Source organism: Bidens hawaiensis, unplaced genomic scaffold, assembly GCF_021521415.1.
Source record: "Bidens hawaiensis isolate Kalapana, Puna unplaced genomic scaffold, B.hawaiensis_p1.1 tig00022670_1, whole genome shotgun sequence".
Lineage (NCBI taxonomy): Eukaryota > Viridiplantae > Streptophyta > Magnoliopsida > Asterales > Asteraceae > Bidens > Bidens hawaiensis.
In genome coordinates, this window is record NW_027493535.1 from 306542 (window position 1) to 378630 (window position 72089).

Below are 72089 nucleotides of genomic sequence, written 5' to 3' on the forward strand. Positions count from 1 at the left end.
GGACGGTTGTGGCGGAATGTCACCTTGGTAGTTTTGGCAGATAGCTTTGCCCTCGTCTTCTAACGTCATGTTGTGTAGGATCAGACACGTGTAGACGACGTCCGTTATCCTCTCCCGAGTCCAATAATGTATCGGGTTCGCCAGAACATAATATTGTTTTTTCAGAGCTCCAAAAGCTCTTTCAATATCTTTTCTAGCAGACTCTTGCTTCTTTGTAAAATACTTCTGTTTGTCGGCGATTGGATCTGTAAAAGCTTGAACTAACAATTGTCTGCTCATTCGGAAACGAGTTCGAAAATCCGACTCCTCATATACCGGTTGAGGACTAAAATAATGCCTAATCAAAGTATCGTTAGCACCCGATCGATCACGATCACGAGGTGGTGCTCTAACCCTCGGGACTCGAGGTTGATGGGCTTGATTTTGCAAGAGATTGACCACGGTTGCGGTCAAAACTCCCCCTACATGAAGAAGCAAATAATCCTCTTCGGTGGAGTCGGAATCAGACGAGTACGACGACATTTTTAAAAAAAAAAAAATTGGGAAGATGGGTTGATTTTGGGTTTTATTTTGAAGTTGTGGTGATTGATATGGGTGAAATGAGGTATTTTATAGATGAAATGGGGTATTATTTAGGGAAAAAATATTTTTTTTTTAATTTAATCCCTTCCCAACGGCTCTTTTTACCTTCCCAACGTCCATTTTCTCTCTCTTCTCCCGCGACCAGCCTCACGCCTGCCTGGATTTCTGCGCTCGCGCCCCTGCTCGCGCCCCGGTGGTGTGGGGTTAGCGCCCCGGGGCGCAAGCGGAGGGGCTCTAGCGCCCCGGTTAGCGGCCCACACCCCTCAGCCTAAATACAAAAACTATGTTGTGGTCAAGAAAGGTTGTCGTTTTATCCGTTTGTTGACTACAATTCCAGCCACTGCATACTAAGCATCTTTTGGCAACATCACTGTGTTTTCTGTTGCCTGCTTTTGATGGTGATGGAATCTATGCTGGCTTTCCTGCTTTATGATGAAATCTTTTTCATATCTTAAGCAAATCGTACACAGCGCAATTTTGGTCCACAAGATATATATCAGATACAAGATACAGATCAATAACGAATATTCTATTTCAAATATCATTAAAACGTTCTACACGTGATAACCGTGGATAATTCCTACTGTTGGATAATCTTGTGTAAAGTTTCTATCTCAAGTAACTAAATATAAATTTGTGAGCTCTACCAAGCAAAACAAACAATATTGGTTAATATAAGATGTCTGATTGTTATGATCTTTTGTTTCTTCATTCTTGAATGTAACTTACTTGTGTAACTCATGTAATCCTATGTTGGATTATGTATAGCCTAATTAACATGTTAACTTTAAGAGGTTAAAATATATAAGCAAATGAAAACTGGTTTGAAAACTCAGACATGACTCTAAGAAGCTTGCACATTATCACAACCCATAACCCAAAGAAATGAAAAACAAAAACCAAGTAAATGTACCATCAATTTGTGAAGATAAGAAAAAGGATGTACCTATGCTAGCAAAATAAAATAATTCTGGACACATGACATTCTGATGTTAATTCCCATTATTAAATTCCCGCCCAAATAACTTCTCTTCCATTGATGGAAAAGAAAATAAAAATCTTGGTTCTAAATATAGCATTGATTATAAATTCAACAAACCGTATTAATTGGTTAATCTCCATTTATTGAATTATTAATGCTATAAATTATATTGTAAACATACATAATATAAAAAAAACATTAATATATATAATAACTAGTTTTAGAGCCCGTGTTACACACGGGATAATTCAAATTATAAAATTATAAGTAAAACAAATAATTACATGACGTATATGAAAAAAATGCATTACATCTATGCATGTATCTATACAATGTGTACATAAATTGATTTTATTTATATCTCAAAATGGTTTTTTTAAATGAACTTAATAAAAAATTGTCCGTGCAAAATCGTACACGAGAATGCTTATTTCTATTGAAAAATTCATTCTCGGTGTCATATTTGTATAATTGAAAGAATTTTGGTCATGAATCAATTTCAAAAATAAGACTTCTTATACGATAGTAGTTCTAACCACTCAGCCTAAATACAAAAGAGGCGTTACTTTTATTGATATATTTATCAATTTATCACACATCAAAAGAAAGTAGGATATTAAATTGTAACAATGGACGTTCTTCAAGAACTAAGTTTCTCTGAGCTACGCCATAAAAAAGATTTTGATAAGTTTCAGAGAGCTTCTTGACTTTGTCATAATGACAACATAAAAAATAACATGTTAACCCATTCAATTTTGTGAATATTTTGTTTCATTTGAGCATAGTTTTACATAACATGCTTCCCATACAACGTTCTGATCACCATTGAAGGAAAAATTAATATTGGCATAAATATTTGAAATTTGATAAAAGTTAGAAGTGTTGATAGTTGAGGGAAAAATAGTCAATCTTTTCTTAAGTTTTAATAGTTGAGGGAAAAATAGTCAATTTGCCAAATCTCGAACCTTTTGATTATTTCAAAAAATGCCCTTAAAAATAAACTTGAAACCCGAATCATGTTTTGACATTTTAAAGTCAACACTTTGAACTCATAACAAATTTGACGATAAATCTATTTTGCATTCTCAAACTTTTAAAAATACTCAAAATTTTCATTTTTGACCCATAACAAAATTTGACCTAAATGTAGTTAATTTGTACCAAACAATCTATTTACCAACTTTTGACCCATAAAATCAAATTTAATTTCCACAAAAAACCCAAAACAATTTTCATTTGAGAAACATGATTTGTTGTTGATTTTTGAAATTCACCAAGTATTTTGAAATATATAGTAAAATAATATATTAATATTTATATTTATAAAAATATATAGATATTATATAATATAAATATAGTGTAAAAGAAAAGCGAATAATTATTAATTTATTACATATATTAGGGTATATTAGTTTTGGAGGAAAAAAATTGTGAGAATTAACCAAAATATGACAAGTGTCTCAATTTATTTTACTTTATTAGAATAGGTAGATTACGTGTCATAAAGATATTTTCTTTAAAATTAAAATGTACATAAAAGAGTTTATGTTTAAAGAGTACACTAACATTTAATTTTTGAAACATCTTCATATTGAAAAAAATTATAATAATTTTGTTTACTTTTTACAAATATTCAATATTTAATAAGTATTAAAAATCAAAGACAAATGTTCCAATTTTTATATTTAGTATAAGAGACATCATGAAAGTTGTTTAAAAAGGAAAATCTGGTGTATTTTTTGGGTTATGGTTTAGGATTTAGTGTTTATGGTTTAGGGTACGAAGTAAAAAACATTTTTGTGAAAGACTTTAACTACATCTTTTAGATCTAAATGCCTTATTGTTTTAAATGTTGCTTTCACTGGCATTGTTTCATTATTATATATCGATGGTAGAACAACCCATTCACGATTTAAAATTCAAATGCATTTGATGATATAAAACACCTATATTTGTAATACATGTTTATATAATATAAAGAGACTTAATTATCTCTTATTTTATTCATTAGCTTATACCGTGTAATACACGAGTTTCTAAAGCTAGTATTGTAATATTTCCAACGTGTAACTATATCAAATGTGAAAAATGCATATTTCCCAAGCTCTTTCTTATATATCGATGTTCATCGAAATAAACAATAATACTATTTCTATTGATCTATGGAGAATTCCATCTATTTGCACTTTTAATAGAATACACAGGTAGGATAAGGATTTTTGTTGATAACTCTAAAGCCGCCTATAAAACTATTTGACAATTCTTCTGATATGGAATCATAGTCTAAATAGTTATAAAATGTATAATATCTTCTTTCATGTTATAACAAAATACACGTATAAAGTATAGACAAAATGGCAAAAAACGTCCTTTATGTTTGACTTGATTTTCATTAGACGTTCTTTAATAAAACAAATAGCAAAAGGCATAATTCATGTTTCAAATTTGTTTCACGTTACGTCCTTTGTCACTATCCCAGTTAAATTTTTTTGTTAAATCTGATGATCATGTGCCTTGCACACGAGGGCAGTGTGGTCATTTACCCCTTTAAGGACTGTTTGTGTAATTAGACTAAATATTTGACCTCTTGAAAAAACTCTTTTGTAACACCCCGGCTAAAGCGGAAACGCCTGAGTGTAACGTACAGATTGCTCAAACACACGTGACACTATTAGGTGACCATAATAACATTATTTCATTTAAATCTTCATGTAACACAAATGATTTAAAGCGTAGCGGCGAAAAGTGAACAAATTTATATTACCGGGTTTACGGTTTAATATTATTTAATTAATATCTTAACGATGTTTATCATGACTTAATGTTAATATGAAAGTTACGATAGATGCAAGACACAGATTTTAAATGGGAAAGTTTATCTTAGATTATGTTAACAAAGAAGGATTATAATATTGACGTTTATATTAAATATGATTTCAACAAATATGAGAATTTTAACGTTTATAGAAAATGCTGGTTGTAACGGTTAAACTTTGCCCGAAATCAATATCATTAGTGTATTATAAAGATTTAACAAGATGGGTTTTATAGTTCACGAACTAAAGTTTAACGGTTTAAAATCTAACAAATTTAAGTTAACGGAGACGCGATTACAATATTATATTATATTATTATTTTATAGGCGACAACGGGAAGGATAATAAGTTCGGGATTCTTAAATTAATAATTATAAGTTAGAAATTTATTTAGCGTGTTAACGGAAAAGGAGTTTTAATATTTAAATGTTACGATCTAGATTTTTAACGATTTTTAATTAACGTTCTACGAGAGTGGAAGTTCGGTTTTTAAGTGAAAAATGGTGAGATACAACTTATACTAACTTATATAATTTTTATTTAATTTAAAAATGATTTTTATGATTTATTATGAATTTTAAATGATTTAATATATTTAACTAAACAGATTTTAAAAAGAGATTGAGGGAAACAAGGCCTGACCAGGGTCCGAACCCGAGTCGTTCAAGTTGTAAACAAGGGAATAAGCCATCTGAACTACCATGATATTTGGTATGCTAGCAGGAACAAAATTATTTATAACATAACTCTTGATCATCTTCTTCCCCACTAAACCCTAGAAATCTAATCCTTAAACCCGCTCCGCAATCGATGAAATTGAATTGGGGGTTTTAATTAATGGCTATAAACTATGCAAATACATATAAAGTTTACCTCTTGATGTTACGAATTGATATAGAACGACGGTTAGCCGGAGTTGAACTTTGACGGATCATTTACTGGTTTTGGAGCGTATCTTAGATGAATATAAAGAGTGAGACGAGTTTACTACAAGTTTTGGCATCTATATATAGTGTCAATTGAAACGAATATGATTAAATGTTCGTTAGTTGGGTTTTGCGAGATTTCCGGCCGTTAAGCGATGATTACGGATTTAATTCACCAATTTAAGGTTGTTATAACGTAATTAAAGTGTTAGTTAAGGATTATTAACGTGGTCTAAAGTCGTTACAACAACCAAATGGGTTTTGATAAATTATTAAATGAATATGAAATTGTAAAACTTAAATATTTTTGATTTATACCCGACTAGTTTGCAACGTGTTTAACTTTAGTAAACATTTTAAATCCTGGAGTTCGATAACCGAAATGAAAACAAGAAACGAACGAGCGATAAACGTAAATCCTCATGGATATTATATTTATGATGAGCGTTAAACACAATTATAATGAAACGACCAAACGATTTGGTTTAGTGAGTACGAATAAATAAAGATACTAAAATGACGAGTGTCCCATAGAAAACGTGCAACGAATAATTAATAACATCAATATATATATATATAAAACAAAAACCGAAAATTCAAAATGGGTCAGGTTTTCGGGTTTGAAAATGTTACATCTTTTATCTTCAACATCATCTCCTCCCCGTTATCTTCATCATCGCCATCCAACCCATCACCAACAAAACTGGTTTTCCGGCGAAGGATCCTCCAACCGTCCATCAATCCTCCACCTCCAACCGTCCATCAATTCTCCATCGTCCATCAACCGTCCATCATCACCAAAACCGTCACTGACGTCCCGCTACTTTTCCGCCATACCACCTCACCGAAAAAACGAGGTAGCTGAAATAGGAAAAAGGGTTTGAGGGTTAATGAAAAAGTAGATTAGTGATTTGAATTGTTGTGAGATTTGAATTGGGTGTTTGACTAATTCTCACTTTCCCTTGATTTCAAAATCAAAACCTAGTTGGCTTTTTGTTGTTGCAGGGTTTACCCCAACTGTTCATCACTTTCCCTTTCTAAAACCCCCAAACAATCTTCAAAGCCCTAATCCGGTTCCAGTTGAGAAAGTTTTCATGATATTTGAATTGGCGGTGGAGGCGGCTGGTGGTGAGTGCCTGGGGTGGTGTGGCGGTCAGCGATGGGTGGTGATTTTTGGTTGGAGGATTGTAAAGAAAGAAACGGGGATTAAGAGAGAGACAGGGAGATGCAGAATTGCAGATAGATCAAGAAAAGCAGATTGGTGATTTTTTATATGGGGTTTGATAATTGAATATGAAAAGCTTGATTTAGGTTTTGTTGGTTTCAGACGAGATCAAAACAAAATTAGTTGAAATATGAGCTTGTTTTATGTCGTGTTGCAGAGTCCAAACATATCTGAACGAAGTGGTTGTCAGCGGTGTTGGTGGCGGTGGTTGTTTCAGAGTGGTTGTTGTCGGTGGTGGTTGTCGACGGCGTTGGTGGCGGTGGTTGTTTCAGAGTGGTTGTTGTTGGTGGCGGTGGTTGTCGACGACGACGGTGGTTGTCAACGACGGTGATGTTTCGGAGTGGTGTGTGGTTGCAGATGGTGGGGGTAGACTAGGGATGAGCTCGGTACCGTACCGGTACCAAAAATCCCGATCCCGAAAATCGCAAATTTTTTGTACCGGTACCGAAATGTTCGGTTCAATACCGATATTTAAGGTAAAATTCGGGAAAACTCAAAACCTTGGTACCGATTTGGTATCGACGGTACCAAATAGGTACCGATTTCGGTACCGGTACCGGTACCAATCGGTGCCATACCGAATTTTGCTCATCCCTGGTGTAGACTAAGATGATGGGCGGAGATGGAGATGATGAAGATAATCTAGAGAGAGAGAGAGAGAGATTTATATTTTTTTATTTCTTCTAGTTTTGATTATTAAATAAATTGTAAAATTTCAAAACTACCCTCATGTGCCTTACATATGTCAAGATTTAACGAAAAAAATTAACGTGGTTAGTGCCAGAGGATGTAACGTGAAAATGATTTGAAACATGAAATACGTCTTCTGCTGTTTCTTTTGTTAAAGGACGTCTATTGAAAAAACGATCAAAAATAAAGGATGCCGTTTGCTATTTTGTCTAAATTATATTTTTTATAAATTATAAATTAACTAACAGATTTCAAATGAAAAACTTAATATATTATAATATTATAATAAATTATATATTGACGAATTATTACTTATCAACATACTAATTTATGTGAAACTGTTACCCTTTATACCTGTTGTTGATGACTTGATGCGCACCAATGCTCAACGCATATTGCATCATATTTCATATAGCCTAAAATCCTAAATACATGTGTTGGACCCGAGCATAACTAATTCATTAGGCTTGGCCTAATCTTCTCTTAACAAATGACAACCCTCTTTGAAGACTGAAGAGGGCCTCTACTTCTTTAATTACTCCCATCTCTCTTCTCTTTCATTGGTAGCTACTTCTATGTTGCGTACCCGTTACGTAATATCATTGTACAACAATGTACCGATAGTAGTTTTAATCATCAAAGGGTGTATCCTAAAACTCATATCACTTTCTAACTTTCCTTTATGATTACAAATTTACAACACAATCCAGACTCGCAATTGTAGAGATAAGCCTGATGTCGGTTTTCAAGGCCCAGTTGATGGATCGTAGTTGCAGCACATGTTACTTCACAGTCCAACAAAACCTAAAATAAGATTGTTGTTAAAACTTGTGTACGCTTATACTATATGAAAGTACACTGATTTTTCATCTAATCCCAAAGCAACATAAGCCTAAATGGTAGAATTCTGTTCCAGGACTATTTTGTATATTTCATTCTCGTTGCATCTTTTTAAGTACGTTCATGTTCAATTTTTTTTTTCACTAATTAATCTCATAGATTCCAGTCAAAAACTAGTCAAATCGAATTTCTATCATTGCTAGATCTATCTGATTTTGTTTGACGGTTAATGAGTCAGCCGAAATGGTATTTATATTTTATATTTTTTAGAATTTGATATGGATGAATATAAATATCTGACAATTTCAAAATACTTGAGGATATACGCAATGCCGACAATATGTGGGCTTAATCAGATACAATTTGAAAGATTTTGTAGGTTTATTGATCAGGGTTTGGGAGAGTCACTTTATAAGTTTTCAAAAATTAAAGATACAAATCAAGAAATTGACTTTGAATTATTTGTGGAAAGATATCAAATATTCTTCTGAATTGTATGTATCCATAGACTCGTTTGGAAAAACGATAGGCATAGATATATTTAAGAACAAACAATTTTCATAGAAAAGATCCCTCTGATGACTTCATTGACGACTAAATAGTTTGGGATTGAAATGTACTTGTGATCTCTAGGGACGGCAATGCTGACAAAACCTCGATACATGTAAGCATAAAAAACCTTAAAGTAGTAAAGCAGGTTGCACGCTAATTTGGTTGATCGTTACCGTCCGTGGTTTTTGATCATCTTTTGCATTCTCATAATAACATCGTTTGAACCTAAAACTCAATTAAAGTTATAAGTTTCAGTGTGACTGTAACAACCGTTAATACTTCTTTTCCAAACTTTACTAAAATAATTAACGTGTCATTGAGTCTAGAGAGGTACGTTTGTATCCTCTTAGCCGCTCAAGGGTCGTAAAATAGACAGGTTTGACATGTGGGGTAACACCTCACTATGGGTTCACATTAGAGCATGTAAGTTGTAGGCGTGGGTCATGGGCGATAGATTTATCTATATAAGCAGAAATGTATTGAATGTGTTGTAAGCATCGGTAAGATTCAAATATGCAAAATGGGAAATTGGGAATCCAATAAGCATCAATAATGTACTTTACACACACCTTCAATAAATTCATGAAAAGAGAAGTGCTTGAAAAAAAAGAGTACATTTTGTTCAGTATTGGCCTCTGGAATCTCCATATAGATAGATTTTGTCATTTTAATTGATGGATTACTCTGTAAAATAGTAACTAAGGGATTAAAACCAAACCAATGACTTATCAAAATAAGTACAGTGACATCCTAATATTTTTTTAAAAATCAAGAGTAATAACTTAAATGATTATTGTGAAATGTGTTACGTATAGGAGGATTTGTGATTAATGTTTCTATAATTCATTTGATATTCTTACTTAGGCTAGCATTAGCACACTACGAACATTAAAATTTGAAGTCTTGGAGTTATGTGATACCATACCTTAAGTCTCGAACAGTTTAAGTTTCACATGTTGGACTATCGAATTAAATTGATTGTGAATCGATGGGAGAACTGAGAAATAAGTTCTAAATTTCTAGGTATTGAGTATTGACATTGAACAACATGAATGGACTAGATTGTTAAATGAGAATCGAGTGAGAATGATAATCGAAAGTAAATAATACGGGTGTTCAAAATCAGATATCTGAAATTCATAGCCATTCCTTGTCATGAGGTTTGTTCTACTCTTGTGGTAGACAAAATATGTAAATTTAGAAGTAATTCTTAGTAGATGTGTATTAACTGTTTTAAAAAATAAAACAAATAAAAAAAATGTAATAGAAAAATAATCATTTTCTGTCTTAATCTGAATTTTTTTTTCATGCTTTTTTTAATCAATTAGTTTAACTAAAAAAGTAAGGGTAGTTAAAATTATTAAAGTAAGGGTAGTTAAAATTATTCAAATCTTTATTTGAATTGCAAATGCTTTTTCAAATTTCAAGTGATTATAGTTGAACATAAATAACGACAATCAACTTGAATTATTATGTTAAACATATAAAACTTTTCTAGAAATTAACTTTTTATAGCTTCCTAACTCGATCAATAGCCTAAAAGTCGTTTGTAATTTTTTGTATCTAACCTTTAAAATATTATTTGATACTTTGAAAACTGGAACATTTAGTGTTGGCATGGAACATCTATAGCAAGAGCATGTGCAACCCACGTTTACGTCTCATGCTAACACAAGCCTCAAAATTCTTGACCCTATAACACAATACAAGAAAACACTATCTAAGTGATACAACCTTTATTACCTTAAAATGCAAATTAGACTTAAAATGTTCTAATATAATTAAGTTGGAACACATGGCGTGAAAACTTGAATCCTATGGGAAAATTAAAATTTACAAATATTTGGGATGGGCAAAGAGTAAAGACCTAGTATGATATTAATTATAAAAGTGTTATATGGTTTAGATTAGGGTACCATATTTGATTATTAGGTTATACCTACACAACTTTTTAAAATTGATACGATACTTGTTTAGCTGCAATCGAATGATTTTTTTATAATAATAAAAAATATTAAAAATTTGAGTTCTTAAATTTCTATTTGATATCTAAGTTGATTCTAAAATAGATTGATATAACAAGATTTTCAAAAGATAAAGAAAACCCATGAATCAAAACCGATTAAACATGAAATTATGGAATACTAATTAGGAAAAATAAAAAATACAAATATTTTAATGAATATGTTAAGATCCATCTTTATAAATATCACCATCTTTATAAATATCACCATCTATATCTAGAAAGCCACATGCTTTGTAAGAAGCTTATAATATAAACCAGTAAGATTTTAACATTAATCATCTACATAGTGGACATTTGAATAGACTCCACTTACTCGTTGCTTAACTACTTTCCCTCACACATCAAATCCAATAATAATGTGATAGTTGTCCCTGACTTAACTAGTCTTGCTTTAATTCATTAGAGAGATGAGGTATTTGAGCAAGACTATATAAGTTAGAGAAATAGAAAGACTCAAATATTCAGTTTTCTTATATTGCATTTCGTAGTGAAATCATGGGTCGGCTCAATTGTTACTTTGTGACCAATATTTGTTACAATCTTATTCATCTATTTAATTTTTTATAAACGAAAAGTAAAAAAAGGTAAATATTTATAAATAGACTCAAAAGTCGTAGCATATTGTCTTTCAAGAAGAAAAAAAATCATAGCATATTACATTGCGGAAATGAACAAAATAACCCATATAACCAACCACAATTTTTTAACTATCCTTCAATTCTACAAATGCCCAAAATGATTATTTCAAGAAGGTTTGGACCAACCGTTTAAATCTGTCATCCAACGGTTTATGAAAGAAATCAGTTAATTCTAAATTCGGTCGGGTATTTAAGAAAATAGTTAATTTTTAAAACAAAAGGCCAACCAAACAAATCAGTCGGCCGACATAATAGATCTACATGATGACATATCTTTTACGTGTCAAGCTTTCATTAGTTAAATAAACCGTAATGTGACAGATTTAAACAGTCAGTCAAACTGTTCTTGGAGTAACCATTTTTATCATGTTCCATAAATCTCATTACATTTGACTGAAACAAATATAAAGTGTTAAACCGAAAATATAGTGTCGATGCATCATTTCCCAATATATTCGACAAATATTAGACAACCATCCGTTTCGTCGACACTTTAACAACTACACAAGGTCCATCTGTACTCAATCAACAACACAAGTCAAGAGTCACATCCTTAAGGCTGAGGGGTGTGGGGGGCTCTAATGGGGGCGCGAGTGGGGGCACCAGCCAATAATATTGTGACGTGTGGCAGAGAGAGAAACTGGATAAGGGGGGTGTTGGAGCCCCCGTTGGAGCCCCTGGCCCTGGTGTGGAGGGGCTCCAGCAGGGGCTCCAGCGGATTTTTTTTTTTATTTTTTTATAAATATATTAAAAAAACGTATTATTAAAAAAACTCATAAATTATTAAAAAAAACACACATTAAAAAAAAATACATTAATATCTAAAAATAAAATAAAAATAAAAGTACTAAAAAAAACATTATTCTTATTCTTCGGCTTGGTCTTCTTCGATCAACCTCTTTCGGATACGTTCCTTTTGCTTTTCCATTAGCATTTGATCGACCGGATTTAGGTTACTGAAGTCTCTAGTAAGGAAGTCCAAATCTCTCATTCGACTTTTTTCCTTTTTGTCATTAGAGACCACCTCCATGGTTTTGTTGAATTTATTGAGGGATTCAACAAGATTGGCGATGTTTACGGCTTCCCCCTCAGCCGGTTTTTTCCCCTCGGCGTCCCGTCCCAATGGCCGCCTCCTCGGCGGTGAAGACGTTTCCTCCCCCGCAATGTTTAGGTCGAATCCAACGCGGCAATCCGACCCGGCGGAAGTGCTATACGCTCCAGACGAACTAGTTTTAGTCCGTTTCGGCCCTACTTCCGCATCAAGGTTCGGCGCCACCAGCTCAACCCACTTGAAACACCTTTTCAACCTCTCCCACAACTTTACATCGTCCCACGTCTTCACCGTCCCATACCTCCGCAAACACTCCTGCTTCCACTCTTCGACAGTGAAATTGTAAACCGCCAAATCATCACTGCCACTTGGTCTCATACGACCGCTGTTCATGTTGAAAAGATTAGTAAACAAGCCGACAAATTTTCTGATTTCGGACCACCGACCCGAAATCATATCGGCGTTCCGCTCTGTACTCCCAACGAGCGTATAGAACGTCTCCCTAACCTTTGTCCAAAAAATCTTGCTCTTTTGGTAGTCGGCTGCAAAATGAATAAATAAATTTGTAAGTCATTTAACTTTTTTATTTAACTTTTTTATTAAAAATCATTTTTAAAAACGTTAAAACAATTACCGCAACGCCGATCCTCAGAAATGACTATCCAAGCCCGACACAAGGCTTCCTTCTCATCCGATGACCACGGAGTGGTTTTCCGTTTCGTCCTCGGAGTCGAAGCCGGTCCCGACCCGTCCGTTGCAACTTGTTTTTTCCGGTGGACGCGTCTTCTTTGTCCCGTAGCTTCACCGTGTGATTCTTGTGTCTCCGGAACAACAAAGTTAGGAGACGGTTGTATGTTGGATGGTTGAAAGCCGGATGATTGTTGCGGCTCCGAATAAAACATCGGTTGGTCCGGTGACGACCATAAATCGTCGTCAATATAATCTGAATCTAGGTTTGGGTACCAATTTCCAGCCATGTTTTTAAAAAAAAGTTTGGAAGATGGGTTGATTTTGGGTTTTTTTTTGAAGTTGTGATAATTGTTTTAGATGAAATGGGTTATATATAGGAAGAAAAAACTTTTTTTTTTTTATTAAATAAGAGCCCAACGGCTCATTTTTAAGCTCCAACGGCTCTTTCACGTTTTCCCATGCCCCTTTGCGCCATATTCGTCCCGCGAAGGTGCTTGCGCCTGCTTTGTTTTTCGTGCTCGCGCCCCTCTCGCGCCCCTCTCGCGCCCCGGGGGTGTGGTGCTAGCGCCTGGGGGCGCTAGCGGAGGGGCTCTAGCGCCCCCGTTGAAGCCCCACACCCCTCAGCCTAATTAAGGCTTTAAATATTTGGATTCTGCAAATCAATCACCCTCTGGCCCTTCATATCTCAGATGGGTTTGCTCTTAAATTAGCATAAACTGTAACAATACAAGAAAACTTAGCATCAATGGGTTGGAAGAACAGAGGTGGATTTGAATCCAGTTCAAGAAATTTGGTGTCAAGAAAGATGACTGTTGCTCTGTGTATATGTTGCTTCTTTGCTGGGCTGCTGTTTACTGACAGGTTTTATATGTAAAGAGATTGGTTATTTGAAGTTATATAATTTATAATCATCTATTGTTATGCATAGTATGTGTTGAATGTTGATGGATAATGTTGCCTTAGATTCTTGAATCTTGAAAGACTTTATTTTCAATAATAATTTGATTTTAATTTCTAATTCTTGGATTGAATGTTTATGTTTTTGATAACTGTTATGCTAATTTTAATTCCAATTATGCTACTTTAGTACAAGTTGTGCTAATTTCAGTTCAAATTATACTGATTTAGTTTACATTATGCTAAGTTTAGTTCAAATTAAGCAATTTTTAGTTTAAGTTATGCTAATTTTAGTTCTACTTTTTTTTTTCAAATTATGCTAATTTTAGTTCAAATTATGCTAATTTATGTTCAGTTTAAGCTATTTTTAGTTCAAATTATGCTACTTTTTTTTTCTTTCAAATTATGCTAATTTTAGTTAATAAAATCATGCTACTTTTTTTTTTCTTTTGCAAGTTATGCTAATTTTAGTTAAAATTGTGCTAATTTATGTTCAGTTTAAGCTATTTTTAGTTCAAATCAGGCTTTCTTTGTTTTGATTTCTTAGGTGAATTTCATGTTGTTCTTGAAACTTTACTACTTTTATCTTCCAAAATGAATGATATCTAAAGAATTTGCATCCATTAAAGAACGAAGTTATTCCAGATAATCTGTATATATCATAAGTAATTTTGACCCGAACAGTGAAAACTAAGATCTGTATTTAAAAGTCATTAACTTTTGTCTTGTGGTGATAGAATGTGGTCCGAGCCCGAAGCTAAAGGCATATCTAAACCAACTGCAATCGAAGCCGAAAAGCTATAGTTATTAGCAAATGATTGTGACACAACATCAGTGAGTAATTATGCAAATAACCACAGCCCATTCTAGATTTATTTGGAACATTTAAAATCAAGTTATTTTGGATTTGTTGTTTTTGATTAGAAGGATGCAAGGAAGGGTCCTAAAGACATAATCGGGGAAGTTTCTAATACGCGTAATGTTATCCAGTAAGCTTCATTATTTTCACATTTTAATGCTATTTGTTACATAAATAGGGTCCATGTTAAATTAGTGTTGGCTACAGAACATTAGACAAAACAATTTCAAACTTGGAGATAGAATTAGCAGCTGCTAGAGCCATGCAAGATTCTATTCTTTCTGGAACCCCGATATCTGATGATTTAAGGCTACCCGAGCCCATTAAAAAAAGAAAATATTTAATGGTTATTGGCATTAATACTGCCTTTAGCAGTCGAAGGAGGCGGGACTCTGTTCGTGCTACTTGGATGCCTCAAGGTTATCATGTCATATATGACTACAAAATTTATATTATTTCAGTAATAAAAATAATCTATAGTTTTGATACACTGATTTAGGAGGTTTTATGAAGAATTAAAAAAACACACTTGAGTGATTTTCTATCCATTTGACTTATTTGGTGTGTTTCCTTATTATACAACTTTTTATTACCCTTTAGTAGGGGTGTAAACGTGCCAAGCTGCTTGTAAGCTACTTGAGATCGAGCCTAAAAATAAGTTTGTTTAATAAACGAGCTCGGGCTTGAGTTTCACTTATTGAGTTTGAGCTGTCTCACGAGCCTAAATGAGCATATTATTTATGTAACTTTTATTTGATATATTAAACATATATTTAGCTAATCGTTATTATTATGTAAATTTTTTTTGAAAAAAATAACTAAATAATATACGTTATGCTATATATAAAAACTACAATTTAAATAGATATAGAAAGTAATTATAAATGTATAAAAATTAATTAGTGAATAATAAATATGCCAAGCTCGAGGTTGAAAAATTATTCACGACCCAAGCTCGAGCTTTAGAAATAGAGCATGAAACGAGCCTAGTCTAGCCCGGGATCGGCTCGACTCGCGTACACCACTACCCGTTAGTGATAAAACATAACCTGAATGGACCTCGTTTATAAGTAACTGGTGCATTGTTAACTTGTATTATTGTTTCAATTCGACCTTCAAGTTCTTTTTTTGTGTCGTTAATTCAGGCGATAAACTCAAAAAGCTTGAGGAAGAAAAGGGTATTGTGATGCGATTTGTGATAGGTCACAGGTAAGCAACAAGGATATAACAATCATTTTAATTTTAATCTTTATCTTTTCTATATATAAATTTTGATATTTCATGAATTGTCTTCATGCAGTGCTACATCAGGAGGTATTCTTGATAGAGCTATTGAAGCCGAAGAGAGGAAGCATGGGGATTTCTTGAGGCTCGAGCATGTCGAGGGTTACCTCGAATTATCAGCAAAAACAAAGATGTTTTTTACTACCGCGGTTGCTTTGTGGGATGCTGATTTCTATGTCAAAGTTGATGATGATGTACATGTAAATATAGGTAATTGTGTTGTCTTGCATTATTATAAGACCGTTAAGTCTTTGTAAACAATTTGTCATTTTTGAAAAAGAGAAATGTTAAATGAAGGTACACTTGGAGCAACATTAAGTAGATATCAGTCAAAGCCACGTGTATATGTCGGATGCATGAAATCTGGTCCTGTTCTTGCTCACAAGTAAGCCAAATCCTTTCCGCCAGACTAATTTACTGCTCGAATTATGGTTGTGTAGTCGAATTATGGCTGTGCAGCGGTCGATTTTTGGATCAAACAGAACCAAAAACCAAAAATTTGATTTATAACCGTTCGGTTTCGGTTTAGCAAAACAATATCCTCATACTCGACCCATATTCATGGGGTTGAAATTGCAACTCGGCTCACTTGGTTTCTAACTTTCGTCATTTGTCAAGCAGAGGCGTGCGGTATCACGAACCCGAGCACTGGAAATTCGGCGAGGAAGGTAACAGGTATTTCCGTCACGCCACAGGACAATTATACGCCATTTCAAAAGATTTAGCTACCTACATTTCAATAAACCAGTAAGTCACCATTATCATTTTCCACTCTTTATATCAATCCTTATGTTCTCCATCTCATTTTTGCACCATTTTAGACACGTGCTACACAAATACGCCAACCAGGACGTTTCACTGGGATCATGGTTCATTGGACTGGACGTTGAACACATTGATGATCGACGGTTATGTTGTGGCACACCACCAGGTATATAATTATATAAAATCAATATCCGTTATCGTTTTTGTATATTAATGATGGTTAAGTTAAATAAATTTTTATTCAAATGTTGGTATGTAGATTGCGAGTGGAAGGCTCAAGCAGGCAACATATGCGTGGCTTCGTTTGATTGGAGTTGCAGCGGGATTTGCAGGTCGGCTGATCGTATGAAGGAGGTTCATAAAAGGTTTGGGGAAAATGAGAATGCAGTATGGAATGCATCTTTTTGATGTTGTGTGAATACATACAATATGTGTAAAATATTGTGAGATATGTAGACACAGGGGTGGGTTTGGCTTTGTTTTAGATTAAGAGAAATGTACCCCATGTTGGAGCAACCTATATAGAGTTAATTTCAGCTAATAAATAGAAAAAACTGACAAGTCATCAGTTGGATGGATCATGGTGCATTAACAATGTTTAACATCATTAAAGTGCAAAGAAGCAGATTAATTACGTTAACAATGTATAATCACTCTAGTTCAAAACTAATTACGCAGGTTATTTGTATGTTTATTAGGTTAGTTTCATTCGTATCATTGTATACTGGATGTCCGGATCTTGGTAACATTCGGATTTAAAATTTCCCAAAACAATTAAGGAATCTAATTTCAACAATATAAAAACACATAAGAAAGTTTTGAATTGTTTTTCTTTTTTAACAAAACAAAATTGAGTTACTACATTGGCATATTTGACAATATGGTTGGCATTGGATAATTTTGTTTTTTTAAAAAAAAATGTCCTGAAATACTCTAGCTAAAAATCCAACTATTGTGATAACATCGCACACAAGACCACAACACTATATTTGTTAATACTCGGTTGTGGATGTGACATGCGACAAATGGAGAGAGGCAAACGAGCCCGCATTGTGGCCAGGTCTGGGGCTTCGAAAGAACAGACGAACAGGTGAGTTGGTGTCACGTCACTCAAACGTACAAATATATATATTTGTTATACAGATACGTATTTAATGTTTTTTTAGACAGAATTACAAATTTTGTCTTTTAAATATAATGAATTTATGTATTGGATCATTTAAAAAGTTTACTTGAACTCGCTGTCCTTTAAATGAAAAAATATCTTGGTTTTAGTCCTTTACACTGACAGACGTTAAACTGTTCAGTTAAGTCACCCATTTATGTACTGGGATGTTATGTTGGGAAATCGAATTACCAAATCGGTCATAAGGATTATGCCCAGTGCGGCGATCGATCTTTGTGGAACGATGTTGTGTTTGTTGCAGGTTCGTCTGGTGTAGATGGTGGTAGATAGAGGTGTGGGGATTGGTGTGTTGAAGGTGAGTTGGATGGAGGCTGAAATTTTGGGGAAGGAGTTTTTTAATTTTGACATAAATAGCCCCTATAACTTTTTGAGTTGTTTAACTATGTTACACATAAAGTCCTTTACGGGGTAAAAAGACTTAAATGTCCTCATGTGACTTAACTGGAAAATTTAATGTCTGTTAGTGTAAAGGACTAAAACCGATACATTTTTTCATTTAAAGGACAACGAGTGCAAGCAAAGTTTTGAAGGACCCAACCCATAAATTCATTATGTTTAAAGTACAAAATTTGTAATTCTGTCTATTTTTTAATGAGGTTTACAGAGGTTTGGTGTTGTTATACATTAGGCCCGATTCATCAAGTGGGTTGATTGTGTCACGTACTAAACTGCATCCCAGCCAACCAAAAGATCCGCCACGATCCGACCCGTCTGCAACAAATGGAGCCGCATTTTATTTGCATTTCTTTCCATATTTACTTTATTTATTTTATTCTCCTTGCTTCTATTTTCCGTGCTATTTCTTTTCTAGTAATTAGGGAGTGGAGATCATGGATTAGTTTAGTGGGTCCGTTATTGTTTTTCATTTCATTTTCGGATTTTCCCTATATGTATTACGCACGAAACAATGGAAAGACAAACGAGTTTTATGTTAAAAAGTGCTTTGTGGTTAATTTTCGTCTCAATGGATTTTAAGAAGAAATTAATTTGTCTATGCTAGTTCAATCTTGATCGGTTGGGTGGTGTTCTTAGACCTGGTCCTCTAATCGTGGTGGTGTAACTGAATCTTCGGTTAGCCCGAAAGTTTGTTTTCAGTGGTGAATCTGTATCTGAAATTGATCATTAAATTTTCCGTTTTGTTTACCATTTCAATTTTCTATCCGTTACCGATAATTGTATTATCAGATGCTATGGAAGAAAGTAAAGTATTTTAGAAAATTTAAAATATAATGTAACATTGATATGAGATTTTGTATATGTTTGATGTTACGAATGCTCAAATAGATGCCATATTGAAGTGGATAATTTAAGCTGAGGTGTGGCTTTCATCATCAAACCGTACGTGTCATTCACACTTCAAAAACTTTATACGCGTATGACACGTAACCATGAGCGTTCACCACTTAGCCAACCCTCATTTCCACGTGGAAAACCACCAATTCCACTATAAATAAATCAAGCAACTTCCTCCACTTCCATACCAACATCAACCTAAAACCAAAACATGGCAAAATTACTTACACTCTTTGCACTATCCATCGTAGCATTCGCTCACGTTTCCGTTGGTACAAAACCTGACCTACCGGACGAGCCATGCAGCAGCCCGGTGACTAGCCAGCAGCTGACCCACTGCTTGAAGCACCTCAAAGAACATACCTCAATTCAGTTAGATATTTATAAGCTGAGAATAATGGCGGTGAAGAAGCCGGAACAACAGCATCTTCAGCAGTGCTGCAAGCAGCTGAGTCTCGTGCAGCAGCAGTGCCAGTGCGATGCGATCCAGAAGGTGTTTGATCAAGCGCGAAAAGAGGGTGCGCGAGAGCTGAATGTTGAGAAGTTGGTGGCCAAGGCTGCAAGGCTACCGGATGACTGTGGCTTGAGAGTCAAGCAATGCCCGATTGTAACACCTAGGGAAGATTATTATAAGTATATGTTAGTGTGAATCAACATTCCTTGTAAGTTGTATGTGATAAAGTAATAATAGTGAAGCTTTTTGGCTTTAATTCCTTGTAATAATAAATATGCATGTAGCATCGATGGTGTGGTCTGTTTTCTGGTTTTCTTGACAATTTATATAGGAAGTCAATACAAATTATATAGGGAGTCAATTTAACTACAAGAATTGTACGAGTCAATAAAATAGTCAATACAAATTATATAGGGAGCCAATTTAACTACAAGAATTGTACGAGTCAATAAAATAGTCAAAAACAAATTATATAGGGAGCCAATTTGTAAGAATTTAATTGTTCACTTTGGCGGTCCTTTTTTAGTGACCGCACTAAAGTTATTAAATCCTAACGATTCTCATTAGCAAATTATCAAATAATACAATATGATAAACTAGAAAACACCAATGTTACATACAAAAAAAATATATAAAAGTTACAATAGCCTTAAGACTAAGGCATCCATACAATCATAATGAGCCGGACAAATGCCTAGATTTAGGTTTTTAAACCAATGTAATTGCTTCATAATATTTTATGTTTTAGATAAGTCTATTTGGTACTTGGATTATAATGGTTTCTCTATTTGGGACTTGGATTATAAATATTGGGTTATACCTCCAATGAACCAATTAAATATCACACGCATAAGTACATAACCAATGCCTAGGGGCTAGGTATCATACTGGTGGTGTTTTGGATTTCTTATTGAACCCTTCTTTTGGCTTTATTAATTTTGGGGGAAGTTAATAGTTTTCTTTTGGCTTTATTAATTTTGGGAGAAGTTAATAGTTTAAAAGATGTTTGTAAGTTCTTTTGAATTTTAAACTTAGCAAGTTTAAAAAGAAAGTTTTTCAAAATTTAAGAAACTCTTTTTAACTCTTATGCCCTTTGGGTTTGGTAACACCTTTTTTTGGTTTGGTAACATCATCTTAAAAGTTAAGAAACTAAGAAACTCCTTTAACTCTGCACTTGGGTGTTTGGTAAAAGCCTTCTCAACCTTTTTTTGGGTTTGGTAACACCCTTCTCAACCCCGTCACCATTTAAAAAAAAAAAGAAAAACCTTGTCACCATTTAAAAAAAAAAAAAATCCTTTGCAGCTCTCAACTATACAATACATCCTTGGCACCATCAATTAAGCATTAACCATACTATACATCTCCGCCACCACCAATTAAGCATCACAGGTCTCAACTATATCCCTGCTACCACCAATTAAGCATTGCAGGTCTCAACTACATCCCTGCTACCATCAATTTAACACCAGCAGATCTGAACTACATCCCTACTACTATCAATTTAACACATGCAGATCTCTAACTACATCTCTGCTATCATCAATTTAACAGATCTCAACTACATCTCTGCTACCATCAATTTAACACCTGCAGCTTTCAACTACATCCCTACTACCATCAATTAAATAGATTTCAACTATATCCCTGCTATCATCAATTTAACACCTGCAGCTCTCAACTACATCCCTACCACCATCAATTTAACACTAATTTCACACCTGCGGGAGTGACTTGAGTCGATCATAGGTTAAATTCGTTTGGTCGTTTTTCTATTGGGCCTTAACTCGTAAAGTGGGCCAAGATCATATTAAACCCATCAAAATCAATGAATCTAACACAATACCATGTAAAATTTAAAACATTTATAAGCCAATAAACATATTTCACAAACACCTAAGCACATATATGTAACACAAACACAACACCTAAAAGATGAAAATTCAAGTATATATTACACATGTGTCATTCTTTAATTGGTTTAAAACATGAAATATATTATGTTAAAACTTGAAAATTCTGAAGCATATTACACATGTGTCATTCTTTAATTTATGTTAAAACGTGAAAATTATGAAAATTCTGGAGCATTCGAGTTATGGGTAAACTCGAAAAACACGTTATTAAAAGACGAATACACGAATGATGTTACAGGTAAACTCGAAAAAAAACGTTATTAAAAAAGACGAATACACGAATGATTTTTATCAGTTATTTAATTGTTCACACCTAATTGTTTTAAACACTTGACAAATATGTGTTTGTGTTTATGCTTAACGGCTCACTAGTTGTATTAAACGTACCAAAATAGGAACCATCACGGACACCAGCTAAGTTTTGGCGGCCTAAGTTTGTCCGAAGTCTTTGACTCAGCTGTTGTCCAACTTAAAAACAAAACAAGCCAGATTCATCTGGTGAGTACTGTTGTTCATGAATACATGACTAACATGATCATGATGCATACGCTGTATTGGGTACATGACACTTCATGCTGACATTTTCATTGCGTCAATTTTCGACCACAAGAAAGCAGGAAGTCTTTTTAAAACAAGTCCATTCAAAATTAACTTTTTCTAGTCTTACCAAATTTTGTCTCCTATTTATTAATTAATTAAGGAAGATTCATAAAAAGTGTGTGTAAATTAAATCATGGTATTAATAAACTTAATATCGAAATACATATTTTAATATCTGATTTATATAACTTAATTTTATATAAAATCGTAGAATAATCATATATTATGCTTATTTTATGCTTTAAAAATGTTCTTTACCAAGATTTATTGAATTTCACACACCCATTATTATTAAATATATCGGACTTAACCAAAGCCAGCTTAATATGTTTGGACGCCTAAAATTAACTAAAATGTGAAGGGTTTATTTTATTTTATTTTATTATTTTTATTATTATATGTGTATACCGATAGTGAATACTCATAATTCATGGATTATGGATGATATGCAAGATAATGGGTATGTGACATTCCTTCATGGCTTGTGGTGCATCGCTGAGTTAATGATTCTAAAAAAAAAACTCACTTTCAAAAACCCATAAAACAAACCTCTATTTTAAGTTGAGGCTCTATAAAACCTAAAAAGTTGGTTTCATTTGGCTTACCCAAAAAACGGCCGTGGACTTAACTAATCTATATACCATCTCACAAATTGGATGAATTGAACAAAGGGTGACCGATTTGTTTTATTCTTGTAATCTCGTTTTTCTTTTTTGGATTATTTAAAAAAAACAGAATTATAATTGTTATTATTAAGTCAGTAATTTTCTCCATGTGTTTTTTCTTTTAAACTTTTCTTTCATTAAAGTATAGTGTTTATATCGATACATAAGGTAAACGAATGACAAGCTACACCGCTAGTCATTTTTAGATGGCAAAATCAAGTCCTCTTAAATAACATTTATAGATCATGAGGTCATAACATTATTATGCATGACCCGTACGTTAGACACGAATAAGTAGTTTCCCAGCCTCAAAACGCTAGGAAACCAAAAGTATTAAAGGTGAAGGATATAAACACAAACTTGGTTGTCAAAAACGCCTTATCGTGTTTAGTATCACTTCGCATGAAGTAACTTTTAATAACTTGTACCAAGTAAGTAGCAATCACGTACCCATTTAAAAATAATAATTGAGAAAAGCATAGGTTGCGTCTCTATGGTGAATGTACGGAAACATGTTGCAAACTTATTCTGAAAAATAGTCCACTTGAACCCATGTCTGCATTTTCGTTACACTATGTGTCCCTCCGTTAGGTTTGGACGTACCCAATTAGAAATAATTTTAATAACACACAAATCCTATTAATCCTTTAAAAGACAATTATATTGGAATATAACTTATTAGAAGTTTTTGATTCTAGAACTAGAACACGTCCTGTTAAATAACATAAAATAAATAAAACCAATTTGTCGAACAAGAATATACACACGCGGAGCACATCTCCATTGACCAAATTCTTCACACGCAGTTGTTAGGTTTATTAATAATAGTTTAATACTCTCTTCTACGTGTTTTGTGTGTGTGTGTTCATATATATACACACACATCTAACCGACCATAAATCCATCAACACACAAACATAAACACAAAGACCATACATAATAATAATATTATTATCTACAGAATATGGCCTCCATGTTCAGTTTCTTGAACTGCTTTTCAGAGACATCACCTACCGGAAAGTTTGTATGTGACGGCGATGTGTGTGTTTTAAGGAAAGACAGATCAGCTGGCGGCTGTGGTTTGAAGAAGAACCACAAGAACCAAGGAAACGTTAGGAGATTCCGTTTGTTCGACAGGTCATTGGCAAAATTAACGGTTAATTAGTTGATCATGGATTCTTTGTATACTTATTTTGTTCTAGATCTTCATTGATATATGGATACAAAAAGATTGTATAGGTTTGAGGTGTACGTTTTATCATCTATGAATACAACTATTAATATTAAAGTTGCATATGAATGAAGCACTCATATTAATATTAATATTAATATTAATATTAATCTATTGTGAAAATGAAGCACTCACTTTTGAAAATAAATTATTTTAAATTTTTTAATTTTTCAAAACGTATAAATTTATGAATTTATGAAAGTAGATCTTATTCAAATCAAAATAGTATTATTTGTTTGGATTGTTAATTTATAAGCCTAGTTACCATCTTAATTTTAAATTATATTTTCTTCAAATTAAATGCCTAAGTTTATGAAAGTAAATCGTAATTAAATCAAATATTGTATAGTAAACCACCGGCCTTGGCATTGGTCATGTCTTTTTCTTTTCCTCAACCTTTGCTCTCATCTTCAAAAGTCTACATCAATAACTAACACTTGTCGGTGGATATGTGGGGGTGGCTTAATAACTTTTGGTAGCCAAAATATATAGTGTTTAAAAATCTTGTAAAAATCTTTATGAAATACGTGTTTTAGGTCCACTTAGGCAATAATATAGACTATACGTGTTTTAGGTCAACTTACAACCCTTATGTTAATAGCACGAAAACGACAATTTAGTTATGCAAAAGCATGGTAGTTGAATTTATATGTTAACATAACTTTGATCCAAGTTATGCCAAGTAGGGGTGTCCAGGTCACGGTTCCAACCCGTGAAACCCGTGTACCCAGTTTACAAAACCCGTATAATAGAATCGTTATTTGAAAATCATGTACGGGTCCGGTTTTGAAATTCAGCTTGAAACGGGTAACGGGTCGATTTCGGGTTGTACCCGGCGAACCAAGTCGGAACCGTGAAACCCGTTTCCGGCTTCTCTATGATTTTCTCAAACACCTGTTTTTCTAAAATTTAAACATGCATTGGTGAGGCATATGCATCTTTTATATATTATGGTTCTTATAAATCGCTAATATTTTAAATTTTCATGGTTCAAACTTCATTTCTTTATTCTTTATAATTTTTATCTTTCTTTAATTTTAACTTACTGGTTAAAATACTTTTATCATCTGCTCCATAAAAGTTCCTCTTTGTTTACTGGTTAAGTTAATCTATATGTATCTAGAAACCCTAAAAGTATAACCGAAGAATACAGCTAAACGGCTAAGCGACAGTGGATGTGGTCCAACCTGTGAAAACCGTCAACCCGTCCCGTAGAACCCGTTTCAAAACCCGGACCGGCCCATTTGTAGATGGTCCGGTTCCGGGTTTCAAAATTCCATGTAAACGGTTCCGGTTCCATATAAACGGTCCGGGTCGTACCCGTTGCACACCCAAGGAATTATCGGTTTCCAATTTTAAGGGGATGTTGTCGTTGTAGTTATGGAAATCTTGTCCTAATATCACCTCTTCATCCATATTGATCATTTGTGGTGTTCATGCTTTTTATGTGAGCTGTTAGTAATGACTAAAATCCTAGTTGTTTATTACTGTCAGAAATGGTAAATCTAGACTCTATAATCCCAAATCAAACGATGATTATTATCCCATCAAGAAGACAACAATAACATAAAATCATAAACTATACATGAAGAACTATGGACACAATCAACAACACTCTCAAAATAATATAGGTACATCAATGTGATGAACAAAAAAAAACTATGCAAGAATGATTAGTTCTAAACAAGATTTCTTATGCGTGATGAAACCCTAATTGTGTAGGCAATCAAGAAAGAAAACTTTGAAGGCATGCATGATCTTATGAGAGTGATAGATTGGGAGATGGAAAAAGAGAACCTGCAATAACGTTAGCTCACTAAAACTGCTACAAGCCCATATCCTCGTATTGAACTAGAGTCCATCAGCTCAAACTCCCATAATTCAGTAGATGAGCAAATAAACCCACATGCAAAATACATAAATAAAAGATGTAACTATGTAAGCGTAATCATATTTTGGATACAAATTGAATGAATAATGCTACACATTTTCAACAATTACTTACAATATTATCATCTAAACAGAAACGTGATGGTTATATTGATTTGATTCAACAAAAGACGAGTATAGGCTTATAAAAATACGAAATATCAAATATCAATAAATCAACTTTAATTTAGCTTTCAGTCATATTCGCAACCCATAGCTTTTTGGGTAAATCAAAGCACGTATGATGATAGTAGGACAACGTGTAGTGAAGGGCTATAAAATGGGAAAGATTTTCGACATATGGCACCATAGCAGCAGATGAACAATTTTTATTTTAGTGGTGTTGTAGCCCAAAAATCACACCCCCACTTATTTTATTATTATTTTCACCACACAAGCCGGCGGCAAAAGTATGTCGCCCCCCCCACCCACCCACACCCACACAAATCGCCCTTTTGTTGCCGGGGAAGGGGGGGGAGGGAGTGTTATCGTCCAAAATCGTCTAAAATACATCCCTTTTGTCGTCCACTACGCATGGCCTTATGCATAGTTTATTTAACATCATCCTAATGAATCTAGGCTTATAGAGAGCAGTGGCATTTTTTATTCAAAATTAGCCTACTTGTCACAAAAGTTCAGCATTTACACAAAAATAATGATTTTTCATTTTGCCAAACAATTGAGATACATACTCTCTTTTAAATATGTACCCACCTTAAATCTATTTAATATTCTCCTAATTACTTGAATCTAGTTCCTTAAAAAGTATCAAACTTCGTATAACTAGGACTAACAATTTATGACACGAACATGTTAGCATGACATGGAACGATATGGAGCTAAACAAGTTTGAGTTTGAGCTTATGTGCTTTACTAAACCTTAACCCTTGTCGACACATTTAATTTTCATTACTCGTCATCGGCAAACGGAAGTCCACGAACCACGATTCTCAAAATCTCCATCCACGAACATGATTTAGGCTTTCCTAAACTTTAACCCTTGTCATCTTCGTCTTCAATGTTCAGTGGACGAACCATGATTCAAAAAACAATCAACGATTCTCCAAGTTAACAAAATAAGCTCGAGCTTGAAAAACTATACATAAGTGCTCGTAGCTATAAAATAAAACCCTACAACTAGCTGAATTCGAGCTCAAGCATGCATGGTTAAGAAAAACAAACTCGAGGTTAAAAGAACTCAAGCTCAAGTAGTTTATAGCCGTCGCATCAAGATCTTACTAGTTGACCTCCAACTTTGGTCTTCTTGATAAGCTAGATCTTTGGACCAGCCAACCAAGTTATATCCCATTGCACAAATACCTAGAGGGCTCGAACTTGTCGCCATCAATGTTAGGGCGAACGAGATTGCCTTCCGGTAAGTCATCAGGTTTATTTGGGTAAATTCGGAAACACCATCCATCCAATTCGGGTTTGACGTTGGGCTTCTTTTTTATGTTCACAAAGTACTTTTGAGCAAATTTTTTAAAACTAGTTTTTAACTCATACTAAACTGAGCTAAAAAATTGTACAATCGGTCGAATCAAAAGGTTCGATTGAGTTGAATAACTTACCCTGTAATTTCATTTCAATTCAACTTCAATTCAAAAAATAACAAAAAATTACATGATTACATAATAAAACTAAAGTAAACCAAAATTTAATCCATAATTAAAAAATAATAAATATGCACTCGATTTTCAAACAATTTTTTTTTTCAAATAAACGTGTGCAATAGGTTTACGACATCGATTGTTATATGCTTGTAGTTCACGATCGACATTCTTAGTATTCTGGTTTTCCTTTTAATCGCTATGCCAAAAGTAATTTTTTTAAAAAACATGGGCTGCAACGTATCAAAAAACCTCAGGCTTTAAACCGGTTTCTCAGTTCAAACCTGTATCTAGAAAAAACCGTCAATTCGGTGTTCAAGCAAACCGTAAAAAAAAATCGAACTCAAAATACCGTCCTACTGTTACGAAAGCTAGCCCTTTACGAACCTATTTTTAAAAACATTGTTTTTTAGAACACTAATCTGGAACCAGTAGCAGCATCAATGGAGAAATTACGAAGACTCGTAAACCAAATCGCACACACACCCAAATCTCAATCACTCACACCTCTCTCTCCTCTTCACCTCTCTCTCATCCCACTCCTCTTATTATCCTCATCACTCTACAAAACCATCATCTCCTTACGTCACTCTCTCTACCACTTCGGACTGGTTAGTAAACACAGGTACACTTTTATAGTTAAATTGCAACTGGGTACTTTCTATTTGGTTGATTTGATTTATTATATGTGTGTAGTGTAGGGTTTGATGGGTTTTTTTATGGCTGTTGAAGGTTACCCGTGCCGGTGATTAGTGTTGGCAATTTGACCTGGGGTGGTAATGGCAAGACTCCCATGGTGGAGTTTGTTGCTAATTGGTTGGTTAATGATGTTGGGGTTTCACCTCTTGTTCTCACCAGGGTATGTATGTTAGTTAATTATTTTGTATCTTTGACTTTTTGGGTCAAACATGTTAATTTATATATGCGAAATGTTCGATTTGACAAGTCAATGTCGACAAAATGTTCATTTGACCAACGCGGCGAGATTATTTTGGCTTCTGACGAGAATTATTTTGGCGTCCAACAAAATTTATTTTAGAAGTCGACGAGATTTATTTTGGCTTTCGTCGAGAATTATTTTCACTTTCATCTAGATTTATATTGGCTTTTGGCGAGATATTTTCGCTTTCGATAAGATTTATTTTGGCTTCCGACGAAAATTTTTGGACAAGTGGCAGAATCTGGTTGGTTAAAATTACGGGAATTGGTTGGTCAAAAGGATATTTTGTCGACATTGACCAGTCAAATGGACATTTTGGTCATTTCCTCTTTATAAGTGCAAAATTTCTGAGAATTTGCTGCTGAAATATGCACCATAGTTGCTCTATTTTAATATGTATGTAGTGTAATGTAGGTTCCTGTTTTTTATTGGCATTTTGAATCTTCTTTCATTTTAATTTTTGGAAGTTGACCAGTTAGGTTTGACCACACTGCTAGCTTTGAATTCTGTTATTGTGGTTGTTAGGGTTATGGTGGTGCTGATGAAGCTAGAATGCTTCGAAGGCATTTCAATGGGACATCTGTGAAGATTGGTGTCGGTGCCAATCGAGCAGCTATAGCTGCTTCTATTCTTCACAGACACGGTTTTATTAAGCCTCTTGATATTGCCTGTTTTGAGAAACTGGTACCGAAAACTCGAGTTGTTTCTGATAAAATCGGAGTTGCCATTCTTGATGACGGAATGCAGGTAAAGTAATTCTCTTTTTGCAATTCTGATATTGCATGTTTTCAGTGTCGGGTCGGGTTATAACCCATATTCTTTTTCTTTTCTTTCTATTTAACAGCATATAAGAGTGTTGCGTGATTTGGAAATTGTGATGGTGAATGCATTATCTCCTTGGGGAAACCTTCATTTAATACCCTACGGACCATTACGTGAGCCTTTGACTTCTTTTGATCGTGCTGATGCTGTAGTTATCCATCATGCTGACATGGTATGTCAAATCTTATTACTTGAATGAAACTTTAGAACAATGGTTTTTATGTATTAGATTCTTTATTAAATGAAAGTGGTTATAAATGATAATTGTTTTTAAACAATTGCAGGTGTCGGATGAGAGTCTTTCTGAAATTGAATCAAAGATTCTTGACATGAACCAGTTTATTTCTATATATCGATCTGCAATGACTCCTGCGCATTTCTTTAAGGCATCAAATGTGTCGTGCCAATTACATTTAGGAGTTATATTTGAAAAGATTGTTTTATGTGTGTCTGCAATTGGTTCTCCTAATTCATTTGTGCAAAAGATTTCAAAGGTACCGTTTCATGAAGGGAACTCTGAATTCCACACTATTATAAACGATTAAAACAAATACATAAAAATCTTACAAGTTTTTCGAAAGCTGAATTATTTATGCTAAACTGCAGATGGGGGCATTATATGTTGATCGACTAGACTATAGCGACCATCATCAGTTTCAAGACGAGGTATGGCTTATTATATTCGTACAATTTAATGTATGTTCCAACAACTAGAATATGCTTATAAGTTCATTTGATACTATACTCAAATTAGGACATCAAGATGATCAAAACAAGACTTGAGAACCTCAAAAACAAGTACGGTTCCAAACCCACAGTTGTTGTAACAGAAAAGGTTTGTTATTTGTAGTGGTGTAGATCTTCATGAATCTGCTTCTAGTTGTCAGTATTCCATAATTACATTGTTTAAATCTGGTTGTTTGCAGGACTATGATCGAGATAGCAAGATTCTAGGAGGGTTAGATCCTTTTGAAGTTTTGGTGTTATGTTGTAAACTGCAGATTTTGAATCACAATGGTTGCCCGGAAGATAGCTTCAAGATGCTGCTGACTCGGTCGTTGAGTTGAATCAGTCAAAGTATAGTGTTAGTAGGTTCATTCACACTGTTGTTTTTGATGGAGTGTTAGGTTGAAATGAAAGATCATGTTTGGTTAATATTATGTGAAGTAGAATGGAAGGTTTATCGAGTGATTTGTTTGTGATTATTTTTTTAAAAGTGAATGTTTTTTCTTTGTATTAGTGAAATGAAAAATTACATGTACCTAGTGTTAACTAGATGCGATAGAAGAGAGAAAATAGACGAAATATTTACATTTATCTATCACTGTTGTCTATCTTACCGTAGGTTAATATCATATAAACCGGGCTGATTCAACCATTTTAGAAGTATAAAACAAAAACAAATTTCGTGGTCTGATTTTCATGTTTCTCAAGATTAATAGTTGCCAAAACAAGATTTGAACATAGAAATTACAATGATTGAAGCTTAACCTATCATCACTCCAAAATAAAACAATCATATTATTGAAAAGGACGAAGCTAAATAAGGTGACATATACACCTGCAATCGTTTTTCACGTGTTTTTCTAATATCTCCGGGTGGCATGTCCTCAATCTCTCTATTTGTACTACTAAATATCAATTCAACAATTATATAATGTAAAAGAAAATATTATAATTATAATAAATGAATGATAATCAATATAAACAAGTAAGAAATTAAATAAAGAAAAGGATTATAGTGAGAACTTAAAGAGTTTACCACAAATACAGAGAGAACCCCTATAAAATGGGATGACGAAGCTAGTTTTTGTGTGTGTGTGTCTTGACATAAGAGTCGGTCCTGTAACTACAATTTCACATTATATACCTACCCCTTTATCAAACAGGATTTATTAGACTTGCACATTTCTAAAGAAATAATTGATGATAGGTGAAGAAACACTAATTGACCCCGGGCAGATTACGGATAATCTGGGGGTTAAGTAGATGTTTCCCACGAGGGTTAGGTCCGGCAAAGATGGTTGTTTTTCTGATGACCTGCAAAACAGACACCGTGAGCTCGTCACTGAGAAGGGGGGGGTACCTCCTTGTGACCACCCTCCGGCGTGAGAATCAGACTAGATTGCTCTGAATATAAGTGTATATATTGAGAGATTGCTAGAGAAGATAAGATGATGTGTTACCGTTCCAAGGTGTTGGAGTGTTTATAGCCGAAGGTAGGTTTCCAAGCAGGTACAGGCGGCTGAATAGTATTCCTGTTCTACCAACTGTGGGCTACGCACGTGCCATGCTGATGGTTGGTGGGTAGGCAGCGGCTGATAGTGACCAGGCCAGCTGTGTACTATTCCTTTTCCACCAACTGCAGGCTATGGACGTGCCCCGACAGGGGTTGGTGAGTAGGCAGCGGCTAATAGTGACTTTAAGTACTAGAGCGTGCTGCCCGTCGTACTGTTGTCAGTGAACTGTCGCAGCTTTGGTCAGATCTTTTGTCCATACTTTGGCAGGTACAGTACAAAAGATCCTCCAGTATCGTACGGACTGGCTCATTTGGGCGGGAGTGTTCCCGGCTTGCTCATTCCCTCTTCAGGTGACATTACTGAATTATTTGAGAGTTAGTGCCTTGTGCGTGTAGCCTTGCTGCGCGGGTAGCCTTCCCTGATGGCTAGTATCCGTAGCTGCGGGAACAGGCGGAGTACGTCACCATTGGGAGGCTTTTCCTGCGGGAACAGCTTGCGTACTGCGCATAAGGACGTCGCGTCTCTGAGCATGGTTGGTCCTGCGGATCCAGTTGGTCTTTGCGCAGACGTCCCTCTAAGGTGAGTCTTGCGAGTTCAACTGCGCAGACGTCTCTCTTCGAGGTGAGTCTTGCGGGTCCAACCGCGCTGACGTCCCTGTTTAAGGTGAGTCTTGCGGGTCCAACCGCGCAGACGTCCCTGTTCAAGATGAGTCTTGCGGGTCCAACTGGGCTCTGCTGGGACCTACCTCTTCAATAGGATTTCTTGGAAGTGTCATTTTAAAGGTATGGGTTTTTAGGAAAATATATTGAACTTGTTTTAGATGTCCTGGACCCTTAGCTCTACCTTTTTTTTATTTGCTTTAGCCTTAGTCTTGTACTCTTATGGCTTGTTTGGCTGGAGGATTTCAAGGGATTTGAAGGGAATTGGAATTTAAATTCCATTGCTTAACCTGTTTGGTTGGGTATGAGAAGGAATTGGAATTGGATTTACTTTCCAATCAAATTCATTATTTGATGGAATTTAGATTCCTTCCATATTGCAAAGGATTTCAAGGGATTTCAAAGGAATGTTGAAAATTTACTTAAATAACCATAGCAAGAAGCAACCACTTCACCAACTACCACCACCATTTTCTCCGGCCACCACCAACACAATTCCGGCGAGTCTGAACCATGTTTTTCCGACTTGGAAACACCGGCTAAGCAGCGCTTTTTTTCCGGCCAGATCTAAACCCACTTTTTCCGGCCATATCTAAACCCGCATTTTCCGGCCAGATCTAAACCAACACAACCCGTTTTTTTCCCCTTAATCAGTTTTGATTGCTAGCGGTGGTTGGAGACGGTAGTTGACCGACGTTGGTGAGTAACTGAGGGGCAGTGGTGGTGCCTGCTGATTGTGACCGGTGGTGGTGGTCGACAGATTGAAAGAGAAAGAGAGCTGATCTTTTTTTTGTTGATGGTAAGGTTGGTTATATTTGTTTATTTGAAAGGGCAATTTTGTCTTTTTAAGTGCCTTCACATTCCAATTCCTTTAACAAATACATAACCAAACAAAATATCAATTTTCAATGGAATTCATTAAATTCCAATTCCATTTCCCATCCAAATTCCAATTCCAATTACATATAGCATGTCTATATGTAACATGTAGGGAGTATATATGCACTTTACTATTATCATTTTAGTATCGTTGTTTGGTTATTTGTTTCGAGGTTGTATTCATGTTTTTTATGCCACCTGATTTGTTATACTGTGCGTATCACTGAAAGATCTTTAAAGTCAGGGTCACATAGGGAGCAACCTCTCATTCCTAAGACAAAGTTAAGGTTTGCCTCTTTCTACTCTCTCCGTATCCTATCAATAGCATTGCAATATGTGAGATTTTACTGAATATTTTCGTTTGTCATACCTTCTCCATTTATTCTAATATTAGTCTGGCTTATTCAGTTAAATGTAGGTACAAGATTCTCTACTGAGATCCAATCATCCAGAAGCAACATACGTAAGTTAAATAATAATTTATAATCACAAACATATTTTTTATTGTAAAAAAAAACAATTAAAAAAATCTGACTTTGACTGAGCTTGAATAGTTGAATATATGTTTTCATGCTCACACTAGTGGGCTTGTAGGCTCACTTTAACTGGGCTTGACCGATTATAGGAAAAGCCCATTATGAAAACAGAAAAACGACTTGCGGTGAACGTGGATCGAACACGTGACCTTCAGATCTTCAGTCTGACGCTCTCCCAACTGAGCTATCCCCACTTGTTGAACTTTTCCGTTTTTATAGATTTACATACACCAAGTGACATTTGTATGATCACTTTATAATAAAATACTTTTTGCATGTTTAAAAGTAAACATATATATTTTGTGATATTGTAAACGTTAAATATGTTCAAGTGAGAGCCTTTAAATAAGTAATACTAACGAGGTTATTATTTTTCTACATTTAATTTGATAAAAGTGAAAAAATGACTCGTGATTCATGAAGTAAAAGATACCCCATAGATGAGATTTTGATAAGTACTATACAATAATGTGAAATTATAAAGAAAACTATCAATTTTGTTTTATTTGAAAAGTTTAAATACCGTGTGAATAATCTAGAGTGTTGATCATTGCAATAACCTGTCATCACAAGAAATACATCTTTTACTTGATGCAAATGAAAAAACATCTCATGCATAAAAATTTATATTTTAAGAATCATCATCACTTTGATAGAGTGGTAAGATGTTTTACCTTATATTCACCAAGTTAAGGGCTTCTTTCGTTTGACGCTGCATGTTCAAATTCCAATCATTCAAATGTTTAAGCTTGATGAAGCATCATTAGGTAGATTAGCAGGTAAAGCTAGGGCTTTAGGCCCCTAAAATTTTGAGTCCTCGTATTTTAAAAAATACAGCAAATTATAATGTATACTATATTTAGTTTTATATTTTAAGCATGTCGATATAATAGTCATTCGCTGTAATCTTTTACGTGGTGTTCTCGGGTTCATTTATTAAAAAAAAGGGAAAGGAAATAAAGTTTTCTCTTCTTGTCTTTTTTTTCCATCTCATCTTTATCTTTAATTTTCTTTCCTTTCAAATCTTTCAAATTTGAAAAGTTACAAAAATCTCTTATTTTACTACGTATTTTTAATCCCCTCCATAGAGGTCTTCTAAACCTTTAGTATATGTTCAAATCGTATTTGATTCAATTTTTTTTCTAGATCTTTTTTTAGATTTGAGATCAAAAAAATCAATTTTGCATGATTTGAATCCGAAACGTTTGAGTGCCCATTTTATTTTATTGAAAAAATGGTGGAAAGGGTTGATCAATTTGTTTAGGCTACTTGTTCCTGAAGTATAAAACGTCCCCACTGTTCCTGAATAGCTTCTTTCAAAATGGCTTCCGCTTTCTCGGTAAATGTCTTGGTAGAAGATATTTGGAAAAATATAAATTCTCTTATTTTACTACTTAAAAACTACTTATTTTCTTTCCCCTCCTCAACTTTCCTTTCCTTTAATGAAACTCGGGAACACCCCTTTTATATTTTCCTTCTATTTTCTTAAATAAGACTCGGGAACACAATAAATTTTTTGTAACACCCCGGCTAAAGCGGAAACGCCTGAGTGTGACGTACAAATTGCTCAAACACACGTGACACTATTAGGTGACCATAATAACATTATTTCATTTAAATCGTCATGTAACACAAGTTTATCGAATAATACAAGTTGAAACAATAAATAAATAAATGATAAGTTGTTCTTTGAATATCCTATAGGCATGCTATGTGTCTTCTAACTTTCATCCTCGTATCTTTACACCTGTAACATATGTATAAAATAAAGTCAGCTATAAACATAGCTGGTGAGTTCCCACCATTTTATATACATACATAAAAATCATACAATTCATGGATAAGTGATAAACGAGTAAGTAAAGTCCTTTCCAGTTGGTATCAACCAACGTACTAGGGTATTCGCGCAAGTAAGGTCTTTTCCAGTTGGTAACAACCAACTTACTTGGATAATGAGGCCCTTTTCCACTCTGTACAAATAGACCGGAGTGCAAAGGGGAGCGTATGATCATACTTAATGAGGCTACCACCACGTGCAAGTAAAGTCGAGCAAGTAATCAAGTAACACACAAGTCCATATAGTGAATTGTAGTTTATAAGCGAAATCGTAATACATTGAATTTGTAATAAGATACATATGCTACCCCAAAATATGAAAACGTTTAAAAAGGGGTTGTGAAAAACTCACATGGAATTGAAGATAAACATTGCAGGGAAAACCGAAAGCACAATAATGAAACCGAAGCAACCGAAAGTATGTTTAAAGAGTCCAAAACGATTGAACATATCGAGCTATAAATAAAAATGTAAAAAAAATCAAGAATAGCTACCGGGATTTAGTTAACTTTTGTTTTAGATATGTTGCACTATTTTAACTTAAAGCATTAATATTATTTTAAGTTTTATGGAATTCTAGCGGTTCATATTATTTTTAATATAATAATTTTAACATTCATATGAAGGTTATGATAAATTCAGGGTACGGGTTTTAAATAAAGATTTTATCTTGTATGATTATTACTAAGTTAACGAAGTAAAACTAAACTAACGAATTTAAATAATCGAAGTTTATCGAAACTAATATTAACGAATTGAAGTTAATGGAAATAGTTTTAACGGATTAACGAGAAGGGATTATAATATAATATTATTTAAATATTATTTCAAATAATAGTTTATTATTAATATGAGAAATTTTAATATTTGCGAAGCCCGAATTTTAATGATAGGTTTATCCCGAAAATGATTATGTTGGCGTATATAGAGTCTTAACGAATGAAAGAAAAATATTATTATTATTATTATTTTTTTATGGATTTCACGAGACTCCAACGGATATAAAAAGGTTGGTTTTTGAAAGATAATTGAAAAAATTTATTTATTAGTAGTTTATTTAACTTAAAAAGATTTATTTGATTTTTTAATGATTTTTAGTATATTAATTTGTTTGATTTATAATACAATGAAATAGCAACAAAAAATGAATGAAAACCAAGTCTAGGCAAGGATTCGAACCCGGGTCTCACGCTCAGAAGCTAAAGAAGTAACCAGTTGGTCTAGCATGCGTTTTGTTTAAATTCCAGAAACATAAATATATAAATTAACATCCCAAGTTCATCTTCCTCCACATGAAACCCTATAATTCAATTCAACTAAACAACTAGATGTTCGTTAAAATTAGATTAGGGCTTTTGATTGACGGCTAAAATCGACTTTAATGCATATAATATTTACCTGTTAACGTAGCGTTTTGACTATGAACAAGGTTTGCCGGAAAATGGATCTTTGACGGATTATCATGTGTTTCAGAGAGTGTATTAGGATGGAATGATGATTGTCGGTTTAGTTGAATGAGAAGGTCCTATTTATACAAGCAATTGGATTTATTATGCGTCAATGGTATTGATTTTGATTGAGCTTGATGTCCGGCGATGATTACGGAATTCCCGGTGATTATGAGACGTTATAACACAATTAATATGTTAGTTAGCGTATAATACGAGTGTCTAAGATCGTTACATGTCGTTAAGTGAAGTTTAAAACGCGTTTTATTTGATTTATAGGCTGGCCGACGACGTTTTCCGGTGGCCGGAATGACGCCGGAAAAGCGTGGGGTGAAGGAGGGGCTGGGCTGGTTTAATTATATTATTATATTTTATATACATTTACAAGATTAGTCCTTTTAGTTTCACCTTCCTTATAAATCAGAATTTAAAATTATCTTTACAACATAACCTCGAACTTTGATACGTTTTAAGGTTAGAAAAATTAAAAGGTAGATTACGAATTGAAACCCGAACTTTGAAATGTATTAAGGAATTAATATACTTGGATAATGTTCGTATTATACCCGAATAGTTTGCAATTTACTTAAGTCTTTAAAGCTTTTAACTTTAAATCCCGGAGTTACGTTTATTGAATAAAGTGAAAAGATTAAGAACGAGCGATAAACGTAAATTATTGTGAACATAATGTTAACGATGAATAATGAACAAGAATGCATGAAACGAACCTGAGGAATATATATATATTTATACATATATATTTGCAAACAAAAACCAAAAATTCGAAATGGATTGGGTTATTGGGTTTAAAAAGTAACGAATGTTACATTTTTCCCATCCCTTATTTTTCTTTCTTTTCCTTCTTTAAATGAAACTCGAGAAGATTGTATCCCAGCTCGAATCCCAGGAAGACTCCCATTTTCTTCTTTTTTGCATTGTGGATGGACCTTGTCTAATTTCATTATTCTCCAAATGCAGATCTTGCTTTTTAATTTATATATATGAATGATTAACCAATTATTTCGTTTCTAGAGTATCTTTTATTTTATTTCCAATGTTATACTCATGCATTTCAATATTTTTTTTATGTCGTGCATAATTTGTAAAGGGATTTTTTTTTTACTTTCATACATGTGAACTAAAACATTTCTTGAATAGAAGTTATTGAATAGAACTTAAGATGGAACTTTTATCTGCAAATTACTTATAATTTGTAATTGGACATGAAAAGATTGGATGAAAGAAGTTGAATGATTTGTTAATGGTTGGATGAAAGAAGTTGAATAATTTCAACCATGTCAATCAAATAAAGACAAATGCAAAAGGGTGATGCTAGACTGTCGCTATCTAGCCAAAAACTATTAAATCAGTGTCCTAATCACCTTAAACTAGTCAGGGTAAGTAGGGTTTCGAACCACGAGGAGTATGTGGTCAGTGTGTAGTGAAAATGATTCCTAACATTATGAAGTGATTCAATTAACGAAGTGCTGATCACACTAGCAAACAGTTTGGTTTTAATATTGATTAAACACGTAAACAACTTTCAAGCAATTAACAAAGACAAGTCACACCCGGGGATTTAAGCAAGTAAACAAACAGCTATCTCATGCAACTTAACAGATTAACGATCAATGATCAACACCGATTGACTAACTACATAAACCTTAGGTATCCACGCTTACTAACACATGGCACTGGTTATCAAACGGTCCCTGTCAGTGTGACTCAACTAAGGGAAAACGTATGCTTCATCATATTCAACACAATCCTACAAGCAATTATCATTGCAATTGGCACAATAATCGTTCTGATCGAAATAAACCTAAACTGATTGAGTGCACAATAATACTAGACATCAATACTCATAGATTAATCAAAGATGGTTACAATTAATTCGTTCTTAATACATGAGAAAAACTTAAAGATACAATACTCTACATCCCGGGCATGACTCGAAGGAACTAGCCGCGCATCGGTATCTCTCGGGCTTCGGTTATGATATGGTAGGACATGTATGATGCTTGGAGATGATTGGAAGTGATGGTGACTCTCCTTGCTGCTCTGAAAATCACCTGGAAGGTGAATTATTGCGTCTAGGGCCGTCAAAACGAAATAAAACATCAAACCCTAACTTTCCCGACTATTGTGACATCTGACCCGATCCGACCCGACCCAGGTACCCGTTTCTCTGACCCGATCTCTTTCTTTTATGATTTAATATTTATTTATACTTATATTTTACTTTCAATAATAATAATATACTTTTCCCTCCCGCCTCTTTCTCTCTCTTTCTTTCCGCCGTTCCGTCCCTCTCCTCTCTTTCCGCCTTCTTTTCCCTCTTGTCGCCGTCCCGCCCTTAAGCCTTGAACCCTTAACTCTTTGCTTGTCCTTTGGTTCTTCCCGCCTAAGGATGTCTGCAGCTCCACGCGCCAGACTTCTTACATGGAAGCCTGCGTGAAGACATCTTGTTCCTGCGATGCGTGAAGAGAACTCTTCTCGCAGCGCGTTAAGAATGCATGTTCTTCCCGCAATGCGCTAAGAATGAATGTTCTTCCCGCAATGCGCTTAGAATTCTAGTTCTTCACGCAGCACGCTAAGGATTTGTGATTCTTCCCGCAGTGCGCTAAGGATTGTTGTGCCAGCCTTCGCGCTCGCGCACTCAGCCTTCCCGCGCTTAACCCTTGTATCTTCTGTTTATTCTAGCCGTTTGCTTTTGTCATGTCTTTTCTTCTGAGCTGTTGACCTAACCTATCTAATGTCTGAATAGTTACTTTCGGCGCAGCATGCGTACCAACCCCATTGGTTGGTAGAAAAAGTGACTGACATTATCTTTTGAGATCTGCTTTTCCATGCTTTAACCAGTAACTTTATCTGTCCTCTCCCATGCCTTTTTACTGTTCCCTGTCAGCCTTTTTCTCTTTTTCCTTGCTGCCATATCTTTTGATATCTTTTGCTTTTGGAATCTTTTGCTTTTTGAGATCTTTTCCCCTTTTTCTAGGGATTGTGTTCCCTAGGGTTTCCCTATAAATAATAATGTTAATTTCCTAACACTACACACACAAAGCACTTAATCTCTCTTATTCTCTCTTGCTCCTTGCTCTCTCTGCCGTCCTCCTCTCTGCCTCCGTCTTCCTCCCTGTTCTGCCCTGCTTTTCCGGTAATATATATATATATATAATAATTTACTTATGCTAACTTATAATCAAGACTTAACCCAATCATTAAAACAATAATCTTGTTTATAGGTTAACTTGTGCTTGTTTAAAGTTGGTTCTTGCTTTATCTATCATCGCATCTTTATCAAGTGAGTAATCTCGTACCTAATCCCTTTTTGCTTTTAATGTTTTGGGATGTTCATGTGTTCATACAAACTTAGAGTCTTAAACTTGTTTATGAACTTTAGTCGCGCAGTATCCCATGTGTTGAGGACGTTTACTTGGCTGTTTATTTGTATGTGTGTATCATTAACCGCTTTGTTCGGCCTATTCCGCAGTTTTCATGGATCCATTAGATGAACACGGGAGACCTATCGTTTACGGTTTTCTTTGTTTACACTTGCACAGATGTTTTCTCGTTTTTGTGCTCAATTGGGAGCACGGATTGAACTATGAACTATGAGCTATGATCTATTTAGGCTTGATCACAATCTGATTGCACCCTTGTTAAACACCAGACATACACATGTTGCGCGCAGATTTATTGTTATCTATGTATTGTATTAAACTTGATTTCTCACCAACACGCAAGTGTTTGACGTTTATTTTAACACATGTTCAGGTTTGCAGTAGCTGTTTTGGAGCTTGTGGACACATAGGAAGTTTTCTTTATTTTGGACCTAGATTAAAATGTATCAAGACAAGTTATTGCTGTTCGAATATTATGATTTATAATATATTGATTATGTTGGTTTATTTATATCTTATGTATACGTTGCGCATGCGTGAATGAATGTATTTATTAAATATTGACACCCAATAGTGTCACGAGTAATGAAACAATATGTGGCGCCCCGATGTATAATCCGCCTTTGGTCGGGGTGTTACAGATTGGTATCAGAGCTCGTTGACTTTAGGATAGGTGGTTAGACGTAACGGCCTAGAATACCTAAGAGTCCCTTCTCGCGCATGAGAGAAATCTCATGTTTGCGCGCTTATTGTTAATTACTCGTTATTTATGAATATGCTCGCGCTTGCGCAGTATATTATTTTATGTTTTATTCCGCGATATTTCGATTTTTGTGAATTTCGATTTTTATTGATTTTACTTACATATTCGTTTGTTGGGATTGAAAATCCGAAAAGTCATGGTGATACATGAGTAGTTGATTTTCAATTTCCATTTACGATTATGTTCTGAGGTTGGAGACTTGAAAAGTCATGGTAATACATGAATTGTCGACCTCCAATACTCATTTTCTTGTATGTTTTATATTGAGGATTGAAAAGTCATGGTGATACATGAATCGTCAATCTCCAATACTCGTTTGCTCGTATATTTTAAATTGGGAATTCGGAAAGTCATGGTGATACATGAATTGTCGATTCTTGATTCGAATTTGTTACCTTTATTAAGTCTGCATTTAGGATCATTTATTTTACTTTAACTGTTGACTGTAACTGACTCCGTGAAACCAAGCTTTTCAAGGTTATACTTTGCGCTAAAACCAAGATATTAACTAAAATTAAAACTTTTATAGAATGCCTCCGCTATCTCGCCGATTTCAGAGAAGAGAAGCCTCGCGCATGCGTAGACAGCAACGTTCCCAGGAAATGGCCGCCGCGATAGCCCAAGCCTTGAGCCAAAACAACACCTCGAGTTATAACATTAAGTCCTTTAACGCGGGTAACCCTCCAAAGTTCACAGGTCTTGAAGGAGCCACCGTGATGCTCCAATGGCTCGAAAAGATTGAAAACACTTTCCTCCATACCCAATGCCCCTCAGACAGACGAACCCTATATGCTTCCAGTGTCCTGGAATCCAGAGCGCTTACATGGTGGAATGGAGTAGCTCATGCGCGTGGCGCAGAGGCTGCTTCTAGCATGACATGGGAGGAATTCAAGGAGATTCTTACGCGAGAATTCTGCCCTCCCAACGAAATTAAGCGCCTGGAGGAGGAATTTTGGAATCTTAAGCAATACAGCGGTGAAGCGCGCGAGTACGCGACGCGCTTCCACGAGCTAAGCTTACTGGTCCCTCACCTTGTTACCCCTTCCCGCCGAGCCATAGAGAAATTCCTTGGGGGTCTCCCCATGGAAATTCAAGATTCTGTATGGGCCAGAAACCCAGTAACCCTCTCTGACGCCATTGAGTTGGCCGCTGTGCTCAGCGACAACCATGTCAGAGCAGGAACCCTGTTCCTGCGGGGAGCTGAGAAAACCAAACCCACCAAGACTGTCCCTGAACCAACAGAAACCAAACCTGAACCCTCAAACCGTAACAACCTCAAGCGCAGGCGCAAGGCCTATGCGCTTACCAACCCGCCCATTGCCCAGCAACCCATTTATCAACCCCCAGTTTATGCGCCTAACCCTCTGACAGCTTACCCAACACCTCCTGTAGTCCATAACTATGCCTTAACCAATCCCGCACTCCCTGCCCCGCCACCTAAGAAACCTTACACAGGAAATCAACCCTTTTGCCCAACCTGTAGACTTCACCACCCAACCCAAACCCCGTGTCGTCAATGTAACCGATGTGGCCGCGTTGGTCACTCTGCTGAGTTCTGTAAAATCCTTCCCGCCAACCCAATTGCGCCAACACCACCAGTCTACCCGCAGAACCCACAATCAATCTACCAAAACCCACGACCCAGATCGTGCTTTAACTGCGGTGATCCCAGTCATTTCCGGAACGCGTGCCCGAGACTACAAGTGCAAATCACACAAGCGAATCCGGTGAACCAGATTTCAAACCAAGTGACGCGTGGACGAGCTTTTAACATAACCGCGCACCAAGCGCAAGCGAATAATGACGTAGTTAATGGTACATTTTTGCTTAACGGATTTTATGCTTCTATACTTTTTGATACTGGCGCCGATCGAAGTTTTATCTCTCGCGCCTTCGAGCAGAAGCTTGCGCGACCGCGCAGCGATTTAAAAGAGGATTTTTCAGTTGAATTGGCTAATGGCGAAACTGTTTTAATTAACTCGGTGATTAAAGATTGCACGCTTAACCTTAACGAAAACGATTTTCTGATCGACCTCATCCCCATGCCTCTTGGAAGCTTTGATGTTATCATTGGTATGGACTGGCTTACGCATAATCGCGCCGAAGTTATTTGCGCCAAGAAGTTGATTCGCATTCCTCGAGAAAATGGTGATCTTCACATCTACGGCGAAAAACCCTCCCGCGGTCTTAAGATTATGTCCTGCGCCGAAGCCCACAGACTCATGCGGAAGAAGTGTGTTGCGTTCTTAGCCCATGTGGTTAAACCTGCTGAAGAGAAGAAGCTTCGCGATATCCCTGTTGTGCGTGATTTCCCTGAAGTTTTTCCTGATGATCTTCCTGGTATCCCTCCCGCTCGTGAAGTCGAGTTCCGTATTGATCTTGTCCCTGGTGCTTCCCCCGTGGCTAAATCTCCTTATCGTCTTGCACCCGCTGAGATGCAAGAATTGGCCAGCCAACTTCAAGAGTTGACTGCTAAAGGATTCATCCGCCCTAGCTCTTCGCCCTGGGGTGCTCCGGTGTTGTTCGTTAAAAAGAAAGATGGATCGTTTCGCATGTGTATTGATTACCGCGAGTTGAACAAACTCACCATTAAAAACCGGTATCCCTTACCGCGTATTGACGACCTCTTTGATCAACTCCAAGGTGCCTCTTGTTTCTCGAAGATTGATCTCCGCTCTGGCTATCACCAGTTGCGCATCCGCGATGAAGATGTTCCGAAGACTGCTTTTCGAACTCGTTATGGCCATTTTGAATTCTTGGTCATGTCCTTCGGTTTAACCAACGCACCCGCCGTTTTCATGGATCTAATGAACCGGGTGTGTAGGCCTTTCTTGGATAAATTCGTGATTGTGTTTATCGATGATGTTCTGGTGTATTCTAAGACCAAGGCCGAGCATGAGCAACATCTCCGATTGGTGTTGCAAAAGCTTAGAGCCGAGCAGCTCTTTGCCAAGCTTTCCAAGTGTGAATTCTGGTCTGATGAAGTACAGTTTCTTGGCCATGTTGTGAACAAGATGGGTATTCATGTCGACCCATCCAAAATTGAAGCAATCAAGAACTGGATTACGCCATCCTCTCCTTCTGAGATCCGTTCCTTTCTGGGCTTAGCTGGTTACTACCGGCGATTCATTTCGAACTTCTCGAAGATCGCTTTGCCTTTAACAGCTCTAACGCACAAAGGTAAACCATATATTTGGGGCTCGAAGCAAGAAGAAGCCTTTCTAACGCTCAAGCGTTTGTTGTGTGAAGCTCCTGTTCTTGCGCTACCTGAGGGTAATGATGATTTTGTCGTGTATTGCGATGCATCCAACCAAGGTCTCGGTTGTGTTCTTATGCAACGAGGCAAGGTTATCGCTTACGCATCAAGGCAACTCAAGGTTCATGAAAAGAATTATACAACTCACGATCTCGAACTTGGTGCAGTTGTATTTGCCTTGAAGATCTGGAGACACTACCTTTATGGTACTAAGTGTATCCTCTACACTGACCATAAAAGCCTTCAGCATATCTTTGATCAAAAGGAACTTAACATGAGGCAACGCCGATGGAACGAACTCATCAGCGATTACGATTGTGAGATCCGGTATCATCCTGGTAAGGCTAATGTGGTAGCCGATGCGCTCAGCCGAAAACCCTGCCAGCTTAACTGTATTTTGCCGCGCACGCAGCTTCACTTCGCGCCGATTCAAAGCAACCTTGAATCGCGTATTCGTGACGCGCAGCGCGCATCCATCAGTAATGGTAACCTTCGCGCCGAGTTAGCGTGTGGCGCGGAAGCGCATTTTGTCCCTAATCTGAGTGGAATTCTCTGCTATCTCAATCGCATCTGGATTCCCTTTGATGAGAATCTTCGCGCTGATATCCTGAGTGAAGCGCATAAATCTCGGTATTCTATTCATCCCGGCGCTGATAAGATGTACAAGGATTTGCGCATTACTTATTGGTGGCCCGGTATGAAAAAGGATATTGCTGTGTTCGTAGCTAGATGCCTGACTTGTTCTAAAGTAAAAGCTGAACACCAACGCCCATCTGGTTTGCTCGAACAACCAGAAATTCCTACGTGGAAATGGGAATGTGTAGCGATGGACTTTATTACCAAGTTACCTTTGACAGCAAGCAAACATGATAGCATTTGGGTAATAGTGGATCGTTTGACTAAGTCTGCTCACTTTCTGCCCATTCGTGAAAACTACCGTGTTGAGCAACTCGCGCAGCTTTATGTCAAGGATATTGTCTGCCGCCATGGTACTCCTTTGAGCATCATATCCGATCGCGATGGCCGTTTTATATCTCGCTTTTGGAAATCTCTCCAATCTGCGCTAGGAACTCGCTTGGACATGAGTACGGCATATCATCCTCAGACTGACGGACAGTCTGAGCGAACTATTCAAACTCTTGAGGATATGCTCCGATCTTGTGTTCTTGATTTTGGAGGTAATTGGGATTCGCACCTGCCTTTGATCGAGTTCTCTTATAATAACAGCTATCATTCCAGTATTGGTATGGCCCCATTTGAAGCACTTTACGGTCGTAAGTGCCGCTCCCCGATTTGTTGGAGCGAAGTGGGTGAAACTCAAATCACAGGACCCGAACTTGTTCAAGAGACAACCGATAAAATCGCCAAGATCCGTGATCATCTGCTGACTGCCAGGAGCCGACAGAAGAGTTACGCAGATCGTAGGCGAAAGCCTCTCGAATTTCAAGTTGGTGATCTTGTTCTCCTCAAAGTGTCGCCTTGGAAAGGTGTTGTCCGCTTTGGGAAGAAAGGTAAGCTTGCTCCTCGATATGTTGGTCCATTCAAGATTCTCGCGCGTGTGGGAAAAGTTGCCTACAGACTTGACCTGCCGCCCGCGCTCAGTAATGTGCATCCAACGTTCCATGTATCCAATCTCAAGAAGTGTTTAGCTGACGAGAACCTTCACATTCCACTTGATGAAGTTCAAGTTGATGAAACTATGCATTTCGTTGAGAAGCCTGTTGAGATTATGGATCGCGAGGTTAAGCAAACCAAGCGCAGTCGTATCCCTATCGTGAAAGTTCGCTGGGAGTCCAAGCGCGGAGCCGAGTTTACATGGGAAAGGGAAGATCAAATGAAGATCAAGTACCCGCACCTGTTCTCTGCGCAACCTACTTCGAGATAAATTTCGGGACGAAATTTCTTAAAGTAGGGGAGACTGTGACATCTGACCCGATCCGACCCGACCCAGGTACCCGTTTCTCTGACCCGATCTCTTTCTTTTATGATTTAATATTTATTTATACTTATATTTTACTTTCAATAATAATAATATACTTTTCCCTCCCGCCTCTTTCTCTCTCTTTCTTTCCGCCGTTCCGTCCCTCTCCTCTCTTTCCGCCTTCTTTTCCCTCTTGTCGCCGTCCCGCCCTTAAGCCTTGAACCCTTAACTCTTTGCTTGTCCTTTGGTTCTTCCCGCCTAAGGATGTCTGCAGCTCCACGCGCCAGACTTCTTACATGGAAGCCTGCGTGAAGACATCTTGTTCCTGCGATGCGTGAAGAGAACTCTTCTCGCAGCGCGCTAAGAATGCATGTTCTTCCCGCAATGCGCTAAGAATGAATGTTCTTCCCGCAATGCGCTTAGAATTCTAGTTCTTCACGCAGCACGCTAAGGATTTGTGATTCTTCCCGCAGTGCGCTAAGGATTGTTGTGCCAGCCTTCGCGCTCGCGCACTCAGCCTTCCCGCGCTTAACCCTTGTATCTTCTGTTTATTCTAGCCGTTTGCTTTTGTCATGTCTTTTCTTCTGAGCTGTTGACCTAACCTATCTAATGTCTGAATAGTTACTTTCGGCGCAGCATGCGTACCAACCCCATTGGTTGGTAGAAAAAGTGACTGACATTATCTTTTGAGATCTGCTTTTCCATGCTTTAACCAGTAACTTTATCTGTCCTCTCCCATGCCTTTTTACTGTTCCCTGTCAGCCTTTTTCTCTTTTTCCTTGCTGCCATATCTTTTGATATCTTTTGCTTTTGGAATCTTTTGCTTTTTGAGATCTTTTCCCCTTTTTCTAGGGATTGTGTTCCCTAGGGTTTCCCTATAAATAATAATGTTAATTTCCTAACACTACACACACAAAGCACTTAATCTCTCTTATTCTCTCTTGCTCCTTGCTCTCTCTGCCGTCCTCCTCTCTGCCTCCGTCTTCCTCCCTGTTCTGCCCTGCTTTTCCGGTAATATATATATATATATAATAATTTACTTATGCTAACTTATAATCAAGACTTAACCCAATCATTAAAACAATAATCTTGTTTATAGGTTAACTTGTGCTTGTTTAAAGTTGGTTCTTGCTTTATCTATCATCGCATCTTTATCAAGTGAGTAATCTCGTACCTAATCCCTTTTTGCTTTTAATGTTTTGGGATGTTCATGTGTTCATACAAACTTAGAGTCTTAAACTTGTTTATGAACTTTAGTCGCGCAGTATCCCATGTGTTGAGGACGTTTACTTGGCTGTTTATTTGTATGTGTGTATCATTAACCGCTTTGTTCGGCCTATTCCGCAGTTTTCATGGATCCATTAGATGAACACGGGAGACCTATCGTTTACGGTTTTCTTTGTTTACACTTGCACAGATGTTTTCTCGTTTTTGTGCTCAATTGGGAGCACGGATTGAACTATGAACTATGAGCTATGATCTATTTAGGCTTGATCACAATCTGATTGCACCCTTGTTAAACACCAGACATACACATGTTGCGCGCAGATTTATTGTTATCTATGTATTGTATTAAACTTGATTTCTCACCAACACGCAAGTGTTTGACGTTTATTTTAACACATGTTCAGGTTTGCAGTAGCTGTTTTGGAGCTTGTGGACACATAGGAAGTTTTCTATATTTTGGACCTAGATTAAAATGTATCAAGACAAGTTATTGCTGTTCGAATATTATGATTTATAATATATTGATTATGTTGGTTTATTTATATCTTATGTATACGTTGCGCATGCGTGAATGAATGTATTTATTAAATATTGACACCCAATAGTGTCACGAGTAATGAAACAATATGTGGCGCCCCGATGTATAATCCGCCTTTGGTCGGGGTGTTACAACTATGGGGACCATCGTTTAGCGCGATGGTATCCTCTCCTGGTCCATCGCGCTACGCAATGGACCAAAGTTAACGCAGTCAATAATGAAGGGCATCGCGTAGCGTCGCGCTACGCGATGGGTGGCTTCAGTCAGCAAGTCCATAAAACTATCTCGATTCGCGTGCTGGACATTCCGGGTCTTCATTCCATGCTCATACAGGTCCAAATTAAGCGCGTTAAGTACCTGTGACCTGAAACACAATAAACATGTATGAAGTACCAAAGTTCCTAAACTAAACGAGTAAAACGACTAAGTTAACATACTAATATATGCACAAATAAACCGAACATCAAAGGGTCGCATATTTTTACTCAGCTTTATACCACTTAAATGAATGGACCGCCACTATAAATTAGGCCTTACAATATCAAACCACTATAAGTTTTTGTCATTTGAAAAATAAAAACTTAACTCTTCATAAATTCTTTCAAAGATTTTGCAAGGAAAAACAATACATAAACCAATCTTGTTATACGATGGTAACCCAACCCTTAAAATATTTTAGCATATAAACCGAAAAAAAAAACATTTACATATTAACCTATATATAAAGCAAACGTATTGCTACAGTAAATGTTTGGTATATACGTTTTCTACCCATATGAATATACATGTTGACATTTTTAGTCCCTACAACTTGCTATTCATTAGTGTATGCCAACTTCTATGATGTATATCATGTAGGTAAAGTACTTCAGTTAGGTTTCTGCCACGTATTATCTCCCTGTGTTTTCCTATAATTTCTTAGCAATACGCTTGCTTACTATGTTTTGATTTCGCTGACTATCCGGACAACAAACTACAGAAAAAGGTTCTAACACTTCACTATACTTTGTGATTATATTGAATTTGATTCATAAAGATTTGCTTTATAGGGTTTTTGATGTGTCGTGTTTGATTTTGCCTTAATGTCTTTGTTGATCGATGCTCTACAACTGGGGATACCTTATAATGTAGCGCATGCCTACACTATAGTGTATGGTTGTAGGTTTCTGAACACATCTTTGCTTATATTTGTGATGCCCTAATTTGTGTTTGTTGTTACTTCAATGTAAATTGGGTGTTCTATGGAAGATTGATATTATAATCCAGATTTAAACTATACTTGTTTATGAAGTCATGATGACTTTTGTGTTTCTTTTCTTTTTATTGGTTGCTTTAAGTCGAGCACGTTAGCATGCCCCGCCTTACAATTTTGCTAAACAACTTCGCCTCGAGTATATATTTTAATAACTATTTTTATAAATAAAAGTTGTTAAGATGTTGAGTAGGTTCTACAATACTTGTTGTTATTTTTTTTTTGAACGACCAAGAAACATAGAATGCCTAGATACTCCATATGGAGTGACCCAATGGCAAAAGGCCACCGCCATTTGGACCAACTGGTGGTAAAACCCGGATGCTCTCAGTATCGAACTGAAAATGACAAAGATCTCAGTCTTCTTTCATAGAGCCACCCATATCCCCCTAAAGTGTTGTAAGTGAGAATTAAACTTGAGTCTTAATTGAAAAACTCAAGTTCTCTCCCACTACACCACATTGGATGGATCACCATACTTGCTGTTAAATGGGTTTTGCCTTCTCATTTCTTTTAATTTTTTTTCTTACTATTTTTAAATAAAATGTTTAATGTAATAAACCTAATTATTTATTGCTTCTAGTGATTATTATGGTAATAAAATAAAATGGTAGCACTCCTTCTTTGACCATAATAATAATAATAACAATATAATCAAACATATAAAAACCTCCATTCACGGCGGCCCCTTGCGTCAACGTTCTCTGGATCCATTCCATACTGTTCGTCAATCAGGTAGTCTATAGTCTTACCGATTCACAAACATTAGGTTAAATTTTCAATTGCTTTCAATTTCACGTCACCGCGTTATCTGTATTTACCTTTAGATTTGAATCTTCCGGTGTATCGTTTATTTTGTTGAATTTACGATATTCAGTATTAATTTGATATAATTTTGATTTACAGTATATACAGCGATGTTTGGTGTTTTCCGGCGAAAAGTCGTTGGCAGAACCTCTTCTGCTTCGGTAAGCCTTCTCGTTTCGACCTCTTTTTCTAAGGCTCGAGCTCGGTTATAATTAGTGACTTTATTTTTTTTAAAGCTCGGTCTCGGCTCATTTTCTCATTTATTATTTTAATTAATTAATTAATTAATATACGTTTTTAATTATTTTTGTATATTTTGAGATAAAACTTAGACGAACCTAAGCTCGGCTCAAGCTCGTGGTAGTACCTTAAACAAGCCAAAGCTCGGCTGTGCAGTGTGAAATTAATACATTGACCGGTAGAAGTCGCAAAGTAAAACTTAAAAATGCACGAGGTTCCTTAAAGCTCGACGAGCCTAAACGAGATTCCCGTACAAGGCTCAAGCTCGGGCATGATAACCAAACGAGCTTTATTGAGGCTCTGCTTGTTTTGAGCTTTTACTCGATCCTTGCTCGAGTAGCTCGCCAATGGCTCGGCTCGTTTGCATCTTTAAGTAAAAGGATTGACAGTTGATATTGTTTTACTTTGTTTTGGACAGATTGTAGGGAAATCATGGCGAGCATCTCGTCCTGTAGCATCTACAACCACTACTTGTTTTGCATCAGAAGGAGAGGTGCTGATTTATTGTCTTATTTTCTGAAGTTACATGCTGGTTTGATAATGTTTTGGAGCATATAATCCAAAGATTTTGTTATGGATTTGTTTACTCATTAAAACCTACATGTGATCACAATTGACTCAAGATTTTATTTATAGATATGTTAAAAACCTTATGCATGTGTATAGGTATTACCTCTTCCGGGAATCAGTAGCAGTGTTCGGAGTATATGCTATTTTACCCAACCTGGTAAGTTTCTGACTAGCGTTTAGTTTGTTTGTATTTGGAAGAACTGATTTATATTGTATTTATTTAGTTATTTGAGGTTTAATTGTTTCTGTTACTTTGGCTGTCACAGGATCAGCGGTTAATCTAAGGCCAGTAAGGTCAGTGCATAATTCCATCTTTTTTTTTTGGTTCATTTAAGTTTTAAGAATATACATATTGTAAAGAAAATTTAGAACCATGAGCTACGAAATACACGCTTTCATGACTTTGAACTTACAATCTTAGTATTTGTTTATATTCTGTTCTTGGCAGGGAATCTATGATTGGTGTCAGCGTGCAAATGCAGAGCAGAATGTTCTCCTCTGACAGTGGTATGATATTCGTATATTACGTTTGCTGAAATGTCATTTGTTAGTAAGCCAATGCATATGCATGCAAATAGTATGTTTAAGTGTTTCTAAGTGCCATTTCCCTCTCTATTCTATGTTGGTTTTAAATCCTTACTGTTTTCAACTTGCGAATCATGCTAATCTTCTAGGTGATCTGGTTGATGCGGTTGTTCCTTTTATGGGTGAATCTATAAGTGATGGTACACTGGCCACTTTCCTAAAAAGTATGTTTTTCCATTCTCTTAAAACGTGTGTGTTTGATTAAAGCTGTTGTTGATTATTGTTTAATTCTGTTTCTGTTTAATCTTTTTCGATCAGAACCTGGCGACAGGGTAGAAATTGATGAACCAATTGCACAAGTCGAAACAGACAAGGTAATTCTTTTACTTAGCCTTGTTTTCTGAGTTTGTGCGATTTTGACTCAGCTAGCAATTTTAAACACTGAGTTATTTATGTCACAGGTGACTATTGATGTTGCTAGTCCCGAAGCGGGTATAATTCAAGAGGTACAATATTCTCACATCACTATGGCTAAAGTTGTTCAAATGGAGACTAAAGTTGAATTTTGATATTGTTAGTTTGTAGCAAAAGAAGGAGATACTGTTGAACCAGGTACAAAAGTTGCCATCATCTCAAAGTCTGCAGAAGGTGCTGCTGCTCCATCCAAGTCAGCATCTAAAGAGGTGGCGCCTCAGCCACCTGCTCCTGCTGAGAAGGTAGAGCCAAAAGCTGAAACTGCCCATGTCACTGAGAAGCCTAAACCAGCTTCTCCACCACCACCTCCTAAAACCTCTGCTGCAGAACCTCAGCTTCCTCCTAAAGACAGAGAAAGACGTGTGAGTATCATATTTTTATGTTAATGCTACAGTTGCATTAATATCAATTTTGAAGTATAAATATCTATTGTCTATGGTAAATGTGATTAGAATCTCTGTCATCAAAGTAGGCTTTGTGTATGCTGAGTTACTGAGTCTATGTAATCGTAATGGTTGTTATACAGGTTCCTATGACTCGTTTAAGAAAGCGAGTTGCTACACGTCTGAAAGATTCTCAGAACACATTTGCTTTGTTGACCACATTTAATGAAGTTGACATGTAAGTTCAACATGTAATAATTAGATGCTGCTTTGTTGACAACTGTTGATGAGTTATGCTATGTTAATAAATTTCTTTCCGTTCATTTATTATATGCTTGTTTTTTTTCAGGACAAATTTGATGAAACTCCGTTCCGAGTACAAGGATGCCTTCTTGGAGAAGCATGGAGTTAAGTTAGGACTGATGTCTGGTTTTGTTAAGGTATGTGTGTTTTTATGATTTGAGGATGGAAAGATATCAGCCTACCTTTTTTTGAGTGCTTTTTTAGAATCTGTAAGTCATTAAAGCTGTTGCAAATTTTAGGCTGCTGTCAGTGGACTACAAAATCAGCCAATCATTAATGCTGTAATTGATGGAGATGATATCATATACAGAGATTATATTGATATCAGCATAGCTGTCGGCACTCCAAAGGTAAGCTTTAAATAATTGTTTCGTGTTTAATTCCTACATAACAAGATACAGAAAACTTGTGCCATTTGGTGGTGATTACTCTCTTTAGTTGGAAAAATGCAACAATTTATACTATGCGTTTTCACAAACAAATGCGACCTTTGTTGAGGTGCAAGTTTGCCCCTATTGCTCAGAAATGAATACTTTGGGTTATTGATCTCAAGCTGGCAAACTAGAAAACGCAGTTAAATATGAAACAGGTTGTTTGGGTGAGAAGTGACCCCAAGCGTCTTTATATGCGTACAATATCTGATATCGCTTTATTTAAAACATTACATTAAGACCATATTAATAAGTTACATTAGTTAATTAATTTTAGTTAGATGAACCAATAAATGTTGGCGGGTCAATTACTCAATTCAACCCAATCTGTTTGACATGTGTCAACGAGTAATGTGTATCCAACTTGCTCTCTTGCCAGTCGCCACCTATTGTTTTTTTTTGTAAAGATTCAAATCTATTCATTCTCATTGGCAATTATTGTAAAATGTCGGTGTCATTGATTGTGGTTCACAAGGTTTCTTACTATTGAGTATTCAAGTATTTGTTTATTAGTAAAGGTGGGAAATATATCCACAAACTTATATATGGGTGGGTCCGGGCAATGTTCTATCAAATTGGTTAAAGAAGCTTAAGGATTAAACTAGAAAGGAAACAGGTTGAAAGCCATCCAAATCGTATTAAATGCATAAAACCTTCTAAATCGCTTTATTAACTTAAGAAAGGTATATAGAAGTTATGCAGTCAAGTATGTGTTGCTTGTTGTATTGCTGTTCTTGGAACGGTAACATGTCGTTTTGTTTTCCCGTGTTTTAGGGGCTTGTTGTGCCAGTTATCCGCAATGCTGAAAAGATGAACTTCGCTGAGATAGAGAAAGAGATAAATATGCTTGCTAAGAAGGCAAATAATGGGACCATTTCCATTGATGAGATGGCAGGTGGCTCATTCACAATCTCTAATGGCGGTGTTTATGGAAGCCTTTTAAGCACTCCCATCATCAATCCTCCTCAGGTATGCAGTTACAATTATTATTTCAGAAAACCTCCTTATGGTTTTCATTTATAGTATTATATCATATGTAACAAGTTTGTCTCTGTATTGTACAACAGTCTGCAATTTTGGGTATGCATTCAATTGTGAACCGGCCAATGGTGGTTGGTGGCAACATAGTCCCGCGTCCTATGATGTACATCGCCCTAACCTATGACCATAGGCTAATTGACGGAAGAGAGGCCGTGTTTTTCTTGCGTCGAATTAAGGATGTGGTCGAGGATCCAAGAAGGTTGCTTCTTGACATCTAAATTGATTCTGGTATAATCATTTTTCATGACAGATTTTGTGGGCTTTTGCTGTTTTGTGACAGCCAGCCATGAGTATATTTTGTTACAAGTTATACTTGTTTGGATTTTTCACGACCAAACCATGCTTACTTTGGTGCCTCATTGGTTTGAGCTTTTTGTCATACTCATAAAATTTATTATTCCATGACTTTATGAACATTATTTTTGGTGTTGTGTTTTGTTTGAATTATTGGGATTTTTTTAAAATACTTTTCTAAAGTTTTAAACTTTAGTTTAAGGAGATGGGTAGTGGGGGATATTTGTTTACAGATTTATTTCAAAATTGTAAAATCTAGTTTCATTAGATTGTATAACTCTTCACTATTAAAAGGAGCCATGTGTATGAATCTTTTTTCTCATAGAAGTCTCTTGTCCTTTAATAACACGCATAAATTTATAAGAGTTTCACTTTGTTTCCGAGTGTCTTAATCTGTCATGTGGTCGAGTTCTTTATTTTAATTCTTTATTTGTGTATATACACATGCTGATAGACCTGCGAAGACTTGACAATGACTAAGTTCTTGTGTGTGTATGATGAAAACACTAAATGTAACGAAGGTTATCGATCAATGATATGCATTTATCTAACCTCACTAGCTTCATAACAATCTAGTTGGCTCTAGTACATCAAAAAATGTTCATCTTTATATATATATACGGCTGTTCAAACCTGAAAAGGGACTTTTTAATTTAAATTATATTGCTTTTCTACAAAAATATATCATTGGCATTGTGATTGTCTTCTATTTAATTAGCAATTTAGCATGACCTTTTCTATGTAATAAATAATTAATAACTTAAAAGATAGAAGTTCTAGTCGGCCCAGGTAGGATACTTGGATTTAAATACAGCCTCAATCAATGGAGCATTGGGCTTTTTAGTAAAAGGGTAAAAGGAACTAGCAACCTCTAAGTGACTTTAAATATCATTGCTTTTTGGGTAGGTCCAAAAGTAATCCACCAAACCAAATTTTGATGGGAGAGGATCGGAGGAATATGATTCTTTCATTGAGATGCAAGTTAAGAACGAAAGTTTCACTCTAAAAAGTGAAAAAGAAAATAAATCTTCGTGTATCACTACCATGAACACATTAAAGTATATAACTATCAAAAAAGAAAAGGTTTCTTTGGTTTGTTTCGCTTTCGTACTTAACTGATATGGTTACTTTTAAGTGTAAGTGTTTCTTGAATCATCGTAGAAGAGTATCTGGCTATTTATGGATTACCTACAAGCATCTGCCAAGGGCGAACAAAGGCCTTAAATGTGACATTCGTCAATTTCGGTTTAATGTTGTATCCGTTTAATGTAGTCGTTTTTTTTGGATCTTCTTATTTTAATAAAGATGGTAGATTATTATCTATGTTAACTGATTTTTATCTTCATTGTATTTACGCGTGGCTCGATTTAATTATTCAAAAATCGTTTAAAGTATATAACATGTGCATTTTGATCCCTAAACTATAGTTTTATCCATTCTTGATCCTCAACCAAACCCAAGGGACCCTTTTCCCCCCTTTTCTTCCTCACCCCGTCACCACCGACGACCCCCCTTCCATCTTTTTGATTCAACTAACCCAGGAATCACGGAATTGGACGCCCATATTCGTTTCTTGTTCAACGCGAAATCAAACATTATAGAAAGTTCGTTAATTGACAGCTCGATCATATCAATTTCTTTAACTCTAGGGCCGCGGATTAAGCTGACCTTGTTAGCCTATAAATACTCAACCAAAACACAATTACCTTGTACCTCACACTCCCTAGCACTCTGCGAACCTAAGTCCCATCTTAATTGCAGCGTTGAATCAATTCTTGGACTCGTTTGATCTCACCCTTTGGCCGAAACCCTAGCTCGCCGTTCTCATACCATCCGTAACCATTTCAGGTTAATAGTATATGGGCTAGGGTCAGATTTTAATGGTTATTAAAACCCCTCTGTCAATTTTAATCGACAGAGGGTAAAGGACATTCGATTTGGGATTTGTATGATTTAGGGTTTATGTTAATTAGGGATTTCGTTTGAACTAATGGTTATATCTTTTCGTTTCTGCTTCTGTAAACAAATTAAGGCACTGGTCCAGTGGCCAGTGCACATGAAGCCAACGTTAAACCCGGCCAGGGGCGCAGGTTCGAACCTTCTCTGGTCCGTTTTTTATGCTTTTCATTTATTTGTTTTATTTTTTCTTCTATTATTAAACCATACTAATTAGACATATATTGGTATTAAAAACTTATGTTACGCTTGTTTAAACGAACCGAAACCTAATAAAGTCCTAAAATAATTATTCATATACATATATATATATATATACACATATATATTTATATACATATATAAAGATATTTAATTATATATATATCTATACTCTTTATACCTAAATAACAACAACAACAACAATAATAAATAATGAGTTACTTCTCTTTGTTAAAACTATTAAAATGGATTACATAAAATGTTTTCTTTATAAATAAATCGACATATATATTATAAATGGTTTTCATTTAATAAGCAAATATGACGTTTTGTTATAATTTAAAATTAATAAAATTTGATTACACCTATATCAATAATCTATAAAATACATCTAATACGTTAACGACCCCAAATCCGCTATAAACCCATCTCCGTGTATCTTGTTCGTTTATTTCGTTCAAGTATTTATTTTATTTCCGCTTTAATAAATAGGACAAATTGTCGGAAATTCTCGCGGGACCAACTAGCTTACTATAACCTTTACCGTCTTCTCTTTACCGTATTCCTCATTCCAAGTGAGTTCTTCATAACCCATTTTAACGTTTTATAATATTTTGGGAGTAGCACGTTACAAGTTTTCCTTTCGTTAGTTATGTGATTGTTTGCAAACCGATTCACTTATATCGTACATGTTAATATTATTTGTGCATATTGTTTATGATTATACGTGAACTTGCTTGCAATGTGTTTATTGTTTTTATGGTGGAAGTTATGCAAACGCATACACATAGTGGGAGGGTCCGACGAGACGTACCCGCGCCGTCTAACGTTACGACTTCGGTTGTTTACGTAAGGTGGTTCTCACTTCCCCGGCTTTTCAACTAAATGAACGGGAGGACGACATTACTTGCTTTCATTTACTTTACGCTTGAATAATTATTGCATTACGATTGTTGAATCGCGAGTTTCCTATATATATGTATACACAAAAACTTATGAAAACTCACCAACTTAATTGTTGACAAAATATATTATTTTCAACGTGTTACAGGTTGAACCGATGGTGTGCTAAGGAGGAAGATCATTAGTTTGCCTTAGGATATTTGAAATAAAGAACTTGTTTACTTTTCGATAAAGTATTATCTTTTGTTTTTATTTATGAACAATATGTGCACTTTTAATGATATGAAATGCATTAAATATAATTATTGTCACTTTAATAGCGTTACAAGCTTTGAATGATCTGTATGTTACACCCGGACGTATTCCGCTTAAAGTCGGGGTGTTACAGATTGGTATCAGAGCCGTAACTATAAGATAGGTTGTTAGACGTATCGGCCTAGTATAGTTATAGTTTATTTTAGGGCCCAAAACTGCATGAATTCTCTATGTGCTATGTGCCCGCACTTATATTAAAAGTTTCATTCATACGCTCGAATTTATAACATTTCATAGCGTCTCCCTTGCTAGTCGGTGTCTAATAAAATTCCGTTAAAAAAAAATTAATGAAATTTAAGTGTATTTGCGTAATTTCTATTTTTATACGTGAACTTGTTTTTTTTTCTTTTGTAAATTACAAATATAAATTTATGAATTTATTAAAGCTAAATAAAAATAAATATATCCACTTAGATCTACCTTTTAAGAACTCCATATTAAATTCAATAACTCGAACTCGTTTATATAAATGGGCCATGTACGTATTACACAATTATAAATTATATAATTTTGTTATGGGAAGCATATCAAAAGTAAATTATAATCTGAAAATGCAAGAAGATTTGTGAATCGTGAGAAGAATGGGTTACTTTTGAAAAGCTTGTAGAGATTTTTAAGTTTAGAAATTACACATACTCTTTTGATCCAATTTCATATATTTCCTATGTTAACCGAGTTTAAGAGTTATGGTCAACAAAGAACAAACACTACGAGCCACGAGGTATATTGGTCAAGCTTTCATGATTACCTTCTCACACGCAAGCATTTTTTTTTTTTTGAATTGCCATACACCCTCAAAGGGGATATTCTAACCCAAAACTCCATATTTACATTTTAAGTTAAATCACCTTTGCCGCCAAGTCAAAGGGGGTGGAGCAAATATGTATATTTTAGATCATATAACTCTTGGTATGGCTCATTGTAAGGTAACGTGCGTATTCACTTTTTTAAGATTTCGTAAGGGTGTGATTTCTTTAAAAGTGAGGGAAAAAATATATATGCATACAATGCCATTTAATACAATATAATAATAATTATTATTATAATATTATTGCACACGTAAATGTGTGTTTTCGACCTAATTTTGTTTCTACATTAAGTACAATCATTTGTCAGTATTGTAACATAGAAAATGATATATTATGTCCATCAAAATCATTAATGAATGAACATCAAACTAATAATAGTAAATGACCGATTTGGTGGTTAAGAACAACATTTAGGCTGAGGGGTGTGGGGCTTCAACGGGGGCGCTAGAGCCCCTCCGCTCGCGCCCCCAGGCGCGACCACCACACCACCAGGCGCTAGCCAGGGCGCTAACGGGGCGCGAGCACGAAAATCCAAGCAGGCGTGATGGGGTTAGCGGCAGAGGAGGGCATAAAGTGGCATAGGGGAGTGTGCAAAGACCCGTTGGTGGTGTTTCAAAGAGCCGTTGGCTCTTATTTAATTAAAAAAAAAAACCCTTTTTTTCATCTATAAAATACCCCATTTCACCCATATCAATCACCACAACTTCAAAATAAAACCCAAAATCAACCCATCTTCCCAACTTTTTTTTAAAAAAACGGCTGGAAATTGGTACCCAAACCTAGATTCAGATTATATTGACTACGATTTATGGTCGTCACCGCACCAACCGATGTTTTATTCGGAGCCGCAAGAATCATCCGGCTTTCAACCATCAAACATACAACCGTCTCCTACCTTTGTTGTTCCGGAGACACAAGAATCACACGGTGAAGCTACGGGACCAAGAAGACGCGTCCACCGGAAAAAACAAGTTGCAACGGACGGGTCGGGACCGACTTCGACTCCGAGGACGAAACGGAAAACCACTCCGTGGTCATCGGATGAGAAGGAAGCCTTGTGTCGGGCTTGGATAGTCATTTCTGAGGATCGGCGTTGTGGTAATTGTTTTAACGTTTTTAAAAATGATTTTTAATAAAAAAGTTAAATAAAAAAGTTAAATGGAAATCTAATTTATTTATTCATTTTGCAGCCGACTACCAAAAGAGCAAGATTTTTTGGACAAAGGTTAGGGAGACGTTCTATACGCTCGTTGGGAGTACAGAGCGGAACGCCGATATGATTTCGGGTCGGTGGTCCGAAATCAGAAAATTTGTCGGCTTGTTTACTAATCTTTTCAACAGGAACAACGGTCGTATGAGACCAAGTGGCAGTGATGATTTGGCGGTTTACAATTTCACGGTCGAAGAGTGGAAGCAGGAGTGTTTGCGGAGGTATGGGACGGTGAAGACGTGGGACGATTTAAAGTTGTGGGAGAGGTTGAAAAGTTGTTCCAAGTGGGTTGAGCTGGTGGCGCCGGACGTTGATGCGGAAGTACGGCCGAAACGGACTAAAACTAGTTCGTCAGGAGCGTATAGCACTTCAATCGGGTCGGATTGCCGCGTTGGATTCGACCTAAACATTGCGGAGGAGGAAACGTCTTCACCGCCGAGGAGGCGGCCATTGGGAAGGGACGCCAAGGGGAAAAAACCGGCTGAGGGGGAAGCCGTAAACATCGCCAATCTTGTTGAATCCCTCAATAAATTCAACAAAACCATGGAGGTGGTCTCTAATGACAAAAAGGAAAAAAGTCGAATGAGAGATTTGGACTTCCTTACTAGAGACTTCAGTAACCTAAATCCGGTCGATCAAATGCTAATGGAAAAGCAAAAGGAACGTATCCGAAAGAGGTTGATCGAAGAAGACCAAGCCGAAGAATAAGAATAATGTTTTTTTAGTACTTTTATTTTTATTTTATTTTTAGATATTAATGTGTTTTTTTTATTAATGTGTGTTTTTTTAATAATTTATGAGTTTTTTAATAATACGTTGTTTGAATATATTTATAAAAAAATAAAAAAAAATTCGCTGGAGCCCCTGCTGGAGCCCCTCCACACCAGGGCCAGGGGCTCCAACGGGGGCTCCAACACCCCCCTTATCCAGTTTCTCTTTCTGCCACATGTCATAATATTATTGGCTGGAGCCCTCACTAAAGCCCCCATTAGAGCCCCCCACACCCCTCAGCCTTAGTTGTGACTTTGACCTACACACCAAACAACGTATATACCCTCAAATATACTCTTTTAATTTTCAACAAAAATTTCATAAGATAAATGTCAACAAAAAGTTATATATGTATAATCAGATATACTGTTTTTTGACATGGATAATTTAATTTGCTTACATGTTCAACAGTATTTGGTATTTGATCTAGGTAATTGTCGGTTTTAAGAGGAACGATAGTTCTCGTCAAACTAGAATTCTTTGTTACACCTCTTATTTTAAATAAAATTATATGAATTTTTATAACAAATAGGTACCCCTTTAAATGTAGTATTTTATAGAATATTGATTCAAATACTCTTAAAATAACAGTTTTCCTGATAAACTATGAATCCGTATTATTATTTAAATTTTGTATTTGAAACAATACTTTAATAATAAAAAAAACTCACGAAACTAGTATCTACCAATCATGATATATAGGGGGTGTTTAGGATTCCTTATTTTTGCCTCCTTTTAACTTATAGCAATAAGTTATAAGTTATAACTTATCAACTTCTCCTCTCACAGAATAAATAATTTCAAAAACAAAGAGAAATAAACATTAAAAAAATATAGAGAAAACATCAAAAAAACTATTATCAGTTCCAATGTCTTGTGATTTTCACCTTCAGTTGTAGCATATCTTCACCGATACGATTGCTAATGTTAATTTCTCACAAAAGGTTCTTCCACTTTGAAGTCACTCAATAGATGGTAAGATCTCTTCTTCCACTTTCTTGCATAAAATAATCAAACACTCGTTTCCAAAAACCATCCGATCTTTGTGAGTTCTGGTGATTGGGTCTTCGAAAACATCGACCAAAGCCTTTATCAATGCAACTTTTTCTAGGTAGTTTTACGCTCTTGCCTATCTGTTACTTGGTTGGGAACATGATTTAGTGGTCCCATGCTCTTGTGTTTATAGAGAGGAATGTCAAATGTGTGTGAAGTATTTGTAAAATTGGTGTGAAGGGAGTGAAAAGTGGTATTTACAATGGCTTCATTCATGGATTCGTGAAACAAAATTCTTGCTCAGATGTCGAACCCAAGGGACTTACGATTGTGTGCATGCGCTACCTGATTGAACCTGGAATGTAACCCGAAGGGTGCCCCGACCACTCTTAAACTACTTAGACATATGGTATTGACCATTCTTAAGTAACCCGTCTAAACCAGGTGCTTATAAATTTTTAAATCAATTTAATTAATCTCAAATGGACACCCCCTGGATTCATAAACGTTTGATAATGAAGACGACTAGCTCTTTATAGGCGATTAAAACATATATGAATGGTGAAATAGTTAAGCTTTGTTAGAACCACTAAAGATCATGTACGTTGTCAACTTGCCATTGTGTTTTGTAACACATTAGGAAAATCTCACATCAACCATGGACATGAGAGATCCTTTATTCATAAGTAAATGTCTCGCCTTTTTAATCACCAACGTGTTCTGAGCTTAATGTTAGTGAACCATAAGAGAGTTTCACAGTTAAGCATGCTTAGATGAAAATAGTATCAGAATGGATGACCTCCTAAGAAATCTCCACCTTAACCACCAAAAACAAATTCGAAAGCTCTTTATGATATAAGGAGCCGGGTGTTACATGCTTTTGAGATATATAAAAACAAACTATATAAAAACTTTGCTTCACGTGTACAAAAATCAATGCGATTTTATGCTTTAATTTTAGACTATGTCACTTTCCTATGGTTCTTGCTTTATAAAACCAAGCTAATTAGTGTCTAAGATGAAACACTGACAATTTCATAACAAAATGAAAGTTAGTTATGATTGGAAAGGAGAAAATAAATAGTCCTTGTCGTTAAGACTTAAGACTTTTATCAAATATCACAATTTATTTTAACAAAAAAAAAAGACTTTTATCAAATATTACAATTTATTTTAACCAAAAAAAAAGAAAGAAAAACTAATTTTGAGTCTAAATAAAGATTTAACATTATATTTTATTTTATACTTTATCCATTTCACCAACTGTTAAAAGCATGAGAATTTGGTCCATTGCACCCTTTGTTCTTTAGGTCATAGCAGTATTCTCAAAACCTCATTATTGGGGACAAGTCAACCTTAGGTTAATTACCAAACCACTTTTAATTAAATGTCAACTAATTTGGTAGTAGTAAGGACTTTGTGTTGCCTAATCTTTAGTAGATTACCACAAACCCACTTACCACAAACCAAACTCCAAACCCAAATGGACACACAAAGTGCCAAGGGTATATTTTGAAACCCTTCTAGACAACATTAAATATGTGGTTAATTGAAACTTTTAAGTGTAAAACCATATTGGGTTGTGTGCAATATGGGCCCAAAAGTAGAAGTCTTTTAGGAACACCTGCAAAGTTGACTTTTTCAGGCAACTTTTTAATGTGAAATGATAAAGTACACCAAGAAGGAAAAGTCAAAATCATTGACCTCCTCCCATGATTTGTACCTAATGTCGTTTTCTTCCTCTTTGGCTTCAAATTACCGAACAATTCCACAGGACAAATTGGTTGACCTGCCAAAGAAGCTGACTTGGTTAGGTTCAAAACAAAATTATATGTTTGTTCTACACGAAAATCAATCAAGGATAACAAAAAAGGAAAATGTCTAATGTCTAAATCAAGTTGGAATTTAAAATAGAGTGAATGGTCTATGTATGTTTGGTTGGAGGTAATGGAATGAAGGGGGAATGGAATGAGAAAAGGAATGGAATGGACAAGAGAATAAAATGAATCATTACCATTCATATGTCTTGTTTAGTTAACCTGTAGGAATGGAATCAATTATTAATTTTTATTGTTTGATATACAAAAAATTGTAGAAATGAAATAGAAATAATAAAAACACTCATATCTCAAAATATTTTTTAACCAAAAAAAAAGAAAAAAGAAAAAAAAAACCTACAATAGCGACGGTGGTAGCTCTGGCGACGAAAATGATGGTGGCGGTGGCGATGGTGGCGACGGCGGCGGCGGTGGTGCCAATGGTAGTGGTGATGGTTGTTAGATGGTAGTGTTGTTGAGAAAGTAGGGTGAAGGAGGAATGGAATGAAAAAAAAGAAAAAGGGTGGGAATGAATGGTTTTGATGAAATGGAATTCCATGTGTAGTGGATGATTCCATTCCATTGAGCAACCAAACACCACTTTTTTCATTCCCACGTAATGAATCATTCCATTCCTACTTTCATTCCTGCATACCAAACGCTACTTAAGACTTCTATTCCTACTTTTCTAATACGTTCATATCATTCATTGGATATTTATAACACGAGTCAATCATCAATCGTAAGAAACCATCCGATTTTGAGTCTACAAGTTACAATCGTCGACTTTTGGTTTTATTAGTCGTGTGAAGCTTAGCGCGTAGTCATGGGAATGGTTTTAGATTTTGGTTTTACTCTAAAGATGAATTTTAAATGTCATAACTCATAAACATATTATAAATGTTGATAATCAAATCCATTATAAAAAATAGTTTAAACAAATATGATTATCAGTCATGTTATTTGTATAAAAACATATCAAATAACATGAAACTCAAGTTTAAGTTTTCGCTCCGTTTCAAATTTTGAGTCAACCCAAGCCATGCCGGTTTAGAATTTGAGTCGAGCTCACACTAGCCTGAATCTACCTCAACTCAACTCATAAACAACTCTAGTTAACAATTAACATAACTATAACTACCCCTAACACAAAATGGTATTCTTTAAAAGAAATAAGAAGATTGTAAACAAAAACAAACTCTTTTATTTACCAACCAATATAATATCATTAACTATATGATCTAAATCAAAAACTCTTAAACTAGAACACTCTAAAACCATATAAGCTTCATCTACAACTAAGCTTTCAATCTCTTCTACTTCATCATCTACATTCATCTCCTCATTCCAATCACTCCTCACCGCGATCCACTCCTCTTCGTCGTCCCAATCCGGCAAACCCGAAGAACTAGCTTCCCCCAACTGCCTGATCCTCTCCACCGGACCCTCACCGGAAAACCCCACCACCCTCGCCGGCGCCGGCGAATTTTCCGGCGTCACTAAACATTCCCAAAAACCTTGATCCAATGTACTCGTAGGCGAATTCCTCGTCCCCGAACCACCCGAATTCAAATTCCGGACAAAAGGGTGTTGCAAAAGCTCTTTAACTGTCCACCTTTCTTCAACATCTTTTTTAAAACATTTTTCCAAGAAATCTTTACCCTTCGCCGGCAAACATTCCGGCAACTCCGGCAGGTCACCGGAGTATCCAATTCGGTATAAAACCGCCACCGGATCATCCATTTCCCGCCACGGGTTAAACCCGGTTGCCATTTCGATAACCGAACACCCGACCGCCCACACATCAGCTGCAAACCCCTGCGATTCGCCTCGGGCCACCTCCGGCGCCATAAAAACCGGTGTACCGGAAAATTCAAAATTATTATAATTATTATTGTTATTATTATCATTTTTTCCCGCCAATTTAGCACAACCCAAATCACCAATCTTGACACCATCTTCACATAATAATAAATTCCGGCACTTGATATCACAATGCACTATATTATTACAATGAAGGTAATCCAATCCGAGTAATACTTGATAGGTATAAAATCGGATCAAAGATGGATGCAATGATCCACCGGATTTCTTGATGACGTCATGAACTGATCCACCGGTGGCATACTCCATGAACATGTTATACATGGGTTTATTGTTATAATAATTAATATCAAAACCCATGTATTTGATTACATGTTTGGAGGCTAATTGTGACAGAATGTGTTGTTCTTTTTGTAAGAGTTGAGAGGTTGAGAGGTCGGTGGATTTGACGGCGAGAAGGTCGCCGGAGACGGTGGTGGCGACGGCGACGGTGGCGGTGGAGCCACGGCCGATGGTGGGGCCCCTTGTCCAGCTCATTGTGGTGAGAGAATTTGAAGTGTTTGTGTGTGAGATTTGGGATTTATGAGGAGAAGAGATGTGTTGTGTGTTTATATATGCGTAATAAGTGATTACATAGACATGATACAACGAGGTTTGATTTTTTTATAGGTTTTATACTTTTATGACAGTTGGGTCTTTTATCTGTTTTTATGTTTTGTTTTTTTTAATAATAAATTAAATTGACCAGGATATGACATACCTGTGCTCCTATGTAGTGTGAGATTTGTTAAATGTTAAAAAATAAAAATGAATAGTGTATTGTGATCAGTGAATTCCATACCATCACTCGATGTATATATGTATCTTATACGAAATAAATCCTATATGGTTTTTTTTTATAATAGAAAGAAGGCATCTTACCTAACAAGTATCGTATTGAATGTTTTTTATATTAAAGTTGTTTTATTATCAACTTTTGTATATCATATCATCATCATCATCATCGTACTCAGTATATTCCACCAATAGCAAAGCTATGATAGGGTCTGAGGAGGGTAAGATGTAGGCAGCCTTACCTCTACCCCATAGGGATAGAGAGGCTGATTCCGGTGAGACCCCCGGCTCGATAGTAGTTTTGCATCAAGCCTTGGACATAAGGCACATAGCACTCAATCATCGGGACACCGGCTGATCGGTGCATGTACCCTTATCTTTCAGCTATCAACGCCACTACATGATGCCTGATTAACCGTCCGTCACTTTTAACGTTATTTTCACGAGATTAGTAAAATAACGTCAAAATTAGTGCAATTTCACTTTTGCCCACCCGAGGGTTCACACATATATACATAATATGTGGGCACCGCAAGCAGGGCTAAACTTTTGTATATATTTAGTTCAATTAAATTTGGGCAAGTAAATAACATATGATAAAAATGAGTTCAAAGTTATATATTAAAAAAGTTAGAAATATTAGATTTTGATAATCGAAATTATGACTCATTGGCCGATTATAATCTATACAATGAATTTAACCAGCGACAGTTCTAACTTTCATTTTTCATTGCCATGAGCAATCCTTATGTGCATCGTAGATTTATACTTAAGTTCGACTCGATTCACTCGCAACGATGTTATGAACTAAATGGGGAGATGTGCAAGCGAAATCGAGTGTGAATCAAATATAAACCAAGTATAAAATTTTTGATGATTATGTTACTAGATTGTTCTTAGCAGCAAAATCAAAATTTGGGACTGTTATGACCAAATTGTTAATATAAATTATTATGGCAAATAAGTTATAGTTTGAATTATTAAAATTCAGTTTTATAAAAAAAATTAAGACTGCAAACATGAGTTAATTGTTTTTCCTTTCAAAAACTTAATCATTGGGCATGTATTATAGTAAAGAATGGTATAATGAAACTTGATTAATGTGTGGTGGGCCGGTGGCCATAAAATTGGTTTAAAATCTATGTGACATCAACAAAAATATAGATTAATGTTTGATGGCCATAAAATTGGTCTAAAATCTAATACCCAAACACATTTGCTTGTTATAATTGTACTTAAAAAGACTTAATAAAACAAAAATCAGCATGGCATCACGTTTTGTTATGATAAAATAAAATAGAACATGACTTGTTGGCTAAGGATAAAACCTTAGTTATACCAACTTTAGGTGGGAGGGTTCTAATGAACGTAATATCCTCTTTAAACTTTAGTCAAGCCAAGCTTGCTTTACAAATGTAAAAAAATAAAACAAAACCTTGCAATTGCATACCGTCAAACCAGCAAAATTCATTCATGAACAAACATATATGAACAAATGTAAATTAACATAAATATAAACAAACTTAAATGAACATAAATTAACAAATATAAAGTATTTAAAGCAGATGACATATCCAGATAATATTTAATTATTTTCTATTAATACATAAAAGAACATAAATAAACAGACATAAATAAACGAACATAAACGACTCATGAACATAAATGAGCATGCGTAACATGTGTTCATGTTCGTATCGTTTAATTAAGCGAACACAAATTTTTTGTTCATGTTTTTATTAAATAAATGAACATAAACAACCTTCCCGTCGAATGATTTACGAACAGTTCACCAAACGTTCGATTCGCTAAAGGCCTATTTGTGATCGAATTTTTTACATTCACGATTTCGTAAAATTCATTTGAATTATTTTTTACCTACGTATTAAAAATGTGTATTTGGGTGAATGGTAATAAATTCACCTACACAAGTTGCATAATCATCTAAACATAACTTATATTCACTTATACAAATTGTTAGTTAGTTTTAATTTTATCTACATGTAACTTATCTTTGTCTACCTTCAAAAATTGATTAAAAAAATAAATTAAATAAAATCATGATTTGTAACTTTCCAATAAAATATCGATTAAAAAATAATAAATAAAAATCATAACTGGGATAATATAAGGATTTAGATAGGCAAAATGTGATTTGGAACTAAAAAACATAATTGATAGGGGGGGCGGGGGTGGCTAATTTGAATAAATCATAGTAAAAGAAATTAAATTAGGGCAAATCGACCCTTTAATGTTGCTTGAACTACGACGATGATTTAACGAATTAACCAGGAAATGCGAATATAAATGATGATAATAATTAAGAATTAAAAGAGTTTGAAGAAATTAAAAAGAAAAAGAAAAGTAAATTATAATTTGAAACCTTAATTAAAAAAACAATTGGAATTTGACAAATATACCATTCTAATTAATTATAAATTAGTATAATTGAGACTTTGGTGTCACAAAGGTTTTTGGGCTATTAGTTTGACCATTTATCTAATTAATTTCAAGATTTATTCAAATTATTCACTTGGTTTGATGGTTAAAAGAAATTTTCAAACCCATGTTAAACTAATTTGCGTGAGTTCAATCCCCCATGGTAGCAACTATTTTTTAGTCATCCTTCTATGTTGTATTAGGTTTTCTTTATTAGCTTTTTAACTATTGAGTAAACTGCAGTTTTCGTCCCTGTGGTTTATCCAAATATGCGGTTTTAGTCCAATAGTTTTAAATCTGCGATTTTCGTCCCTGTGGTTTCATTTCACTTGCAATTAAACTCGACCCCACTAACCCTGTTAAGTCTGATCGTCAAATCCATCAACGTGCCTCTCACGAGGGGGCTTGTGAATTAGGGTTGGGGTTTATTTGGGGAGAAAAAATGAAAAAACTGACCCTCACGTGAGGGGCATGCTGATGGATTTAACGACCAGACTTAACAAGGTTAGTGGGGTTGGGTTTAATTGCAAGTGAAATGAAACCACAGGGACGAAAATCGCATATTTAAAACTATTAGACTAAAACCGCAGTTTACTCTTAAGTATGTCTTATTTTTTTTGTTTAATATATGTTAATCTGATGAAACTATTTTTTAGGTTTAGTTCTTATACACGTTATGAACCTAATTGATACCGACTGAATTTTCAAACCCATGTTACACTAATTTGCGTGAGTTCAATCCCCCATGGTAGCAACTATTTTTTAGTCATCCTTCTATGTTGTATTAGGTTTTCTTTATTAGCTTTTTAACTATTGAGTAAACTGCAGTTTTCGTCCCTGTGGTTTATCCAAATATGCGGTTTTAGTCCAATAGTTTTAAATCTGCGATTTTCGTCCCTGTGGTTTCATTTCACTTGCAATTAAACTCGACCCCACTAACCCTGTTAAGTCTGATCGTCAAATCCATCAACGTGCCTCTCACGAGGGGGCTTGTGAATTAGGGTTGGGGTTTATTTGGGGAGAAAAAATGAAAAAAACTGACCCTCACGTGAGGGGCATGCTGATGGATTTAACGACCAGACTTAACAAGGTTAGTGGGGTTGGGTTTAATTGCAAGTGAAATGAAACCACAGGGACGAAAATCGCATATTTAAAACTATTAGACTAAAACCGCAGTTTACTCTTAAGTATGTCTTATTTTTTTTGTTTAATATATGTTAATCTGATGAAACTATTTTTTAGGTTTAGTTCTTATACACGTTATGAACCTAATTGATACCGACTGAATTTGCATTGAGACATCGCCGTAACAATAGTATTTTTGCTTTAAATATGTTAACTTGGCGGAACTATTTTTGGGGTTTAGTTTCGAAACGTAACAAACGAGACTAATACTGACCAAATGCAATGATTGTGTTTTACCTACCGAATAAACATTTTTTATATTCATTTTTTGTATCATATGCTATGCGAGTATCACTATTATTTTAGGTGCTTACTAGTTTGTGGTTTGGGTTTAATGTATGTACCGGTACGAACCAAACCAATACAAAAACATTCGCACCGTCGCCGCACCGCGGCGAATTGCTACCTCGTTAAATACAAAAATAAAAATCACATAACGCATGAACTTAAGCATATATATGTATGTATATATATGGGCTAATATGCCCCCGAAGCTAAATGTTCAAAGTAAGTGTAGCTTGAATGCTTGATGAGTAGTGTAGCAAACTGAGTAGCTTAAATAAAACTAGTAAAAGTGCTACCGTAAAACGTGAGCAATTTGAATTGTAGTTGAAGCACAACAAATCTTAGACTTAGTGCGATTACTATATTCTCGATAAAGTGATACAAAAATGAACAAAAGCTTGAAATGGCTGAAATCGGTGTGTTGTAGAAGATCATCTAAGTACTGATGCTTCCAAAAATGAAGAGCATCACCTGTTAAAGAAGCATGTACATAAAAAGATAAAACTTATATGTAGCAGTAGTATCATTCACACGCGGCAATATAACAAGTAACATAATTCAGAAAATAAGCAGTCAAAGACACCCTAATAAACTCGAATATAGCAGGGAAGTAGATAGCTTAGTAATCCAATCTCTTAGGGTTTGCATTGAACCATAAATCACTTGTTTTTGCAAGCACACATGATGATAACGAGTTAGGTCAACATGTGCTGAGAGCATGTGTCGATGTACAGTCTCAGGTATGTCTCCATGAAAAAAAACATTGTTAACATCAACTTGTCGAATATTCCACCCGTGTTAAAAAGCAATTGGTCAATTAGACAACTAGAGTAATTTGTGTATAATCTACACTCACTGTCTTATTTAGATGTTGAGCTTTATATCTTTTAACAAACTCATCCATGGTTCAGAAAGTTTAAAGGGTTAATTTTAAGCGTTAAATTAATGCGAACTACTCTTTTATCATTAAAAAATAAAACACCCTCCAATTCCCTTCAATTGCCTACATATCGTTAGGTTGTGTGATATACACCTTAGATCACCACCAGTGGTGATTACTTGACACTGGTGGTCTATGCAAGCATCACGCTACCCCCTTCATCTCACTAGTGATGGGTGAGCATGAGTATTCACAAAGACACTAACCAATAAAAGCTTTCTCTCATTTTCTTTATCTCTCTCTCTCTCTCTCACACACACACATGTATGCATATGTTTGTATTTGACTAATATAAATAAATTGAATGGTGAAGAATGGAGTATATATAACATAGGTTGAATGGTGGAGGAAAAACTGAGGTGACGCTGATTTGACGAATGGTCTAGAATGATAGAGAGTATTGTATAACACATAGGATCGCTGTTAGGATTGTTATGTATGTGATTGAACTCAAGGGGCTTTTGTGAGTATCATGTAGAAGAATGTTGTTCTCATATGTTTGATTTTAATTTTATCTTTGTAATTGACCTCAATTCAATTAATTCATGTTTTAGTTTCGTTTTTTTTTCCATTTTCATGTAACCATTTAGGTCATTTAAGCTCAACTGCGTTGTCAGTTATGTATTACACAATTGCCATCGATTCGTTAGCAAGCACAACTACGTAGATTATTCTCAAGGAGGTGAATTAGCCAATTAGGCATGGTTTTGAAAGTTTACTTGAATAGATGGTTGAAGATTATATTCGTATTTTTTAAGCCATATTGATGAAATCTATAATTTGGCCCAAATACCCTTGTAATTTACTCTTTATGACTTTATGTAATTTATAAATATAATTTGTATGATATATCACTTCGACTGTCTTAAGAGTAGTACATTAATTTGACGTGTCATGAAAGACCTCATGCGGACTAGTTAAAACTCAGGGATAGTGGATTTCAATAATCTAAACTTTGGACTATTGGCCGATATTAATTCTAACTTATGAAATGACCTATGCTAATACCAATTTTCACTCTATCGGCCTCTACTGAGCTTTTTCTTAACGAGAACTAACCCGGTTAGTTTTAGAACAAAATATATCATTTCTCCAAGTTGAGGGAGACAAATGA

At 35.6% G+C, this 72089-nt stretch overlaps 2 protein-coding genes, 1 non-coding gene and 2 pseudogenes across 4 annotated transcripts; 3 read left to right on the forward strand and 2 right to left on the reverse strand.

Annotated features, from left to right (window-relative positions):
• The first annotated feature begins 13763 nt into the window (after positions 1–13763).
• Positions 13764–17406, forward strand: LOC143565977 (putative beta-1,3-galactosyltransferase 2; annotated as a pseudogene). The gene is made up of 10 exons (XR_013141161.1): positions 13764–13879; positions 14653–14749; positions 14840–14904; positions 14982–15193; positions 15920–15983; positions 16075–16268; positions 16356–16443; positions 16680–16805; positions 16880–16989; positions 17083–17406. The product of XR_013141161.1 is annotated as a putative beta-1,3-galactosyltransferase 2 (transcript).
• A 10737-nt stretch (positions 17407–28143) lies between these two features.
• LOC143565978 (putative tetraacyldisaccharide 4'-kinase, mitochondrial) lies at positions 28144–30641 on the forward strand. Its single transcript, XM_077052789.1, has 8 exons — positions 28144–28329; positions 28437–28563; positions 29170–29391; positions 29489–29638; positions 29751–29960; positions 30073–30132; positions 30221–30301; positions 30393–30641. The coding sequence occupies exons 1-8, from the start codon at positions 28148–28150 to the stop codon at positions 30531–30533; spliced, it is 1173 nt and encodes a 390-aa protein (XP_076908904.1). The 5' UTR covers positions 28144–28147; the 3' UTR covers positions 30534–30641.
• Positions 30642–33901: 3260 nt separating this feature from the next.
• TRNAF-GAA (transfer RNA phenylalanine (anticodon GAA)) lies at positions 33902–33974 on the reverse strand. The gene has a single exon. It is a non-coding gene; the product is annotated as a tRNA-Phe (tRNA).
• A 16355-nt stretch (positions 33975–50329) lies between these two features.
• LOC143565980 (dihydrolipoyllysine-residue succinyltransferase component of 2-oxoglutarate dehydrogenase complex 1, mitochondrial-like) lies at positions 50330–54623 on the forward strand. Its single transcript, XM_077052790.1, has 14 exons — positions 50330–50393; positions 50891–50965; positions 51139–51199; positions 51309–51336; positions 51491–51549; positions 51717–51791; positions 51886–51941; positions 52029–52073; positions 52146–52403; positions 52568–52662; positions 52774–52864; positions 52967–53077; positions 53933–54127; positions 54226–54623. The coding sequence occupies exons 1-14, from the start codon at positions 50343–50345 to the stop codon at positions 54415–54417; spliced, it is 1392 nt and encodes a 463-aa protein (XP_076908905.1). The 5' UTR covers positions 50330–50342; the 3' UTR covers positions 54418–54623.
• A 10048-nt stretch (positions 54624–64671) lies between these two features.
• LOC143565991 (mitogen-activated protein kinase kinase kinase 18 pseudogene) lies at positions 64672–65829 on the reverse strand (annotated as a pseudogene).
• Positions 65830–72089: the final 6260 nt, after the last annotated feature.

What these genes read in the sequence shown, in the direction of transcription:
- LOC143565978 (XM_077052789.1), top strand. Translation starts at nt 28,148, where the DNA reads ATGGAGAAATTACGAAGACTCGTAAACCAAATCGCACACACACCCAAA. An exon ending in GGACTGGTTAGTAAACACAG is followed by an intron (nt 28,330 to 28,436) that starts GTACACTTTTAT and finishes TGGCTGTTGAAG; the next exon opens with GTTACCCGTGCCGGTGATTA. An exon ending in CACCTCTTGTTCTCACCAGG is followed by an intron (nt 28,564 to 29,169) that starts GTATGTATGTTA and finishes TGTGGTTGTTAG; the next exon opens with GGTTATGGTGGTGCTGATGA.
- LOC143565980 (XM_077052790.1), top strand. Translation starts at nt 50,343, where the DNA reads ATGTTTGGTGTTTTCCGGCGAAAAGTCGTTGGCAGAACCTCTTCTGCT. An exon ending in AATGTTCTCCTCTGACAGTG is followed by an intron (nt 51,550 to 51,716) that starts GTATGATATTCG and finishes CTAATCTTCTAG; the next exon opens with GTGATCTGGTTGATGCGGTT. An exon ending in CTAAAGACAGAGAAAGACGT is followed by an intron (nt 52,404 to 52,567) that starts GTGAGTATCATA and finishes GTTGTTATACAG; the next exon opens with GTTCCTATGACTCGTTTAAG.